At 45.6% G+C, this 70,095-nt stretch overlaps 5 protein-coding genes and 1 pseudogene across 5 annotated transcripts in view; 2 read left to right on the top strand and 4 right to left on the bottom strand.

Moving 5' to 3' along the window:
- Positions 1-1,909, top strand: part of nefma (neurofilament medium chain a) — a 7,789-nt gene extending 5,880 nt beyond the window's left edge. Inside the window, exon 3 of the mRNA XM_029253217.1 lies at positions 1-1,909. This exon is cut by the window's left edge and continues 212 nt beyond it. Within this exon, the coding sequence (XP_029109050.1) occupies positions 1-1,157 (1,157 nt within the window). The 3' untranslated portion in view covers positions 1,158-1,909.
- Positions 1,910-7,774: 5,865 nt separating this feature from the next.
- On the bottom strand, positions 7,775-10,976 carry nefla (neurofilament light chain a). Its single transcript, XM_018734502.2, has 4 exons — positions 9,895-10,976; positions 9,145-9,269; positions 8,718-8,953; positions 7,775-8,635 (listed from the first exon to the last, which is right to left on the bottom strand). The coding sequence occupies exons 1-4, from the start codon at positions 10,948-10,950 to the stop codon at positions 8,070-8,072; spliced, it is 1,983 nt and encodes a 660-aa protein (XP_018590018.2). The 5' UTR covers positions 10,951-10,976; the 3' UTR covers positions 7,775-8,069.
- A 3,633-nt stretch (positions 10,977-14,609) lies between these two features.
- Positions 14,610-17,519, top strand: pgam2 (phosphoglycerate mutase 2 (muscle)). The gene is made up of 3 exons (XM_018734483.2): positions 14,610-15,099; positions 15,967-16,147; positions 17,193-17,519. Exons 1-3 carry the CDS (start codon positions 14,683-14,685, stop codon positions 17,360-17,362), a joined length of 768 nt encoding a protein of 255 aa, XP_018589999.1. The 5' UTR covers positions 14,610-14,682; the 3' UTR covers positions 17,363-17,519.
- Positions 17,384-42,134, bottom strand: cenpe (centromere protein E). Its single transcript, XM_029252825.1, has 50 exons — positions 42,020-42,134; positions 40,741-40,940; positions 40,508-40,626; positions 40,302-40,421; positions 40,112-40,193; positions 39,925-39,992; positions 39,764-39,838; positions 39,595-39,646; positions 39,415-39,502; positions 39,178-39,307; positions 38,957-39,076; positions 37,217-37,372; positions 36,972-37,113; positions 36,740-36,839; positions 34,852-36,607; positions 34,706-34,762; positions 34,389-34,598; positions 34,034-34,108; positions 33,800-33,868; positions 33,550-33,681; positions 32,994-33,171; positions 32,620-32,774; positions 32,228-32,521; positions 31,938-32,093; positions 31,667-31,750; positions 30,986-31,069; positions 30,724-30,882; positions 30,464-30,526; positions 30,299-30,373; positions 30,039-30,155; positions 29,181-29,456; positions 28,900-29,037; positions 25,162-25,245; positions 24,903-25,019; positions 23,063-23,317; positions 22,769-22,924; positions 22,495-22,578; positions 22,263-22,358; positions 21,956-22,039; positions 21,686-21,775; positions 21,397-21,600; positions 21,064-21,279; positions 20,753-20,965; positions 20,484-20,669; positions 20,228-20,395; positions 20,028-20,140; positions 19,843-19,940; positions 19,600-19,741; positions 18,608-18,828; positions 17,384-18,252 (listed from the first exon to the last, which is right to left on the bottom strand). The coding sequence occupies exons 1-50, from the start codon at positions 42,073-42,075 to the stop codon at positions 18,170-18,172; spliced, it is 8,196 nt and encodes a 2,731-aa protein (XP_029108658.1). The 5' UTR covers positions 42,076-42,134; the 3' UTR covers positions 17,384-18,169.
- A 12,987-nt stretch (positions 42,135-55,121) lies between these two features.
- On the bottom strand, positions 55,122-62,037 carry crkl (v-crk avian sarcoma virus CT10 oncogene homolog-like). Its single transcript, XM_018734526.2, has 3 exons — positions 60,804-62,037; positions 59,209-59,659; positions 55,122-56,673 (listed from the first exon to the last, which is right to left on the bottom strand). Exons 1-3 carry the CDS (start codon positions 61,112-61,114, stop codon positions 56,539-56,541), a joined length of 897 nt encoding a protein of 298 aa, XP_018590042.1. The 5' UTR covers positions 61,115-62,037; the 3' UTR covers positions 55,122-56,538.
- Positions 62,038-66,547: 4,510 nt separating this feature from the next.
- Positions 66,548-66,655, bottom strand: LOC114910774 (uncharacterized; annotated as a pseudogene).
- Positions 66,656-70,095: the final 3,440 nt, after the last annotated feature.

Here is a 70,095-nt window from a genome sequence, read left to right as displayed (position 1 = left end):
AGGAAATGGCCAGTGCAGCTGAGGGTGAGGGAGAAGAGGAAGAGGCAGAGGTAGAAGCAGAGGCAGAGGAGGAAATAATAGCCTCCACTGATGCCAAAGTTATGGCCAGTGAACCTGAAGAGGCAGAAGAGGGAGAGAAAGTGGAGGATGAAAAAGAGGAAGGAGTAGAAGAAGGGGAGGAGGCTGAGAAAGAAGACAAAGTGGAGGGAAAAGGTGTTGAGGAAGAGGGAGCTGAAGAGGAAGGGCAAGAAGAGGAGGCTGCAGAGGAATCAACAGTTGAAGAGACTGTAGAAAGCAGCACAGTCACAAAGACAGAGGCTACCCCCGAGAAAGAACAGGAGGAGCAAGAGAAAGAGGCAAGTGCTGGAGAAGACGAAGGGGAGGAGGGAGAGAAGGGCAAGGACAAAGAAGCAGAAGAGGCAGGTAGTGGCAAAAATGAGAAGGAGGAAGAAGAGAAGGATGATGCAGCCAAAAAGAGTCCAACCAAGGAAAGCCCAACCAAGGAAAGTCCAACTAAGGAGAGTCCAACTAAGGAAAGCCCAACCAAGGATGAAGGAGGCAAGGAAAGTCCAACCAAGGAAGAAGCAGCCAAGGAAAGTCCTACAAAGGGAAGTCCAACCAAGGAAGAAGGGGGCAAGGAAAGTCCAACTAAGGAAGAAGGAGCCAAAGAAAGTCCAACCAAGGAAAGCCCAACCAAAACAGAAGAAGCTAAAAAAAGCCCAACTAAGGAAAGTCCTTCCAAGGAAAGTCCAACTAAGGAAGAAGCAGTTAAGGCTGTAGCTGAAAAGGGAGACAAAAAGAGTGATTCTAAAGGTGAGGCTGGGGAAGACAAGGCTGAAAAGAAAGATGCAGCAATGAATGGAGAAGTAGAAAAAGGAGGACCAGATGAGAAAGACACAAAAGAAGAAGAAAAGGAAGTGATTGCGAATGGCGTTGACGAGAGTCCTACCAAAGAAGAGATGGGCCAAAAAGTTGTCATCACTAAAACAGTTGAGACAATCACCACAGGTGAAGATGGTGAAAAGCACATCACAAAGTCTGTCACTGTCACCCAGACTGTGAAACAGCTGGAGGAAGTGACTGAGAAAGTGGTGTCCAGCAAAACAGTAGAAAAAGTCTCTACCCAGGCAGTCAAGCAAGGCACAGAAACCGATTAAGCACTTTAAAAATGAGTACTAGAAATAAAGGAAGATGTAGGCAATCAATAAATATGTAACATAAGATAGAAATGTCATAAAAGTCATAAAAAATATATGACATTTGCTCAGAAGAATGATTGACCTTGAGAAGGCAATATGATATGAAAAAGCTCATTCAAAACTGCATGTGGGTGATTGCTTTATTGCAGATGCAGCTGGTGGAGGCGCCCAGGTTTCAGATTTTATTTTAGTTCGTTTCTGCAATATGGGGCAGGGATTTGGGGTTGGAGGCATCTGCATGCAAGCTCCAAGATATGTGCTGTCCTTGGAATTGGGAAGACATTTTTTTTGTAAATAATGGGTTGTGCAGACTGGGAGGGTAGGGATGCGTGAAGCATTTACATGTTGAAGCCTTATTTACGCAAAGAGGTCAGCTGAGCCAAATAAAGAGAGTTCAAAATTCATATTCCATCTTAAACAGGAGAGAGAAAGGGAGGTAAGCAGGAAACATGGTGCAGTTCAGAGCTGACAGATCATTTTAAAATAGCCTTAAACATGCTTTTTATTGTTAATCAATCCTACGTTTACCTTATGAGTGCGATCAAAATAAATGACTAGGGATACGTATGGTTATGTATTGAAAAGCGGAACTTTTAATCCACGAATGAATACAAAATAAGGTGCTACAGTTTGCTAACCATGTCTTTACTCCTTGCAGTCCATTTCCTCAGCAGCAATCGCTCAATAAACTTCATCCAGAAATACTATCATCCTGCCTCCTGTCTCATCATTGTGATGTAATGTGCATGTTCTTGGCCTTCTGTGTGTATGGATGTTCTCCTTTGAGACAGCATCTGTACTCATTCTGTACCTTAAAGGCCTCAAAGGACTCTCAGTTTAAAAAAAAAAAATGTTACAGTCATGGATTTTACAAATTCTCATAGCACAGAAATAGCAGTCAAGAGTCAAGAGAGGCTTTATTGTCTTTATTTATTTTTTCAACCATATACAACAGTGCACAGTGAAATGAAACAACGTTCCTCCAGGACCATGGTGTTACATAAAACAACACAGAGTTACTGACACAGACTACACAGACTACATAAAGTGCACATGTGTAAGACTCTTGCAAGCAGTGCTAGACATTACAAAAAATACTAAGACAAGACAATAATTACTAAAAAGGACAATATTTCCAGTGTCAGTCCAATCCCTGAGTATTGACGAGTCTGATAGCTTGGGGGAAGAAACTGTTAGACAGTCTGGCCGGGAGACTCGAATGCCAGACAGCAGGAGGGTGAAGAGTTTGTGTGAGGGGTGCGTGGGATCATCCGCAATGCTGGTGGCTTTGCGGATGCAGCGAGTGCTGTAAACATCCATGATAGAGTGAAGAGAGATCCTGGTGATCTTCTCGGCTGTCCTCACTATCCACTACAAAGTCTTTTGATCCGAAACAGTGCAATTACCAAACCAGGCAGCGATGCAGCTGCTCAGGATGCTCTCAGTAGTCCCTCTGTAGAATGTGGTAAGGGTGGATGGTGGGAGATGGGCCTTTCTCAACCTACGCAGAAAGCAGAGACGCTGCTGGGCTTTCTTGACTATGCAGCTGGTGTTGAAGGACCAGGTGAACACCAAGGAATTTGGTGCTCTTGGCGATCTCTACGGAGGAGATCAGCAGTGTGCTGGCTAATGATAAAATTCTTACTAATATAGTTTGCTCATCAGATATGTGTATCTAAAAAGACAGGATCTACACAAGTGCATATCCCCAAAGACCATTAATTACAGACACAATAAAAAAGGTGTTGCTTGCAACAAGTTGAAGGACGAAAAGGGAGAAAGAAGATTTCAGAGGTTAAGCTGTGGATGGTAACTGGTCATACAAATGAGGGAATTGGGATTGTAATTCTGCAGTGTGAGAGGATATATCTGTGCCAGTTGAAGGAAAAGAAAATAGAAGGGACCAATTGCTGAGCCCTCTGGAACAGCAGTTGAAAGAGACTAAGGGGCAGACAGGCAGCAGCATTAAATAACCTCTTAAGAGCTACCTGATAAATTAAATTCAAATCACTTCAACGGTAATCCTTTGATACCAAACTGTTCTATTGAGCGTTGGAGGATGTAGTGGTTGTCTATGTCAAATGCTGCAGAGAGGTCAAGGAGAATAAGGACAGAGGAAACGAATGCAGACTGAAGAGCTTCAGATTCAGAGCTTCAGAAGATTTAGAAAGGTGTGTAATTCTGGATTGAGTTTCAGTCCACAGAAGGTTTGCTGTACAATAATGAGGTACTGGCAGTTTTGAAACAAGACAGAAAGCATCCTGAAGAGTGTGAGGAAAATGACGAAAAGAAAAGGAATTAGCTTAGGAGAAATGGTAGGTAAAAGGGAGAAGGGATGGGATCAAGAGAGAGATGATAGTTCACTGTAAGAGCAGGAGTAAAAAAGGGTGTAAGAAAGAAAGAAAAGCTTTAAGAGGGCAGTTTGAATGCAGAGAACAAGGCCTTGCTGGGAGTCCTGGCATGAATACTGACAAAAATATGTTTTACCCCTGAGATGTAGCAACTTCAGGAAGAGCTTAAGTAGGACGTCCCAGCAGGCTACTTTTATTCGCCTCAACACTTTCTGGAGGCTTCTCTAGATGACATGTGATTCTTTCTAAGTATTAAAAATGTTATAATTTTAAGGATCATTGCTCTCTATAAAGATGGTAATATCACTTCTCAAATCTGTATTCTACATGGAAAAACAGTTGTGGAGAAATCAGCCCATGTCATGCTGGAAATCTGGTTTTCATTATATTCATTTGGAGGTTTCTCCAGCCTACATCTACTCACCACAGAAATAAACACATACAGTGCTGTGGAGAGGGTCCATAGAAGGGCAGTATAAACAGTAAACAGAGGACTCTGTCCCTTACAGTGTGTACCTCTAGCACTTATATACTGTTATGGAACTACTGGAACCTAAGAAAAAATGTCATAAAATGAAACCATTTTAGTCTCCTTTTGTAATCAATGTTAATCACTTGTATCCTTATCAACACACAGGCCATTTATTTCATACTAATACAGTTTCACACACACACACATTTTCAGAACCGCTTGTCCCATATGGGGTCACGGGGAACCAGAACCTAACCCAGCAACACAGGGCGTAAGGCCAGAGGGGGAGGGGACACACCCAGGACGGGACGCCAGTCCATCACAAGGCACCCCAAGCGGGACTCGAACCCCAGACCCGCTGGAGAGCAGGACCTGGCCCAACCCACTGCGCCACCACGCCCCCCTAATACAGTTTAATTTCCCCCCAAATACCATCTTTACTCTTTTGACATTAACACTACAATTCAGGCTTTCATAACATGCTTTGTTGCTACAATGTCTGAAAATGTAAAATTATGAATTACTTACAGTACAGCTGTAGAAAAAAACAGAGCTAAAATTGCCCCTTGGAATATTTTGGACCATTAGGTGAAAAAGCAAGAACATGTGTCTATTGACTTAAATGTGACAAAGAGCTTACTATCATCAGAGATTAATTATGGTCATCTCACTGTAGTGTCTTTTACTTCAAATTATTAGTCTTTGGCTTTCCCTAATGAGTCACCTAGTGTTATGAAAGCTTCTATTTTGCTGGACAAACTATGTTCAGTAGAGCAAACTGTGGCCACAGCCCTTTTTTCTATTTCATTATCAAGGAGTGAATATGTTGTCAAGGCATAAGGTACCGCAAAGCGTAATAGTCATATGTGTTAAAAACATGAAATCTGTAATATGATTGGATAAACATACATAGATGAAAACTGACTACCTTAATGTTTAAAATTCTTTCACCTTTCAGGTAGAAAATTGGCTCAGAAAGAAATGTGTCCTACTGTAAGCACTCTATGACTGACCTCAATAGTTTGATGTATCGTATCAGTTTTGGTATGTTGGGGTTAGGTAAGGACAGATAAATAAATATGGTTAGTGTATACATGGAGTGGTAACGTGACTGTAACACTGCACCTGAACTGAAAGCTGATATTTGGTGTATGACACCTACTCGTACTTTGTTTTACAAGGCATGACAAACTGTCAAGCAAAGCGGTGGAGGAACATCGTTCCAATGTAAAGAAGTGAAGATCTGACAGGAAACAATAACACTATGTATCTGCATTCCCCCAGACTCCGGGGAAAGTGCCTCAGATAGAGCCGTGGTTGACATCCTGTAAGACAAACACCGCCCGGTTTAATGCCTTTTTCTGCAGCGCAGCATTCAGTAAGCAGTAATACTGCTGTGTCATGCTGACGTGCAGTAATGGCTGTAATAAAAGCAGCTCTGGCTGGCAGAGAGGCCACACTGCGATGAATGCGAATGAAGGTGGCAACAGGCCTCTGCAGTGCCGTCTCCTCCAGATGCAAATATGTCCACTGTCTCCAAAAAGAGTTTGTAGGTCGGCAGTACATCCGAGGTGCCATGAAGATGGGTTAGGGTTAGGCTCAGTTTAGTTATTTTGCCTTAACCCTTCTCCTTTCATCCCACACCCTAGCCACTAACCCTAATCCCTAACCCATAACTCTAAACCCTAATCCCAAACCTAGCCCCTAACCGTAACTCCCAACCATAATCCTAGCCCCCAACCGCAATGCTAACCCCAACTCCTAACTTTAACACTAACCCTAAACCCTAACCTCAATCCTTAATTCTAACTCTAGCCCAAAACCCTAACCCTAGCCCCTAAACATCCACTTCTCTGAGAAGCAGAACATATTTGGCCCCAAGCCTTGTGTGTAAAGAGAGTCTTTGTAGGTCAAAGCACACTAGCACCCCTCCATGGTCACCAGGGTAGTGTACTGCAAGGAGCTGAACATTGAATCCTGCACTCTGGATTTGCAACACCGCAATGCAGGGTCAATGATGCTGACCACTGATTGTCCTCTACTGTGGAGTCAGCATGTCTGGAAGAGCAAAAGCCAAAGTGAAACACAGTGACTCAAGGCAAATCAGAGTGAAACTGGGTGAAAAAGTGAAAATCAGAGTGAGGTAGTGTAAACAGAAGTAAAACAGAATGAATCTGTGTCAAGCAGAACAAGAGACTAAAACAAGATGAACCAGGAGGGCTTGGTGTCATTTGATGAACCACATCAAATTAGGGTGAACCAGAATGAAACAAGGTGAATCAGGATGAACCAGAGTGAATCATAGTGAAACAGGGTAAACTATGTTCAGTCAGAGTCAGAACCATGGTGAATTGGAGTGAAACTGAGTGAACTAGGGTAAATTAGGGATTACATGGGTGAATTAGGGTGAACAGCAGGGAACATGGTGAATTATGGTAAACCTGGGCAATTCAGGGCTGAACCTGAGAAAATAACCAACGAGCCAACCAGCTGAGAAAATAACCAATCAAGCAACCAACCAACCAATTTCAACATCCTCTTGTACCGAGTGTGGTCGCAGCGAGTCGTAGCCTATCCCGGAGACATTGAGTGCAAGGCTGAAGGGATGGGGGGGCACACCCTGGACAGGACGCCAGTCCATCCCAGGGCCACAACTAGGCACCCAGGCACACAGTTGGGCAAAGGTACTGGAGCAATTGCAGGGCAAGCAAGAAAATAACCCCGATATGAAAAACTTTATCATCTTTTACAGTTATGCGCAGTTTGCATTTACTTTATGGTGTGAAAGAGCATATAAGGTTTTTGAGTAACTTGCCTTCACAACAGCTTTTTCCTCTATATAAGCAACAGATTGTGAGTGTTTTTACCTTTTATCGTCTATCTGCTCACACAGCCTCATTGTGTACCTTTCAATTTATTTTCATAATTACGTGAATTTATTATTTGTGAGGGATTTTAGAGTTAAAATCCAGCAATTTCCAAATGACTCCCTGGGGACCCCATTATTTCTGTATATTTGCTGTCCCACTACTGGCTGTGTGTGTGTGAGTGTGCGTGTGTGTATGGGTGGGTGGAGGTTTTTCTAACACTCCTCCAGAATATTGATGCATTTGTGTATACAATCCCCTGCTTAGTCTGAGGTTCCTCTCAGAATTTATTGCACATTCTACACTGGCTGCATTGTTCATGACCTGCCGTGGCTCAGCAGCTAATATATTGCAGGAATATTTACTTTGCGAAAGCTGATTTTGTGCAAAAATGCCTTAGAAAAGCATTTCATGTGTGGCCAATATTTAGTACATCACCATCACCCGCAATCGGCATTTCATAACCCATTTTTTACATCTCTCACTGGGATGTCTCATGCTAAGAACTCACATACAAAATGTAAAGAGCATCAATGTGTAAAACTGTGTTAATAAAATGTTCATCTTTTAAGCATATGCATGGTATATAGGGGCAGCAGTGGTTTGAGCTGCTGGTTTGCAGTTGAAGGACATAGGCTTGATTTGTACTTCTTGCCGTAGTAACCTTTGAGCAGGGTATTTTTCCTGAATTGACACTGCAAAAATTACCCTGCTGTATAGATGGGTAATTCAGTGTAAGTAGCTTAATGCATAAACTAATGATTGTAAGCCACCTTGGCAAAATGTGAAATAATATGACAAATGCAATTTACTAAAATTATGTAATTATATGTGAAATTAAGTGGTACATGTAATAAGTGAGGCAATACACCAATGTGAGCACGAATGAGCTTTATTGAGGAGGAGCACAGCAGGGATCATCAGCACACACATTTCCATTCCTGTCCCAGCCCCAATGCGGGAATGTGACAAGGTGACCAAGGACGGTCTTCCTATGTACTGTATTCTGTAGCATGGGATCTTTGATCTTGCGTTTATATTCTTACTCAGTTGTGCTGACTTGCAGTTTCCTTATATATAGCACCTCAGTTGGCGCACATGTCGCTTGTTACTCTGGGGTTTAGCTCGTCTTGTTAGCACAGGTTTTCATTCTCTGGCTCATTCGTTTGCAGCTCTTGGCTCAGTCCTTCTTTTTCTCAGTGGGCTTCTCCTCTGTTGCTTCCTTCTTTTCCTGCTTTCCAGCATCTGCCTTCTTCTCTTCTTCTTTTACTGCATTGTCACCTCCCTTGGTTTCTGCCTCTTTGGTGTCCCCCTCATCTTTCCCTGCTTCTTCTGTTTCCTCTTTCTCATCTTTTCCTACCTCTTCCTCTCCAACTCCCTCCTCTTCTTCTGCAGCATCCTTCTCCGCATCCTCGTCTTTTCCACCCTCTTCAGTTGCACCTTCCTCTTCTTTTCCACCTTCTTCTTCTCCACCTTCCTCATCTTTTCCTGTCTCTTCATCTCCACCTTCCTCATCCTTTCCAGTCTCTTCATCTCCACCTTCTTCCTCTTTTTCAGCTTCTTCATCTCCACCTTCCTCACCTTTTTCGGCTTCTTCCTCCTCTACCTCTGCATCTTTTACTTCTTCTTCTTCCGCCTCTGCTTCCTCTCCCCCCTTGTCTCCTTCCTCCTCCTTCTCTCCCTCGTCTCCCTCTTTCTCAGTGTCTTCCTCAGCTGCTGCTTCTCCCTCTTCACCCTCAGCAGTGGCTGCAGTGAAAGACAATATTTCTATATCAACACCATGGCACTTGAACAGAACTCTCGAATAGTGACCCAGTAGTCAACTAACCTTCTTCCTCCTTGGTTTCCTCTTCTTCTTCCTGAGGAAGGGTTGCCTCAGCTCGCTGGGCCCGGCTCACAGCAATCACTTCATCGGCTGCTGAGAGGGAGGAGCCAAACAAGTAGGGAGTGGTGGAAATCAAGCCAGTCTGCAGGGAGAACATCGGCCGGGCAAAGGAGGGGGCAGAGGCTAGACTGTGGGCCACACCCACATTGAAGCGCATCTCCTCCCCTTCCAGTAGTTTCCTGGAGAAAGGTGCAAAAGGGTGAACAGGGAAGTGGACATGTGAGAAGAGCAATGGAGATTGTAGGGAAGGGCTGTGGATCTGGATTTCCTGTGTTTGCTGTAACGTGATGTCTGAAATGTCAAGGTCACATTTCCTAAATAACAAGAGAGACAATTTTACAAATTAATAAAGAGCTTATCAATCCTAGACCTGTAGGCAGCGATCTCAATGTCCAGGGCCATCTTGACATTGAGCAGGTCCTGGTACTCCCTCAGATGACGAGCCATTTCATCCTTGGTGGCCCGGAGCTCTTCCTCCAGCTGTCTGATTGAGTCCTGCGAGTGAAAGAGGGGCCTTTAACCTGAGGACAGGTTCTGAGATGGCAGTCAGAGAATGGGGCAAATAATACAGTTTTGGGATTTCATGTAATTATTGTGTGCATAAAGCTATAGAATCAGCATCAGAATGTTTTATTTATTTCTGATATACTCTTACAGCATGGGGTCACAGTGGCGCAGTGGCGCAGTGGGTTGGACCACAGTCCTGCTCTCCGGTGGGTCTGGGGTTCAAGTCCTGCTTGGGGTGCAAGTCCTGCTTGGGGTGCCTTGCGACGGACTGGCGTCCTGTCCTGGGTGTGTCCCCTCCCCCTCTGGCCTTATGCCCTGTGTTGCCGGGTAGGCTCCGGTTCCCCCGTGACCCCGTATGGGACAAGTGGTTCTGAAAGTGTGTGTGTGTACACTCTTACAGCATAAGCCTTTATGAGAAACCTTGTGCTATGTGTTGAATGCCATTGTATGGACTGTGGCCTAAAATGTGACTTTGTAAAATAACTAAACATTGTATCCATAGTCTTCAAATTTGCATGCCAATTTAATATTGCTTTATGGTACCTCGGACGTACTGCATTTTAGTTCTTCTATGGAAATTGAGGATTGATTAGGCTAGAGTACCACTACTCACCTGCATAGCGGCAATCTCAGTGCTCTGCTTCTCTTCCAGCTCCAGCAGCTGCCGCTCAAGTGCCTGGTTGATTCCCTTGCAGGCGTCGATCTCCAGGGTGCGCTCCTGCAGCAGCCGGCGACACTCGCCCACCTCGTCTCTGGCGTTGCGGGCAGCATCGTTCTGGCGCACAGCACTCTCTGCCAGGGCACCTGCCTTGCTGCGGAACCAGTCTTCTGCTGACTGCATGTTGCGCTGAGCCAGGCGCTCGTACTGGGCTCGGATGTCACGCAGTGCTGCCGACAGGTCAGGTGCAGCTGTTTCTGTCTGCACGGACACCTGGGCACTGTACTGTGCCTGCGCCTGGAGCTCGGCGATCTCACCCTCATGCAGCCGCTTCAGGAAGGCCAGCTCATCCAGCAGGGTGTCGGTTTGCTTCTCAAGCTCAGCGCGGGCCAGTGCTGCCTCATCTGCACCCTTCCGGGCCTCCAGTAGCCGAGCCTCAGCATCCTCGCGGGCCAGGACCTCTTCCTCATAGCGGGCCTGCAGACCCCGCAGCGCTTCCTCAAGACGGTCCCGTCGGCCCTGGGCGGCCTGCTTCTCAGCCCGCGCCTCCTCTACAGCGGCCCTCAGCTCGCGCACCTCCTGCTCATAGAGTGCGTGCAGGCGGGATGGCTCACCATGCCGGCGCCGCAGTACGAGGAGCTCTGCCTCCAGGGCATGGTTGCGTTGCTCCAGCTCATGCACGTGCTCGATGAAGCTGGCAAAGCGATCATTGAGATCCTGCAGCTGGGCCTTCTCCTGCGTACGCACTGCCCTGAACTCGGAGCTCACTTGTGCCGCACGGCTCAGATCCACCTCGGCGCCCACCGGGGAGACAGCCACTCGGCCGTGGTAGGTAGAACTTCGCAGGCGGGACATACCCCCAGCAGGAGTGGAGAGGGGGGCAGCATAGCTTGAGTAAGCAGAGCGGGATCCAATCACAGAGCTGCTGCGCACTGTGGTCCGGGGGCTGGCGTCTGCATAGCGCCGCCGGTACACTGAGGAGAAGTAGGGCTCGTAGCCACTGGAACTCATGACTGCCTGGTGCCGTCACAGGGAGCTGGGTCTGCGCCTCTGCCTCTGCAGCTGCAGTGCCTCTTATAGGGGGCAGAACTCTGACGCATGCATTTTGTCGAGCCCTGACAGGCAGGATCGATAGTCCGGCATGCAGCCCTGGGTTTGGGTTGCAGGAGATGGGGGGGGCTGGGAATGGGATGGGACCCACCAGCAGCACAGAGGGAAAATTAAGGGAGTAGAACAAGCATTGTGATAATACACAGCCTGGACATCTTGTGTGATTTTCATTTTGTACAGATGTTATTTGTATTTTGCTCCTTATAAAATAGCACTGCTTAAGATCAGATTAAAAGTACAGCATGTAAGGTAGTTTAAGTTTAAGAAAGCCAGCTGCTAACAGAAACTGTGCAGCTAATCACACGTCGGTGTGACAAGGGCATGTGTGAAGGTGAACCAAGATCATGCATTTGCGCAGTAGACCATCACTATCCCTTGGATCTGTACCCACATGGTCCCTGCTATCACAGAGAGAGCGACTTGGCTAAGATCTGCTTGCTGCACTGCAGACTCCCCCCCATGGGCTGAGCACGAAGGCGCAGCACTGCCCCTACTGACCTAAGGTGAAAATGACATGCTGATGACTAAAAGCAGCAGAGGGAAATTAAGCTTCACATTTGATCCCACCCACAGATTATTAACAAAGAGATGTTGGTCAGAGAGCGGAAAGAATAAAAAGTCCCTGACCAGACCAGTGAGGTGCAAAGATGTTTGAAACACTAATCACTATTTTGCTTGCACATAGTGCAAATTCACCTTCAGATAAGAATGCCAATAAACACTCCAGGAAATCTACAGATAACCAAGCACGCACTACATCAATTGCATAACTTGTTAAGAAACTTAAACAGAGAAAGAAAAGCTATAAGAAAATATTTGTAAGTGTGATGTCATGTCATACTGTTGCAGATCACAGTGACACAGAATTTGTTTTCTGGTCACAGCTATGAGTTTAGAACTGTACAACAGTGTGTATGTGTGTGTGTATGTATGTTGTAGATTTGTGCATCATGAAACTTAAATGGATCATTAAGAGTCAAAGGTGAGTCATTTGTGTGTGTGTTAGCCTGCACCTGTACAAATTTCTTTAAAAACTGCACTAGTCAGGTTTGAGCTCTTGAATGGCAGTACCAATCAAAGAGAGGCGTTTATAATTTCTCTACTAATTAGGAAAAATAGAAAAACTGGAATGTTAAATTCCCAGCTGCCTGTTGCATCTGCTTTCTACAGTATAGAATCCAGTATGAGTCACTTCACTCAGTAATTAAACCTCTTTAGAACATGTATTTATTTTAGAAAAAAAAAATCAGATCTATTGAGAAAATTTATTTAACATTTATTTTTCACATATTTCTCTACTTGCTTTCATATATACTCTTCTCAATTTGATATTTAATGCTGTGTTATTCTAGTGCCTTCTATCTATCTATCTATCTATCTATCTATCTATCTATCTATCTATCCATCCTACAGTTTTGGAATTTGTGTGTGAAACACTAAAAATTAATGTTCTAATGGATAACTGTTGTATTACACATGTATGTTAGCTCAGTTCTACACCTGGACAGTCAGCCAGGTAGTGACACACCAGGGGGTGGGTGGACTCCTCCACAGTCTGAGTCATCACCACAGTCTGCTTAGTCAGGACCCCCAGCCCAACAATGCTTCCCTCAAGCTCCATCTCTGCCGCTGAACTCCTCACTTTTCCCCACTCGGTGCATCCTGGGCGGCAGTTGCTGATTCCACTGTTCCTACACTGCAGCTCTTCTCCCACTGCTCCCTCTGACACAAACACACACACACACAAACGTCTTGCACCTTCATTACAGTGGCCATTGCCTCACTGCAGTGTGTTGCAAGTGTGTGTGGACAGGGTGGCAATGACAAGCAGTAGCGATTAGAGTTGTCTCCTTCCATTTGAAGGACATGGGTTTGAGTGCTACTCCTGCTGTGGTACCCCTAATCAAGATAACCTGAATTATGTCATCAAGTAGAAATTACTGTGCTGTACAAATGTATAAATATATGCAAGCAGGCGACATTGAAAGCTGCTATGGAGAAAATTGTCAGTCAAATGAATAAATGCAAAAAAAAAAAAAAACCCCTCAAAACCCCACCTCCCTCCTCCACTGCTGGATTCCCCAGCTGAATCCACACCCCTACACTAAAATTAGGGATGGTCAGTTTGGACCCTGTGTAAAGTCCCAAAGGGAGGCAGATAGCTGGAAGAAGTTTGGAGGGAACAATGAATAATAGTTTGCCAGCCCTAAGGACATCACCTGCTTGTTGGTTTAGGGAGGAGGGCAGCCAGCCTGGCTTTACTGTCACCAACCATTGCCTTTCGTCGAAGGGGTTCAGCTAGCGGAGAATTAGGACAGGTGGATTCACTCTCTCACCCTAAGGACTAACCTTTTCCACACCACTCTCCATTCCAGCCCTGTAGATTTGTCCCAGCTTGACCCTAAGTGGGGCTCAGTCAATCCTATCCTCTTCTGGAACAATTGCCAGAGAAACCACTTACTAGTTAATGTCCTCCAGCTCCATGTCTAGGCAGATGCCAGAATGGTGCTGAATCCTGGGAAGAGAAGAACTCAACCATCCTGGATGTCACGCCTCTGTTCCACCTCCTTGGTCAACACACCACCTCTCCTACATGTCACACTCACCTTGGACTTCAACTATATGAATGAATTAAGTTTTTTTGCATGGACCTATTCTGCTGTGGGGGGTGCAGTAGCACAGCCGGTTTGACCGGTGCCCGCTGTGCAGCAGCTCTGGGGTTTAAGTCCTTCTTGGGGTGCCTTGCAGAGGACTGGCATCCCATCTGGGGTGTGTGTCCCCCTCTCCAGCCTTGCGCCCTGTGTTGCCAGGTTTGCATGTTGCATGCTCCAGTTTGCCCTGATTCCGCCTGGAACAAGCAATTGTAGATGTGTGTGTGTTCTGTTGTCCAGATGGTGTTGCGCAGGTAGAGAATGAATCACTCTCATATCCAATGATTAACAATAAAGTAAATAAATTAATATGGTGTAATTCATGTAAACAAGTTTTCTGGCACAACGAGAGAAATTACTGTATGGAAAATCAAGGGCAGATTGGAACAGCAAAACACAGTAGGTGAGACTTGACATGCCTGAAATGGGGGCAGGAGACAGTCTAGTAACTGAAGCCATGGCTTTGCCATTAGAGGGTGCATTGGAGGGTCGGAACAGCATTCCTGCTGTTGTGCCTTTGATCAAGGTACTCATCCTGAGTTGGTACACTAAAAATTACACAGCTGTCTAGAAGTGTAAAGCAGCATAAGTTAGCTGATAAATAATGGTTAATAACAATGTTCCCCAGGTATCTCAGTCTCCCTCCTCTGAAGAGCTCATTAATGACATCACTCTATGAGGCTTCCACAGCTCCTTCTTCTATTTTCAAGTGTGTCTCAAAGCTCTGGCTTTAAAAGTCAGGTTGCTATTTTCACTCTGGCCATAACCTCTGCCCTTCCCATCGAGGTCATGGCCCTTCCAGACGTGCAACTGGTCTAGATTCCCGTCACTCTTGCCCCTCTGTTGCTGTGATTAGTTGAGAGTCGGCAGCTGTGTTGGGGGTTTATAAAAAGACTGGGTCTGCTACTGCTGGGGCTCACTGGCTGTCAGGGAGTGTGTGTGCAAGGGAGTGCCGTGCCATTAGTCTGCCATTAGAACCAATATGACTGCTGTGCACCGTCTGGTCATTGTGCGCCATGGTGAGAGCTCCTGGAACCAGGAGAACCGTTTCTGCGGCTGGTTTGACGCTGACCTCAGCGAGAAGGGAGTGGAGGAGGCACGGCGCGGGGCTGAGGCAATCCGTAACGCCGGCATGAAGTTTGACATCGCTTTTACTTCTGTGCTGAAGCGTGCCATCAAGACGCTATGGACCATCCTGGAGGGCACGGACCAGATGTGGCTACCTGTGGTGCGCAGCTGGAGGCTCAATGAGCGCCACTATGGTGGCCTCACAGGCCTCAACAAGGCCGAGACAGCTGCCAAGCATGGCGAAGAGCAGGTCAAAATATGGAGGCGCTCCTTTGACATCCCGCCACCCCCCATGGACAAGGACCACGCATACTACAAGGTCATCAGTGAGGTGAGTAACAAAGCAGGGTAGCAGTCACAGGTCAAACATAGTGTTAGAGAGCTGGAGGAGGAGCATGAGTGAAACTAGACAAAGGGAAGAAGTGGTGATTGATATCCTGCTCTTTAAATGGGCTTTTCTATTAATAAGACAAATATAAAAACGAATCATTTAAAACATCCATCACAGTGGTGAAATAACAGGTGGTGTGGTTAGAGCCAGCACCTTGCAATCAAAGGACCCTGTTTGAGCACTAGTTCTGCTTCAGAACTCTTGATCAAGGTACTTACTCTGAATATTGTGAAATTACTCTGCTGTATAAATCAGTAAATTATGGGAAGTAGCTTAATATAAAAACCTAACATTATATGTTTTCTTGAACAACAGTGACAGATAAAGAATTATTCATAATACATATTTACTGACTGACTTAATGGTAAAAATGCCCTTGATATGAACAAAACAAGTTGCCAGTAGACTTCCAGCCCCAACTGTCTTTGTGAGCTGGTGAGTAACTTGGGATGAAAGTGACAGACACGATAAATAAATAGTAACTAATAATACAGTTCATACTCTGACACATACACATGTAGCATGTATACATAGCTTATGTATTTGTCATTGTGAATTTGCCACGAGTCACACCAGGAATTTATGTAAAATGGTTTTTGACTATATTGTCTTCAAAGACTTGCAGTCAAGATTATATATGGTTACCAGCTTATATGGTTGTGTCACGTTACACCCTGAATCCTTGACTATGGCTGACATTCAGAAGGAACCTCAACTGTGTCAACAGGATCTGGCTGGCAGCCACACTTATGCAAGTCACCAAAGTCACAACGGAATTAATCAGGTGTAATTCTGTCCTCCCTCCAGTCGAGACGCTATAAGGGCCTGAAGTCTGGAGAGCTTCCCACCTGCGAAAGCCTAAAGGACACTATTGCCCGTGCCCTGCCCTTCTGGAATGACCATATCGTCCCTGAGATCAAGGCAGGCAAGAACGTCATCATTGCTGCCCATGGCAACAGTCTCCGCGGCATTGTCAAGCACTTGGAAAGTGAGTATAAATGAGGTGAAGCCATGAAAACAGAGGTGCTGCGATTGCCACTGGGACAAGAGAATGGCCACACGTTGACCAGGGAGCTCCTTTTGGTGGTCACAGCTAAAGAGAAATGTTCAGAGTGAGACCTTTGCAGACCATTTTTAGCTATTAATGACCCTAAGAGTCAAGAAGGCAAGAGATTTGGACCATGCTCTAGTTGTAAATTTAAGGTGCAAGAAAAGTTAACTTGTATAGCCAGTGGTCTTACTGTACACTCCTGTTCCATTCATGGTGTACACAGTAACTTTTAATAACCCCAAGTCATGAAAGCCAGACCAGGAAAGGGGCCTCAAGTTAAAGAGCTTTCACAGACCTTGAAGACCAAGTAGACCTTTGTTGGCCATTCTTTGGCAACAAGGAAATGAGAAAGCAGTTAGCCTAACCTGTGAGTGAAAACAGTGATCTCACTGTACGCTCCTGGCATCCATTGACCCCCAAGAATCATTTAGGGAAATTTGTAGATCTTGAAGACCATGGTGATCTTTGGTACAATAAAGGAATTGGCACTAGCCAGTCTCTGAGTGCATGTGGCCAGTGGTCTTACTGTATTCTCCAGTCCCATTCCTGGTGTACAGTGACTATTAATAACTCCCAGAGTTATGAAAGCCAGACCAGGGAAGGGGCCTCAAGTTACCAATGTGACCTTTGCACAAAGGTCAAGCACTCTGCATCCATTAGTGTGTGTGTGTGTGTGTGTGTGTGTGTGTGTGTGTGTGTGTGTGTGTGTGGTTTTGGCAAGGGAGGGGCAAGGCTTAGGGTGTCAGATGGGAGTGAAAGGTCAGAGAGTGTTGGAAAAGGTCAAAGTCTTCTCCCTGCACAAGGTCTCCATTGCACATGTGGCCTTCAAGAGTGTCTTCCTGATATGTTACATTCACAAGCTGTACATCTCCAAGGCTCAAGAGGAGACCCCCATCCTAGGATCAGAAATTGTATTCTACTTCTTAAGGCCGAGTGCTGTTGGCCTGCTGAAGTAAACGCATGTCTTCTCTGCCATTCGCAGACATGTCAGATGCTGCCATCATGGAACTGAACCTGCCCACAGGAATCCCTATTGTCTATGAGCTTGACAAGGACCTGAAGCCTGTGAAGCCCATGCAGTTCCTGGGGGATGAGGAGACTGTGCGTAAGGCCATGGAAGCCGTGGCAGCCCAGGGCAAGGTCAAGAAGTGAGGCGTGAACTAGAGACTGTGTTCCCTTCCTCATTTCCTGTCATTAGCTCACTGTACTGATACACTCCAAGAGAATCAGCCCAACAGAACACCCCCAAAGACAGCAACATTACACTAAGTGCCACAGTCCCTCTGAAAAAAATAAAGTGACACTTTTCTGTAAGTTTGAGAGTCTCTCTTTGGTGGTAAACTGGCACAGCAGGGGGCGGTAAAGGGGTCAAGCAGGTTCACTCTGGCTTCAGTCCCACAGCGCAGAAGCATTTTGCGCATCCCCCCCCCTCCACACAGGAGGAAAGAGATCTGCAGACGTGGCTCACGGCCACATGGTGATGAACACCACAGCACAGACCAGCAAATTAAAATCCGGAGTTTATTAATGGCTAGACAGCCAATCAGAAGCAGCCATTAGAGGAGCTAAAAAGTTGGTTGGGTAGAGACTGCAGAGGGATGTTATGCTGTGCACCCCTCCATTACCTGCAAAATATTAGTTTTACAGCTTTTATGTAAACAATGCTTGTTGTACAATATTGTCACCTTTAGGCATGTTATGTCAGCATGCGTGCATACAGACACACAGTAGAACTGCAACAGTAAGCTCAGCCATTTATTCATAGTAAGGTTTAGTGAAGGGTGACAGCACCACCCACGGGTTGCAGTGCCACAATACAGTACAAAAGTATAAAATGACATTAAGGGGAAAAACACAGATTAAATAGTCAAAGCACCTGAACACAACAGATGCTACAGCAGAATATTCCAACCAAAACAAGAAAACTGACATTAACAGAGCACGCACACATGCTGTGCATCACTGGGGTTTGCAGTTGTCAGCCTGATTGGGAGACATGGGCCACCACACAGTCGCCTTCTCGTTCTCTGATGTGCTGACTCCTATGGAGACAGACAGGGTAAGTTGCAGGGGTAGTTGAGGTATGGCCACACCCAGACAGAGCCCTGTGCTCTAACCACTCCACACATGCACCTCCTATACCAAGTGAAGACACCCAGGTGCTAAGAACACAGCCACCAACAGAAGAAAGTCAGTTACCACTATCACCCTCCAGAGTGCTACTGGGGGATGAGCCCATCCCCAGGTCTGACTCGGGGCCCGAGGCTTCTGTTCAACACAACACATGGCTCTCACATTCTTATTACTCAGGTCTCCTTGAATTGATTGCTCCAATTGTTCCTCCAAGGCATCCTTGCGATAAAGGTACACACACAAAACCACAGTGGACTACTGCACCTGTCCCAGGCTCCACATTGGCCAAGTCCTGCTGCTTGGGGCAGACCGGTGTCTCGGCCTTCCTCTTGGGAGTGTCACAGGGCTCCACTGGCTGCTGCCTCTTGGAGGGCGTGTGCTGGGGAGACAGTCTCTGATTGTTTGGCGCATCTCGCTGGTTCTCCTTCAGCCTGAGGGCACGACCCTTCCACTTTGCGATCTCCTCCTTCTGGCTGGACACAAGTCTGGAGTGGTGGAGGGGATGCAGGTGGCGGAAGGTCAACACAGCCATAAGTACACCCTCCACTGAGATATAAGAGTAGAGGAGTATACTGAAAGCGGTTTAAACTTCGCAGTAGTTGTTCATGGAGGACATGGAGGGGTACAGCTGTTATGGACCAAAATGTGGCCACAGGATGGGGGTGGAGTCTGCAGGCACATGTCAAAAATTTGTACCGAGTATGAAAGTGCAGATTTTCTCCCATTTCACTTTTCTAAAATTTGACTGTCAAAACCACATTTACACTCCCAGCCAACAGATGGCAGTAAAGAGAAACCAAAGAATAAAAGTGCAGAAGTTACTTAAGTCAACTCACTTCCACAGTGTTTCAGCTAGTGTTCCTCAGTTTCAGCGATCAATAAAATGAGAACTGCATGTGTTTTTGGAATAAATCGGTCAATCAGCACAAAAAAGGAGTTTGGAGAAGCAACGTAATTTTAAATTACATTTATGTGACGTGAAGTTAGTTCGTTATTGTAACTATCTGACTTTTACAGAACATAAGCAGGCAATGAGCTCATATATTAAGCTTTTATTGATTCTGACTGTACAGTAAAAGTGAATTTTGATTTACTTCAGGTCAAGAGTTTTGCATGCTGAGGAGCCAGTGTATATTTGACAGGTGAAAGTGTACAAGTGAATTTTTATATACAATGAAATATAAGAGGACCAAGCACAAGAGGGTGAAAGAAAAACACTAGCGATTGGACTTGGGCAAACTTTGAAAATGGCTTACCTCTGCAGCTCATCTACCTCATTCTCCAGGCGCTTCACATCGTTCTCCAGCTTGGCCCGCTCTATCTGGGCAGTACTGAGGACAACGCGGCCTCTTCCCACGTTGGCTGATGCCTTTGGACAGGTGGTCCCCCCCACTGATGCTGCAAGAGAAGCCAGTCATGTAATAGGAACAAGATTCTAGAAGGTGCATCTGCACTGTTGGATGTTGGATTTCCATGGGCACAGGGCAAAAGATACTCACAGGACATGTCATCTTGGTTCTGCATTTTCCTCAGTGTCTCCTTCAGCTTCCTTAGAGCCTCCCCTTTGTGATCCAGGAGCACAGTCATCTTGGCCATCCTGGGGCAGTGGGGGAGTCACTGGTCAGCACCACACTCCTCACTAGTTCTTCCACAACTACCTGTGTGTCCCATGCCCACTTCTTACTCTTCCTGGTGGCTGCTGGTCATAGCACTCCTCTCCACCTCCATCCTAACCAGCTTGTTCTTCAATTCCTCCAACTCCAAAGCACTGGGCACCATTCCTTTCTTCACCTGGGCCTGGTAGGGAATTGCATATGAGCATCATGACACCAAAAACCCAGGCATGCAGCCTAAAGACACAGTGAGACCATGCAACAAACCCACCGAGAGTTGCTGCTGGAGGTCTTGGATCTCCTCCTCCTTCAGCGTGAGGTCTCTCTTGACTTCACAGAGCTGGTTCTGTAGAAGGGCGCTGTTCTTGGTTTGGCTGGATTCCCGTGTCTGCATGGCCCTGTGGCTCTCCTCCAGCTCCCTAATCTGAACTTGCAGGCCCTGTGTACAAACAAGCAAACACTGATGAAGAGTCACCCCAGGACACCCAGGAGAGAACAGAGAGAGTGTTTCTGCTCAGTTTTGGCACCTTGATCTGCTGCTCGCCCTGCATCAGCTGTACAAGAAGCTGTGCGTTTTCCATCTGTGTAGATGAGCTGTCCACCGCATGCAACAATGCTAGGCTCCGCCCTCTCTCCTCTTTCAGAAAATGCTGGGCCTCTGTCTTGAAGCCATGCAGACACTTCTTGGTATGGAAGAACTGGTCCCTCAAGAGCTTGGGGAAAAGCAGCAGATGAGCTAAAAAGATAAATGAGAGGGAGCAGCACTGTCACAGACCTGGGGGACACGCTGACTCACCTGCAAGGACGGCTTCTCCTGCTGCACCAGGATGATGCGCCGCCTCTGCTCTTGGTCCAGCAGACTGTGCAAAGTGTCCAAGTCGGGGGGATCGGTGCTGCATAGCATCTGCAGCTCCTTATTGCTCTTCTGCTCCAGGGAGAGCTCCTTGGCTGCGATGGCTTCACTGCGAGCCACTCCTTCCTCTAGCTCAGCCAGGATGCCCTGCAGCTTCTGCAGGAGTGAAAAACACGCGCACGCACACAATGAGGGATACAGATGGGAGCCCGGCTCTACTGCATGCCCCATACGCTTTAGCCCGGTGAACCCACCTGGAGTTTGCCTTCCCTTTTCTCCAGCAGCTCAGACACCCTCTGGTCCCAGACATCCTGAAAGTCTGGCAGGGTGGCACACCTGGAGGTCCCCTGTGCCTGAGCCCGACTCAGTAGCAGGTCCTGTAGCCGCTGCTCCTCCACACAGACAAGATCATGCTGAGCTTCAGCTTCAAACTGCTTCCTGTGCGTCTCTGCCAAGTAGGCGTACAACTGCTAATGTAGGAAATCATGAAGAACTTATTTTTACTTCTGCATTTTCCTGACCTGTATTTTACTGCATGATAATGGATCACAGTGTCCACCATTCTGGGTGGAAAGACACCGTCTTACCGCGGCCGTGGTCAGAAGCAATTTGATGTCATCTGTGCTCGTGCTGAGGTTTATGAAGAGCTTGCGAGAGGGCAAGGACATCTTGCGCACCACACTGAACACCAGCTTGTTCTGTACCAGTGACAGCTCCCCCAGCTGCATGTTCAGGCTCTGGTGGGCCTGCAGCACCCGGGTGTGGAACATCTCAATCCGCTCAAACAGACCCTGTAGGAGTGGGACAGAAGGGTCAGGGTATAGCCCAGTCCCTGAAACAAACCTGAAAGCAACGTTCCAGAACACTAGAACCAACCAACAGCTGCCGCTCTGTTTCATCCAATCTCTGGCGCAGGACATGCCTCGAGTCCTTGGTCACACTCTTCTGGCTCAGCTCTGAGTATAGCTGTAGAAGAACAGACAGTCACAATCAGCTCATATGGGCTGTGAATGCAATATCGTGAGAGCAGAAGGTCCCGGAGGGAGACTACCATAGGGATGGGAGATAACAGAACACTGAAGGACGTGCCACTAGGGCACTGGGGACACCTTTGTAGCTGGAAAGGATGACAGTAAAATGAAGAACCTGTGCTGAAGTGTCCCCCAGCTGAGGTATGAACTGGCTACCCTTTTTCTGCTCCTCTTCCATCTCCTCACTGAGCTGCTTCACCTGAAGAAGAGGAGGAGCCATGACAGCTGCCACTGCAGTTTGGTATTGAGTTCCCATAGTTCACTATAGCAGCTGTATAAATTGGCCCCTTAACTTACAAAAGCAAGCCTGACCAGAAGTCTAAATACACCAAGCTATGAAAAGATTTCTGCTAAGAAACTGGTATAAACAGTTCATAGACGTTTGACTGAATATGACCTGTTGTTACAGTGCAGAGACAAACCTGCTTCTCAAGGTGTGACACTCTCTCTGCATTCACCTTCTGCTCTCTCTCCAGCTCCTCCTGAACTGAGCAAAGCTGAGCTTGAGTCTGTGCACACTGAGGAAGAGTCTTTTGTTAACCTCTCAACTAACATACTTTACATGACCCATCGCATCCTGTTACCATGAAGTAACCATTACACCAATTGTTGGAGAGGAACAATGAACCTACATCCCAGAAGGGACACCCTAACCTTTTCCACATTCTCCTGCAAATTGTTCTGAAGCTCTGCTCTCTCAGTTCGCAGGGTCTCTAGCTCCTCTTCCAGCTTCTTGATCTATGGTACATCATGATGCACAACACAACTTAATAATGGATAAACTAATAAAATTAGCTTAATCGGTAATTTCTCATGTGTCCTTCGTGTCTGTCCTGTCAAAAAATGAAACTGGTTCATGACAATTGCTAAAAGGTTTACTGTGATATATTTATAGAAGCAATAAATTATGTCAACAGCCACCACACACCTCAACCATCAAATGGCCAGCTCTTTCTCCCAAGTTCTCCTTCTCCCCCTTTGCAGCCTGTTCTTCAGCAAGCTGCCTCTTGAGGTCCTTGACAAGCTGCTGCTGTTCAGTCAGTTTATTTTCCAAAATTCGCTCCCGCTTACCACTTTGCTCCACCTGGGATGCCAAGATGGGTGGGGAAAAATAAACATACTTCACCACATGTAAAGAAATGTGTGTAGGTCTGTCAGGATCTCTTAAACTACAAAACCGTGTTACAGAAACCATTTCAAGACATCAGTGCTAAGCCCTAACCTCATGATTGAGATCTTTGATGGAGTTCAGGAGCTGCGCCTCCATCTGGCCACACATATCCAGGTGCTGCTGATTGAGCTCTGCAGCTCTGCTCTCTGCCTCACTCAGTCTGGCCTGGGCATCAGCAAGCTGCTCCCAGGCCTCTCGCACTTCCTTCTCCAGCCTCTGAAGCTCTCGTTCACTGGCTTTTTTTGCAGCCTCCAGATTGTCCTTGTCTGCATGTGCAGAGCAGAGCTCCTCAGTGAGCTCACAGACCTTTGAAAAGACAAGACCATAAACAGAGTCAATACAAGCTTCACTTGCATTATGAATGTAGTTCGTTAATTTCAAGCAAAAAATGGAAAACAAACATTGATTTCAAAACCAAATCCAGAATATCAGAACTGCTCTGGAAACTTAGAATCCAGGCCTAAGACCAACACGTTAGAAATATGTTATAACATATCCTCAGTTATTCTATTTTCCTTTATTTTGTGTTGCTTGGCTGGTGGTTATTGATAACACAGACACTATTCTTTTAATAGAATATTTTAAATGTTGATGTTTGATAACTGCTATAGAATTGTGACTTCTGTAATGTGCTTGGGAACCTGCATTTAAAAGCACCATATAAAGATTACTATTATTACCATACTGTTATGATGCATAATAAGGCATTTCACATAATTATCGGAACCACTTTTAATGCTCAGTTATCAGTAAAGAATGAAGGGGGCAGGGGGGGAAATTAACCATTCATTATGACACTGCCTTTCAACAGCACCATTTCTTTCATCACTGAATATTAAGGCTTTTTTTTTCTTTTTTCCCTTTTTCAAATTTAAACACTTCAAAAACTTTCATTTCACAAGGTGTGTATTTCAAACTGAAATTCCTGTTCCCTTAAGAGCAAGGTGACAGTTTGTTACACAAATTCTACAGTACAAATTACACCTGCTCCTAAGTTTGCACTCCCTTAATAAGATCTGCTGCATGAAAGAACCCTGATCTAGATGACCTCAGAAGCACCTGCAGGATGAACCTGTTCCCAGAGGAGCACATGTTCAATCATGGCATAAAAACCTCATTGTTCATACTAAGAAAATACCCCATAGGTGATGGCTGTGCTGTAGTGTTGAATAAACTCAAAAGGAACAAAGGGAAGCAAAGAATGTAGTGATTACGGCCATTGCTTTGATCAAGGGATTTACAGTAGAAATTACCCTGCTGTAGTATGACTCACTATCAGTAACAGCTTGTCCAATTCAGGGTCACAATGGTCCAGATATCAGGGGTACAGGGTATAAGGCTACATAGGTAGGATACATCGTGGATGGGACAACACGCCATAGCAAGGCAGACAGACACAGCATTTTGGGATCACCAATTATCCTGATCCGTATATCTTTGGACTGTGGGAGATACTAGAGTACCTGGAGAAAACCCATGTGGACACAGAGGAAAAAACAAGCACATTTCATGCTAATTGAGCTATATTCAAAGCTCTTCCAAACAGTACAGGCTATAAGGCACCAACGCTACCTGCTGCAGCAGCATTGTACTGCCCTTACTGACCTGTGTGTGTATATATAGCACATAGTTTTGTACACAAAACTAACATTTCAATTAAATTTGGATAAAGGTGTCAGTTAAATCAATCAAGGTGAGGAACAAGCAGCAATTTAGACTGAAGAAGTAGAGGCTGTTTCACCCAAGAAAACCCAGGTGCTCCCAGAGGCACTGCAACACTGCAAAAGTCAACAAAGTCCTTTCAAGAAACTGAACCATGGCAAACGCACCAAGGCATGGTCCACTGAGGCTGGTTGGACTGATTAATCAGTGTTACAGTACATGGACAAACCTGCTTCTCAAGGTGGGACACTCTCTCTGCGTTCTGCACAGTCAGGTCAGAGTTCACCTTCTGCTGTCTCTCCAGCTCCTCCTGAACTGAGTGAAGCTGAGCTTGAGTCTGTGCACACTGAGGAAGAGTCTTCTGTTAAGCTCTTAAACACACTTACAACACACTTTGAACCATCACATGCTGCTGCTATCAAGTAATTGTTGCACTAATCTTTGGAGATGACCAAAGAACCTGCAGCCCAAAAGGAACACGCCTTTACCTTTTCCACATTCTCCTGCAAAGAGTTTTGAAGCTCCGCTCTCTCAGCTTGCAGGGTCTCCAGCTCTTCTCCCAGCTTCTTGACCTGAGGCAGCACTGATGTTTTTTATGAAATTCATACATTCAACATACACAGGAGAAGATGTCACACCCCATGTACATACAGGTATGTGCCACTTAACGACGGGGTTACGTTCTGCGAAACCAGTAGCAGTTCAACTTCGTCGTTGAGCGAACGCCATGGAGTGTCCAGTACTGTCTTACATTATGGAACTTTCTGAAGTAGAAAGAGTACACTCTAAAATAACTACTGTACAGTAAATACATAAACCAGCAACATTCATGCATTATGTACTATACATAAATTGTATATATTATCATAGATCTGGCAGTGGCAGCGCAGTTGGTTTGTTTGCAAAACATGCTTAAAACATGTGAGCCATGCATCACATTACAACCCATACGACGGCTATGACGTCGCACTTTGATAGAAATTTTTCAGCCCATTATATTTTTATGGGACCACCGTCATATATGCGGTCTGTCGCTGCCCAAAACATCGTAAAGCTGCGCATACCTGTATTACAACGGCTGTACACAAGGACCTAGTCCAACTGACTTCATCATGAAGCCACAGAGATAAGCATCTAGCACTGCCATCATACATCTTCATGACTCCAGACCAAGCAGCTTAATCTCCTTACCCAACCACTACATCAATAACAGGGTTGCCAACATGGGTATTTCATTGAGGTTGTCAAATGAGCACCTCCCTTTGTCGGCATTTTGCTGAATTATGCCCACGACACCTCAGGAAGGCTCAACGGTGTAGTCTGGCATCAGAGCCAACCCCCTCTACACATTAGATGGCCTTCAGTCTCAACAAATGCAGCAACCCCACAAACTCAACCATTCCAATTAAACAATACAACACCTCCCTACATGCCATCCAATGCTGCAAATGCAGCAACTCCACAAATTTAAACCAACCCAATTAACAAGGCCATGTCTCCCTACATAACAGCTGCCCCCATTGCCATAGACACCTGTCAGTAATTTTAACTACCACTACACACCTCCCTCCTACCTGTAACTACTCCACTCTCTTCCCAACCACAAGCACTGACTTGCCTTCTCAGCAGCCTCAGATGGGTCCTTCACTACCATCCTTAACAAATGGCCTCAAACACCAAATTCCCCCAACAACAACGTAGCTGATTTAGCCACAAACCCCCAAAAGCCTACTTATACTGGTCTCACATGAGCCTGCTACCCATGGTCTCTTGCCTCTGCCACCAGATAGCATACTTTTTTGCTCCTGGCAGAGTGGTGCCAGGACAACAACCTGTCTCTCAATGTCAGTAAAACTAAGGAGTTGGTGATTGACTTCAGGAAACAGGATATGGTTCAGGCACCCATCTACATAGGAGGGGACATGGTAGAGAGGGTCAACAGCTTCAAATTCCACGGGGTCACCCTCACTGCCAAACTCACATGGACTGATCACACAGCATCAACCATCAAAAAGGCCCATCAATGCCTCCACTTCCTCAAGCATCTGAAGAACGCCAGGATGTCCATTACAGTCCTCACCACACACACCACACACCCGCACACAGCTACCAGCAGTCCAGGACACCTACACCACACGCTGCCTCAGAAACATGATGCGCATCATGAGATACCATAGTCACCCCACACAGGCACTCTTCTCTTCCCTACCACCTGCAAAACGGTTTAGGTCTATTTGAACCCGCACAGCTAGGTACAGGAACAGCTTTTACCCCACTGCTGTGAGAGTATACAACACTCACCAATATGCTACCTTTAGTAACTAGAGTTGGACTGCTCCACCCAAGCACATTGGTAAATTACACTGCCACTTTAAGCATTCTCTTGTTCTGAGTTCTCCGTCAGTTACCATTATTTATTGCTATTGCTGTTGCACTACTCACTGTCATTGTCATGTTTGTGCAATGTTTCTATTGTCTTTATCTATAGTCTGTGGAGAAGCATTCAGGAAGATTTTCACGATACCATGTTCATGTACTTGTATCTATGACAAACCTGAAACTTGTATTCTCTCCTGCCTGCACAAATCCAATTGTATTATTTCTATAGTGCCAACAAGCAAAGAATTCACCAACAAATGTTTGCTCTCAAGAACTCTTGCTAAACATTTAAGTATTTTATTATGGCACCAAGTATAGCACCCCTGAAACACCAGAACTTCAATTTCCCAGACAGGAGGGACACATCAATGCTCTTAATACCCTTCACAACCACCTGCCTTAGTGTCACAACCTGCTTCTTATCACTCAACATGGAATCATACCAACTACCCAGGCTCTTAACTGGCTTTTCCAGAACAGATGAAATTACCTCCTTAATACAAAGCCTCTCCTACACCACCTTTCTACCAACAATCGAGAGACTCATCAACTTTCTCTGCTTAACCATCAACTTAGCTGACTTCAAATTATCATTCAAGTTAAACGACAACCACAGGGAGTCGTAGCTGTAACTGTCATCATATCATTCATGAATATTCTAACAGGGGGCAGGTGCTTCCCATCCTCCAACAACCCATTTGGAAGCCCTTATAGTAACTTCCACTGGTATTGTGAACACCAATGGTGAAATTGTACATCCAGCCATGATTGCAACCTGCAACTGATATACAGTGTCGTGAAAAAGTATTTGCCCCCTTCCTGATTTTTTTTTTTTTTTTTGCATATTTATCACAGTTAAATGATTGAGATCAAACAAATTTTAGGCCAGGTAGGTTTGGACAGCTTTTTCTCCCTTAATAAATGAAATCATCATTTCAAAACTGCATTTTGTATTTACTCGGGTTATCTTTGTGTAATATTAAAATTTGTTTGATGATCTCAATCATGTAACAGACAAATATGCAAAAAAATAAAATCAGGAAGGGGGCAAATACTTAACGGCACTGTAAAGACACTGTGTAGGTTTGTGTACTAAAACAGAACTGAATATCCCCAAAGTAGGCTTTTAGCAGCTTCGTAACATCCTCAGGTACATTAAAAATCCGAATGCCTCCCACAGTAAACTGTGCGGAACCAACTCAAAAGCATTTGCCAAGGCCAAAAACACCACTCTTCTTCTTGGCAGTCTGTATCAGATGCAAAATCTTGCTGGTGTGCTCCAAGCACCCTGAGCATCCTGGAAGCTCTGCCTTCTGCACAGAGGTATCAACCAACCTGTTTGCCTTCAAGTATGCCACCAACCTTCTTTGCCAGAACCTCGGGTCTCCTTAATGTAGTCAGCTACTCTTTATATTGGCCTGCAAAATAAATATCTTGCCTCCTACCATCCTCAGCTCGCCTCCACCATCTTAAAGCTGCCTTCACTCCTGAACAAGCCTCTATCTCTATCTGCCACCCTGATTTCACTATACCCAGCTGCTCCTTAGTCCTCACCAGCATTACTCCAAATCTGTGTCCCATAGCTAGAAATAACCTCCCCCAATGTATCCAGTTTACTCTGCTGTCCCCTTCATCTTAAAATAATCATACCATAACGCACAAAACTGAACTAAACCCAATCCATTTAAATAAAATTGAGTCATGTCTCCTATGCCAAAGTGTTGGTCCTGTCAAGAGCATTTTACACTGCACTGAAGTACAAAACAGAACTGGTTCATGACAATTACTAAAGGTTTACTGTAGTATTTATAGAAGCAATAACTTATGTCAACAGCCACCACACACACCTCAACCATCAACTGGCCAGATCTTTCTTCCAGGTTTTCCTTCTCTCCCCTTGCACCCTGTTCTTCAGCAAGTTCCCTCCTCAGGTCCTTGACAAGCTGCTGCTGTTCAGCCAGTTTTTTCTCCAAAATTTGCTCCACCTGGGATGCCAAGATGGGTGGAGAAAAATAAAGGTATTCTAACACATGTAAATGTGTGTAGGTCTGTCAGGATCTCATAAACTAGAAAAACATGTTACAGAAACCATGGAAATCAAGTCAAGACATCAGAGCTAAGCCCTAACCTTGTGACTGAGGTCTTTGATGGAGCTCAGGAGCTGCTCTCTCTCCATGGCCCAGCTTTCTGTGTTGCTCTGCAGAGCCTCCAGGTGTTGCCAACTGAAGTCTGCAGTTCTGCTCTCTGCCTCGCTCAGTCTGGCCTGGGTGTAGACCAGCTGCTCCTGGGCCTCTTGCATCTCCTCCTTTAGCCTCTGAAGCTCCTGTTCACTGGTACTTTTTGCAGCCTCCAGACTTTCATTGTGTGCCTGTGCAGAGCAAAGCTCCTCAGTGAGCTTACAGATCTGTGAGGAGAGAGGACCATCAATACAACTTTCACTTGCATTGCAAACACTGCTCATTTACTTCTGAAGATTATTCTTGTAAAAACTCATTACTGTTAAATGCTTTGATTTCTTTCCTTGGCCATGAATCATCATGGTGTATTTTTTGCTGTACACATTGTCAGTATTATTATTATTTCATTTTTATAGAGCGCTCTTCTCACGCAGTGACACAGAGCGCTTTAACACAGACATAAGGCAAGAAAAACAGATACAAACAAAGAAGACAGTCAACTAATGGCTACCATAATGAAGAACTTATTACAGAGCTATAAGTATACCTACTGGCCAACAGTATGAATTATGTTACAGTATTGTCCTACATATTAGGACTAAGTAGGATTTGTGCATAGGATATTATAGAAGCTGGAGGTGATGTGGGCAAATTTATGAGCATAGCTGTATAACTGCAATGCAACAAATATCTCTTGAATGCAAGTCTCCACAGCCATTGCCTCCTCAAAAATCCAGGATGTGGCACCACCCAATATTAGTAAGTCAGGCTGGACTAAGTTTGATCATTGTTGTAGTGCGGGGACAAACCTGCTCCTCAAGATGGGACACTTTTTCTGTGTTCTGTACAGTCAGGTCAGAGATCACCTTCTGCTGTCTCTCCAGCTCCTCCTGAACTGAACGAAGCTGAGCTTGAGTCTGTCCACACTGAGGAAGAGTCTTTTGTTAAGCTCTTAAACACACACACACACTTTACATGAAACATCACATCCTGCTACCATCAAGTAATCACTGCACTAATCTTTCGAGATGACCAAAGAACCCGCAGCCCAGAAGGAACACATCTTCACCTTTTCCACATTCTCCTGCAAATTCTTCTGAAGCTCTGCTCTCTCAGTTTGCAGGGTCTCCAGCTCTTTGGCTTGCTGCAGGATGTTAAAACCCAAGTGCTGAATATAAGAAAACCCTGTAGACAAACTCGTACTTTTCTCTTGAGAAACAGCACAAGCTCTGACCTGTAGCTGAAGGCAATCCATTTCTTCACTGAGGTTTTGTTGTTGTCTCGATTCCTCGTGGACCTGTACAACCCAAAGACAAGGCAAACCTCTCAATAAAAACAAGCTGGTTCTGTCTGGAAGAAATCCTGAGGGTGTTCGGTTTACAGTAACCTCTCAGGAAAAGGCAGTCATTCATGCTGTCCTCTCAAAGACAAACCTTTGATTGCTTTCTACCCTCCCTTTATAGAAAAGCCACAAATTCAGACAAAACATCTCACCTTTTCCTCTAGGTCTTTATAGTTGGGTAAGCATCTTTCTTTTGTTTCTTCAAGCTGAGACTTCATCAGTTCAATCTGATTCTCCAGCTTCTTCATGGTCTTCTGCTGTTCTTTGATCTTCACTTGTGCCGCTCTTAGCTCTTCTTGGTTTTCAATCATCTAAAGGAATGCAGAGCTTTCAAGGCCATGGTCTTTTTTACCAAATAAAGTCATACATTTCCAAAAGGCTGTCAACCATTTTACAGAAGCAGCTGCTGAGTACCATCTCCACATTTTCTTGGAGATCCATCTTCAGCTGATCTCGTTCTGCTCTCAGCTCCTCCAGCTCTTCAGCTTGCTGAATCGTCTACAAATGGTCCACCAGAATGCTATTAGATGCCTCTAACATCCAATCACAAATTCAGACTTATTCACAAATAGACTGCACCTCACAGATGGTACAGCGCTGCACACTTTCCCACATATGCTCAATCTAAGCTCTGACACTCTGACCTGTACTTGGAGTTTGTAGGTCACTGTTGCAGATGTTCTATCGGTCTGTTGTACCTGCTGCGGTCACCTATGTAGCTCTCTATGTTGGGGCAGTGACACTTCTACAGTTGATACCAGCAGACTAAAACTAATCAGAAAAGCTGCACCACATCTTGAGTTTAAGCTTTGCCTCAACTCTGAAGAAAACTACATAAAGAAGGATCCAAAGTCCTACCCATCATGGACAGTGAATCTCACTCTCACTAGACAGAGGAGCACCGTCAACAACAGACTTCTCCAGCTGTGCTACTCAGAAGGGCTATCTGAAGTCATTCCTGCCAACTGTAGGCTCTGTGGTAGGTTCCCCTCACAGGGTGATGCATACATACTTTACTTAAGCCATGTCATTTGGGATAAATTTTTTTCATACTCACATAATACATGCTCATCTTCAGAAAGCTCTGCACCTTACCTTCTCCATGTTCTCTTGAAGGCTGCTCTTCAGCTCACATCTCTCAGTTTGCAAGGTCTCCAGCTCTTCTCCCAGTTTCTTGATCTGTGGTAAACATTAATGCATGCTTAAGGATTTCACAAAAACGTGACATGATGCACAACACAGCTAACTAAACTCAACATATTTCAATAAAATTGTTTTATTCAGTAATTTCTCATGTCTTTAATATTTCTTATCAAAAGCACTCCGATATGTATAGACGTAAAGTCTGTAAACAGCAACTACACACCTCAACCATCAACTGGCCAGATCTTTCTTCCAGGTTCTCCTTCTCTCCCCTTGCAGCTTGTTCTTCATTGAGTTCCCTCTTCAGGTCCTTGACAAGCTGTTGCTGTTCAGCTAGTTTCTCCTCCAAAATTTGCTCCTGCTTGTTACTTTGCTTCACCTGAGATGCCAAGGTGGATGGGGAAAATAAAGGTACTTCACCACATGTAAAATGTGTGTAGGTCTGTCAGGATCTCTTAAACTACAAAACGGTGTTACAGAAACTATGTCAAGACATCAGAAGTGAGCCCTAACCTCATGACCGAGGTCTTCAATGGAGCTCAGAAGCTGCTCTCTCTCCATAGCCCAGCTTGCCGTGTCGCTCTGCAGTGCCTCCATCTGGCCACGTGTATCCAAGTGCTGCTGATTGAGCTCTGCAACTCTGCTCTCTGCCTCACTCAGTCTGGCCTGGGTGTGGGCCAGCTGCTCCTGGGTCTCTTGCACCTTCTCTTCCAGCTGCTGAAGCTTCTGTTCACTGGCAGTTTTTGTGGCCTCCAAACTGTCCTTATCTGCCTGTGTAGAGCAGAGCTCCTTGGTGAGCTCACAGATCTGAGGAGACGAGATAGGACGAGGTCAGTCAGGGGAACACCTGAACAATGCAAGCCACTTGGAGAAAGGTGTCTGATAAATAAGGGTAAGGAGCTTACCTGCCGCATCAGCTGGTCCACCTTGGCAGGGAAGTCCCTGAGAGCAGTGAGATCCTGTACTTCCTCCTGCAGGGAACTCACCCTTTCATGGCTCAACACCAACTCCTTCTTTAGCTCGGCAACTTGCTTCTCCAGCACGATGCTGTCTATCAGATCTGGAATTATTCACAGGTGACATGTCAACCAGTGAAATCCAAAGAATACACAAAGCATTCACAAAGCCATAAGCAAAACTTTGAAAATGTATCACTGAACCCTTTGTAACGCAAGGAGCCTATGTAGCATACACCCATTTATAAGTGTAGATGTGCACAGCCATCTACGTGGAAATCAGATTCAGAATTTCCGATCCAAAACCAGGGAGAGACTCGTACTTTTAGGGACCTTGCCGTCTAAGAGGGCCGTCAGCTTGGTGTTCTCCTCAAAGGATCCCTGTAGCTCTCGCTGGAGGTCTGCTTGCATCGTCTTGAAGCGGATCTTATCTGCCCCCTGCTGGTCCCGCAGAAAATGCACCTCCCCCTGTAGCTTCTCAAAGGTGGCTGACAGCTCTGCCTGAAAGACAAAGATCATTACTTTATGTGGCATGCAGCAGGGATGTAATACACACAGAAAGACAATACACATACACACAACTAATAGTGCTATATATGCATACATAATCATGATGACATAACACAATAACCTAACAGCACATGTAACATATAGCTTCATCTTGAAGAGTCCTAAGATACGAGCTGTTATAAAAGCAGTCCTTTCATAAATCCTTTAAAAGTTGTATATTCCATAATCACCGATTAGTAAAATGAATAGCTTAGTCTTCAGTGAGTCACGAGTCCAGACAGGGTGATGTTCGGGATAACAGATGCAGATCCAGAGTCACAGAAAATTGTCAGTAGAGACAAATACGCGGCACAGACGGCGTACACTTACATCCCTCTCTCGAAGAGCCAAGTTCTCACTACGCAGGACGGCCCAATCTTTCTTGGCATCACGGCTCACTGCCTCAGCATCATCCAGGGAGCGCTTCAACTGTTCTATCTCTTGGATCAGGTCTTTCCCATTCTGTGAGACACAGACAGGAGAACCCAAGTGTTGGCTCTCAGCCTAGAATGGCATCATCAAACTGGCTCACCATGAACACAATAGCCAATACCCAGGCACCCAAGCTCTCTCCACTTACAAGATCCTGTAGCTGTGCAATGCACTCATCTTTCTTCATCAGCTCTGCAGACATGGCAACCAGGTCAGCCTGCAAACAGTGTGACATGAATTCTTGTTGCAGCTTCCACTCCAACTAATTATCAGTGGAATGAAGAGAAGCTCAATCACATCTCAGCTGAAAGCACAGTTGGAGACCATTTGGACATGGAGAAGTGCTCCCACCCCCTCGCAAAAATCTACAGGATTGCCTCACCTCAAGCTGTTGGATGTGGGTGACAGAGTGATCTGCTGCGCTCTGGAGGCTGGCAATCTCACCTTTTAGCTCACTCTGCTGGGGTTAGGTTAGGGTTGTGGGGATTAGAGAGCAGAAAGTGCTGATCCAAACACATGCACAGTGCCACCCAGGGCCCCAAGATTCATGCAGGACTAGAGAAGCTGTGCCAGGCAGGAGGCAAGCAACAAACACCAAGCTACCATCATGAAGCAGGCTTCCAAAATCTCCACCCCATTTGATCTCAGCAACCCCACCATGATGACACACCTGGAATCAGTTCCAACACCATGGCTCAATCATGCAGGTTTGTGTAAATGGAATCAATGACAGTCACCTCATACTGCTTTGTACACTCTTGCTCAAGGGCACTGAATTCCTCAAGCTCCTTCTTCTCCTTCACCTCCTCTAGGAGATGGTTGTTCTCCCACTTCAAAGTGTAGTTCTCCTGCTTCAGGGCATCAGCAGCTTCCTGCAGGACACACTTCTCTTCCTGCAAGAGGGTTAACTTCTCCCTGATGAGGTCATGCTCTGCTTCAGCAGCTTCCTGTTGAAAGGAGAACATGCTATCAGTATGGGAACCACTACTGTAAATCATGTCTGCTGACACACACACATGGGCCAGGAAATCCACAAAGTAAGAATCAAACCCACCTTCTCAATCACCAGTTTCTCACACAACTGAATGGTTTCTTCAAGATCCTTTTTACACTGGCGTGAAGAAGGAAAAAAAAAAAAAGTTTTAATTCTATCAATCGCACAAATTCAGTGCAGGTGAAAAGCTCACATTCCAAGCTTACCTGCTCCTGGGTGTCCTCAGTTGTGTTCATGGGATTGGCCTCCAACTGTTGCTGTAGCTCAGTCACCCTCTTCTCCAACTCCTCCTTCTGCTGCAGGATTTCAGCCTCCAGGTCAGCCACCCTCTTCTCCTGGACTTCAGCCTCCAGCTCAGCCACCCTCTTCTCCAGGGCTTCAGCCTCCAGCTCAGCCACCCTCTTCTCCAGGGCTTCAGCCTCCAGCTCAGCCACCTTCTTCTCCAGGGACCCCTTCTGTTCCAAGGCTTCAGCCTCCAGCTCAGCCACCTTCTCCTCCAGGGCCCCCTTCTGTTCCAAGGCTTCAGCCTCCAGCTCAGCCACCCTCTTCTCCAGGGACCCCTTCTGCTCCAGGGCTTCAGCCTCCAGCTCAGCCACCTTCTCCTCCAGGGCCCCCTTCTGTTCCAAGGCTTCAGCCTCCAGCTCAGCCACCCTCTTCTCCAGGGCCCCCTTCTGTTCCAAGGCTTCAGCCTCTAGCTCAGCCACCCTCTTCTCCAGGGACCCCTTCTGCTCCAGGGCTTCAGCTTCTAGCTCAGCCACCCTCTTCTCCAGGGACCCCTTCTGATCCAGGGCTTCAGCCTCCAGCTCAGCCACCCTCTTCTCCAGGGCTTCAGCCTCCAGCTCAGCCACCTTCTTCTCCAGGGACCCCTTCTGTTCCAAGGCTTCAGCCTCCAGCTCAGCCACCTTCTCCTCCAGGGCCCCCTTCTGTTCCAAGGCTTCAGCCTCCAGCTCAGCCACCCTCTTCTCCAGGGCCCCCTTCTGTTCCAAGGCTTCAGCCTCCAGCTCAGCCACCCTCTTCTCCAGGGCCCCCTTCTGTTCCAAGGCTTCAGCCTCTAGCTCAGCCACCCTCTTCTCCAGGGACCCCTTCTGCTCCAGGGCTTCAGCCTCCAGCTCAGCCACCTTCTCCTCCAGGGACCCCTTCTGCTCCAGGGCTTCAGCCTCCAGCTCAGCCACCTTCTCCTCCAGGGCCCCCTTCTGTTCCAGGGCTTCAGCCTCCAGCTCAGCCACCCTCTTCTCCAGGGCCCCCTTCTGCTCCAGGGCTTCAGCTTCTAGCTCAGCCACCCTCTTCTCCAGGGACCCCTTCTGATCCAGGGCTTCAGCCTCCAGCTCAGCCACCCTCTTCTCCAGGGACCCCTTCTGATCCAGGGCTTCAGCCTCCAGCTCAGCCACCCTCTTCTCCAGGGCTTCAGCCTCCCTTTTCTCCAGGGCCCCCTTCTGCTCCAGGGCTTCAGCCTCTAGCTCAGCCACCCTCTTCTCCAGAATATTCTTCTGTTCCAGAGCTTTGGCATCCAGTTCAGCCATCTTCCTTTCCAGGGCTTCAGCCTCCAGACCAGCCACATTCTTCTTCAGGGCTTCAGCCTCCAGCTCAGCCACCCTCCTCTCCAATGCCTCCTTCTGCCCCCCATGCTGCAGGATTTCAGCCTCCAGGTCAGCAACCCTCTTCTCTAGGGCAGACTTGTTGTCAAGGGCTTTAGCCTCTAGGACAGCCACCCTCTTCTCCTGGGCTTCAGCCTCCAGCTTAGCTGCCCTGTTCTCCAGGGCTTCAGCCTCCAGCTCAGCAACCCTCTTCTCCAGGACTTCCCTCTGCCACTGGGATTCAGCCTGAAGCTCAGCCATGCTTTTCTCTAGAACTGCTTTGGTTTCTAAAGCATCTTGCTTCTCTTGAACCTCTGTCTTGAGCTGAAGCTCCAGACTGAACACCTTTTCAGAAAGCTCACTCATTCTGAGGGGGGACAGAAAGTCTCTGCAATAGATAATGGAAGCAAAAGAAAGGAATGGGGAAGGCGTTAAATTATGACATCTGCTATTAAAAGCCAGATCATGTCCCAAGTGAGGGGGGAGGGGGGAAGACGACCACCACATTACTGTGCCTTACCCGTCATCAAAGCTACGGGTAGTGATGTTGCTTTGGTTCATGTCCGTGTCAAACGTGGGCTCCTCTAGAATTTCCCATCTCGGGCAGAACTCATCTCCTTCTACTCAGCAAGGATTAACAGAATGAGACTCAAATCACCAAACATCTGGATATTTAACATGGTAGTCGGTATAAATGGAATGGAGCTCTGTGAAGTAGTTTGAAACAAACTAAAAATCCAGGAGATACCTACCATCATCTCGGTCTGCCAAAACTGACAGGTCCACTTTTCTCTTCTTAGCAGCAAAGCTGATCTCACCCTCTCCAAAGATGTGGCTCTCAAAATGCATGTCCTTCAGATGTTTACCACCCCAGGTGACCCTCCTCTTCAGTATCTGAAAAGTCACAAGGAAAAGGCTCAGACAGTCAAATGCATACAGGATGAATGTTAGCAGGCATACTTTAGCAGTGATGGTCAAAAATAACCATGCTCAATACCTTCTTCTCCAGTGCAACAAAGTTTGAGGAAGTAACAATAATGTTGGTGAGGTTCCTTATGCGGTCCTGCTGCTCACGCTGGAGTTGATCCTTCTCTTGTAACAGCTGAGCCAACACCTCCTTCTCAGTCTCTGCTGTGCGAGTGACTGAAGAAACCTGAACCAGTAGGTGGGTGTCAAAAAAGATCACATTGTGCCATTTCAGCAGTGAAAGAAATCTGATCAAAATATATAATATCTGGACTAGCTTAATCCCTGTCTAAAGCAATGATGTGCTGCACACAGAGGTTTCAGAAAGATTATTTGAATATAGGCATGAAAATCAGCATTCAGTTTCAGCTGCTGCTATTTGGAATGTGACAAAGCCATACTATGTGGACATGTTGCCCAAGCTGCCTAGCAGAGACAAAGAGAAATTGAAAAAGCATTAAAAAAAAAAAATATTAGAAGTAAAAGAGCAACAACATAAACAGTCACTAATTCAAGCAGACTAACTGGTTAACCAGTGCAACAGCAAAACAGATTATACATTTTACATAAGAAAAATTCCAAAATCAAGGTTTTTAAAAAAAAAAAAAAAAAAAAAGTCCTTGCAAAAATAGGAATAAGTCTACAACCCATCTTCTTGCTTATCACCTGAGACTGCAAACATGACATGTCTATCAAGGCTGTGCGCACACCTTCAAGGCAAGTTACACAAGATGCTCTAGCAATTAATTTATACTCCTTGTTATACTCTGCAAGGATTAAACAATTAGAATTAGATCATATTTAAACAACGAGATCACATTTAGAAAGGCCAGCACTGCCATTGTTTTTGAAAGACAGGAGATGTGGGAAACTATCAAATGGAAGCCTTCAGGAAAAGCCCCAGGGTTTAATGTTTTCTTGTAGGTTTTCTGTAAGAATTCCAGACTCCCGGAACAAGGACTTTCAACTAATTTTAAAGACAGACAAAAGCCACCCAGAATGCTTGTCTGCCAACCTATCAGTTTGCTTAATGTGGATTTTAAAATACTGTCCAGAAGTACAAAACACAGGGTGGAGACCCCCCTCATAAAAATCATTATATGCAACTATAATGAATCTGCAGCTACATGCAGCTACTGTAACATTTGTCATTCACATTCATTAAGCCATTTCTTTTCTCCAAAGGGACTTAGTTTTAAATTAGATACAATGACTGGCTTCTTTGTATGGGAGTTTGTGGACACTAAGCAATTTTGATTCTCTTTTAAGTGCAATTCAAAGTTAAAGATATTACAGGCAGTGCAATTGCACAGCAAGTAGCACTGTTGTCTCACAGCACCTGGGTAGTGCGAGAGGACACAGGTTCGATCCCCACTCAGGAGGTTGCATGTTCTCCCCATGTCTGCGTGGGTTTCCTCCCACAGTCCAAAGAGATGCTGTTCATGTACATTGGTACATCTGGAGTCATAGTGTGTGAGTAACACTGATGTATGGATGAGTGACCCATTAGAAATGTATATAGCAGTGTAAGTTACCATGGGGGAATAAGGTGTGGGCTGATAACACTACATAGCATTCATTGGAAGTCACTTTGGAGAAAAGTATCTGCTAAATTAAGTAATGTGAAACAAAGTATTCACTTATAAACAATTTATTAAAGTTACATGAATCAGTGAACTCAAAACTAACAAAAGCATAATGAATCATTGCGCTGGTTACGAAGGAAAAAACAAACAGAAGAAATCAACATTGTAAAACAGACAGCACTTGCCTCCTCAAGACGTCGTTTGAGGTCCACAATCTCATTCCTATACCTTCTTAGGAGCGCCCCGTCATCAGACACCTCAGTCACGTGGGGGTCGTTCTTCATGCGCTTTGCAGCACTGGCAAACTGGTGCAAAAAGGAACAGGTTTGCTGCAAGTTCTCCAACTGTACACTCTGATATCCACATCAAAAATGTATTTGCACGGGTGTCTGTGTGTGGTCGGTACCTGGAGAGTACTGATTGTTTCATCCACAACTGCAGGGGTTACAGTGCAGACGATGACTGTTTTAGCATTGCCACCCAAGGAATTTTGAAGGATTCGAGTCAATTTGCTGTCTCTGTAGTTTGTGAAACCGCTGCATGGAAATGAAATACGTTATGCGCCACTCTCACATGAAGATTACAGTTCATGAATATGAAGAAAAAAAAAAAAAGTGGCATCTCCGCAACAAACAAATATTACCCCTGGCTTTCCTCTGACAGCTTCTTGATAACTTGACCCAGGGTGAACAAGCTACGGTTTATATTGCAGCCTTCTTTGAGTCTTGCTCCTATAATGGAAGAACGACCAACAAAATTAGGCTCATTGTGTACAAGAAGAACAAAACTGAACGTATCTGCTCCTCCAATGCTCAGAACTTACCCTCAGCTCCAGTCTGGCTGGCCCTCTCAGCTCCTGCCAGGTCCACTAGATTCTGTTGGGTATGAGCAGAGCCAGAGTGGGCAGTCATGCAGAAGTATACACCATAGTATATAACAACAATAAGGACTGTAGGAGGGGGCCAGAGCTCCAAGTTAAACCATCCACCTACCAAATGAGAAACGATGATGGCACCGTCCACATTCTCACCAGAAGCCAGATCACTTCTTTCACGGCTTTCCAAAATCTAGAAATAGTTTTATGTTTTCTTGAATTCAACACACAGAAAAACAACTACACACAGCATTTGTGTATTGGTTCTACAATTCTCACCATGCGGAAAATTGTGTGCGATCGACTGCTACGTTGGTTCATCTTCGTCTTCCCATAATGACGGTTCTCTACAAAATTTTACACTGAATTAAAGAATTATTTAAAAGAGCCAATAATAAGCAGGGAGGTAAAACAATGTAGATTCAATTACATACAAATAAACTAGCCCCTCCCAAAAAATTCATACTTTCTCCTTTCCTTATCCAGGCCAGGGCTTGATCTGCAGATGTCACCAGCTCTTCTGTCAGGTCAGCCACATAGACATTTTTCTGGAGAGGAGCACATGTAAAGGGTCAGAGCTACCACTAGCCAGCAGTCTTCGAATGAACATGACAGCGCATTGAGGAGACGCACAACAGCAAGTCGACGGCTCTCACATAGTTCCCCTCCCTGATCTCCAAAGGTTTTCTCTTCCAGCTATCACAGAGCAAGTCTGTCACTGTCTCATTGTAGATTTCCATGTACGACACTCGCAGAAGAAACTCCTTCTCTGGGCACTGTTAGATGCAGCAAGAGGGAAGGATGAAAAGGGCCATTGGAGAAGATCAATACAGTCTTTTCTGCACCAGTTGACAGGGCTCACATTTTTGATAGTCTGAAAGACATCTTCCATGGCCATCGGGATGACACCAGGAGCACAGGAGTTCCCCATCATCGTGAAAGTCTTCCCAGAGGAAGTTTGACCATAGGCAAATATTGTTCCTGCAACATAAACATACAGTTTAGCAGTCAAAACAGAAAACCAAACTGCTCTATACAGGTCACGGCTGCTGTAGCATCAGTTAAACTATGTTAAATATGATCAACAGATTTTACCATTGTAGCCTTTGACTGTAGAGACCACCAGAGGCTTAGCAATCTCCTCATAGAGCTGGCTTGTGGACTCCTCGGCACCAAAAACCCGATCGTAGGCAAAAGATTTGGTGATGGTGCCATCGTCCACTTGATGGATCGCCTGTCTGTCGGCCTTCCAGTAAACAGGGACGGATTCTGTGTTTTCGGAACCGGACTGTTCCCTGTACCCATAGAATACACTTTATGTCTCATCGGTTGTTCAAAGGTGGCATGGTAAATAATATACAGTAAACCAGCTTTCCTGTGGGTTCAATTCCATAAGACATTTGAAACCTCAAAGCAATTAAACCACATTACATTATCAAGTATTCAATTTTATCTCAACTAACTTGCCCTGCTTACAGTTACATTTACCTACAGTAAATACATGTGCGTACACACACATACATATACATGTGGACTTAATGGAATCAGGTCAGGAGAATGACTAGAAAACACTGCTTAAAAACAGTTCCTCAGTGGTGACTTGAACCTGTAGGCTACTGGGCTATAAAGTGGAATACAATGTAACATCGGACAACAAAGTTGAGTCATTTCCCTGGAATTTGTTTTGCATCACAGAGACTCGATCCACCAAAGAAAACAAACTGCATATTAAAGGCAGGAGCACAAGAAGAACATCAAATTCTAAACAGAGAAGCAAAGTCATTACATTTATTCATTTAGAAGACACTTTTCTCCAATGGGACAAACTTCATAGAAAAAAAACAATGTGTGCATTACATTAGCAGAAAAAGAGACTTAGATGCAGATGCACGATTCTTAAGAAGTTTGTTATTTTCCATCATTTGAACCAATGAATGTTCATCACACAAGTAGCTGCATAAAACTTTATCAGAATATTAACAATTCCCAATCATATTCCTAATTTTATTTATATATATATATATATATATATATATATATATATATATATATATATATATATTTTTTTTTTTAAACATTTACATAACAGCAGTAGCTGCATGGTTTATCTGCTGTACAACATGCATGATCCAAGTCACACATCAACACACAGGATCACAACGTTGCACATCGAAGTAGACACCCGCCCGGCGGAGAAACTAATGATCGGGGCGGAAACTCTTGCAAAGTCAATAATTTCACTGCTTTGAACACAAATACTAATAATATTACCGACACTTTTATTAATGTCATTATGATTATTAAATTCATTCAGACGCAAGACACACAGATTCATTCAGCGACGAAGTTAAACAACAAAAACGTCGAGTCTCACCTTTGTATCAACGGTCTAATCCGTACACACACTTTCACTGCAGACTCGTCTGCCATTCCGAACACTTTAATTATTATTTTATACTTTATTAAAACCAAAAACTAAATCACATAGACCATCACATACACACTACGATAGAGACTAATTCAACTTTCAATTTAAATTCCGTAGCTTCATTTTTATTGGACGACGCCTTGAACAGACGTAGCACGTTTCATACGTCAGGGCGGGAAATACGTGTGATTGGTCTGTTTAAGCATACCAAAAGAGACACGCGGGGAGAAACTCGCAGGTGATTGGTAAACTTGAAGCGCTCAGGATGCTTTTCTTCCGGTAGCTTGTTTCGTAGATATGCTTTGAGAGCCCTTACAACATAACGTTTGCGTCGCAACTGCAAAGTCTTCCGCCATATTGGAAAAGCTATTAATGCTCGTAATCTGATGGACAAGGCTTTGAATCCATTGAACCTCTCTCCTAAAAAGTCTTCTATCTTGGGCAATTCTCAATCGATTTACATGAAATATAGTTTATTTTAAAGCTGAGTATATTTTCAATCAGTTTCTCAAGCCAGATATGTAATATTAATTAGACCAAAAGGGGTTGTGCATTCACATGATAGGCTAGAATACTCTCAGATTGAAATAAAAAAAGAAAGAAATTTCATTTCTTTTTCTCTTTATCTTCAAACATGATAAAGTTTAAGCTATATTTTGCCTTAACTGATGTGCTGGAGTCTGAAAAAATTCCACATGGTGCCATATTATTTAACCTACCTGGTTTCCCATGATAACAAGAGCTTCCTGTATAATTAACAGAGTAATCTCATCATTCCACATTCATAGTGTCTGTTAATATACAACAGAGATTTTCCTGTGGTTTGGAGTTGTTTAATTTACACAAAATACTATTTTCTCGCCATTTTGTTTTTATAGCCATATATAAAACTATACTTTATTATGATACTGGTAATATCAGTTATTACTTAAGTGCCTATTAATGAAGAATACGATACAAAATTCTGTGCTCCTGTTGAGAATTTAAGAATAAACTACAGAGCCTACAATGAAACTGTAGAAAGATCTTAACGTTCTGGGAATTTAAACAGATGAGCAGTGATGGGCAAAACATATTGATATTAAGCCAGCTCAGATTTCAAAAGCTATTGCTTTGAATTAAAAAAAGAAAAATATATATCTTTTCCAAGACATGCTTTGTTATAGAGTCGCTCAAAGTGAATCCAGGGTGCATCTCTCCTTTAGCAGGGCAACCTAAGCCAGCCAACAGTGATAACTTGGATCATATGAACACACACACACACACACACACACACACACACACACACACACACACACACACACACACACACACACATTCTCAGAGCTGCTTGTCCTAGTCAGGGTTGCGGGGAGCCAGAGCCTAACCTGGCAACACAGGGCGTAAGGCTGGAGGGGGAAGGGCCACACACCCAGGACAGGGCACCAGTCTGTCACAAGGCACCCCAAGCGGGACTCGAACCCCAGACCCACTGGATAGGAGGACCTGGGCCAACCCACTGTGCCACTGCACCACCGCACCCCCCCCCCTCATATGAACACTTTTTTTAAAAATTTTAGAAGACAAACTTTCTAGTTATGAATCCTCATTGTCAAGATCACTGCAACTCTAATAGTCATTTGTGTTTTGTATGTCTGTCAGACTATTCTTTTTCAGTGTTATACAGACTATTAGCATTCCATAATACTGCTGTTGGTGGGGTGTGGTGGTGCAGTAAGTTTGGCTGAGCCCTGCTCTCTAGTGGGTCTGGGGTTCAAGTCCCGCTCAGGGCACCTTGCGACAGATTGACATCCCGTCCTGGGTGTGCCCCCTCCCCCTCCAGCCCTGTGCCCTGTGTTGCTGGGTAAGGCTCCGGTTGGCTGCAACCCCTCTCAGGACAAGCAGCTTCAGTCAATGTGTGTGTGTGTAATACAGCTGTAGCAAATACCTGTAAATGCTCAGGAATTGTTAATAAAGTGTAGGGGGTGCGGTGGTGCAGTGGGTTGGACCACAGTCCTGCTTTCCAGTGGATTTGGGGTTCCAGTCCTGCTTGGGGTGTCTTGTGATGGACTGGCGTCCTGTCCTGGGTGTGTCCCCTCCCCCTCCAGCCTTATGCCCTGTGTTGCTGGGTAGGCTCCAGTTCCCCATGACCCTGTATGGGACAAGCGGTTCTGAAAATGTGTGTGTGGTTAATAAAGTGGGCAGGGCTCCCTCCCTTAAGTGAACAAGCCATCTGATCTGATCAAACTAACCATCTCATCAAGTGTTTGCTACAGAGCACACTGCCATTTTCTGAGCTGCAGTTTCTTATCCATATTTAATATCTTTCGTCATCCCTTTCTCTGTTCAGGAATGTGTAAACTATTCGAAATAAATCCACAAAAAAATGAATCTCTAGATTTTACACCCAAGACAAGGAACACGTGTACCCATCATCACTCACAGTCACAGTATTAGTATTTACTATGTTTTACTAGGAATCAAGGCCAGTGGTGAGATAAAAGTTTTGTTGGAATTTGGGTATGTTTACAAGGCTGTCAGACTAATCTACAAAGCTGTACCACAAAATTTTCCTTTCTGAAGATAGCTTACTTTAATATTTTACACTTTATTTGCTGATCCAGATTTAATTCACTGCAGACACTGCACGAATTTGTGACATTAACAATGACTGGACTTGACTTGTTTTTGTGTTTACTCACTTGCCAAGAGCATAAATTCCTCCACAAGACTTATACTACACCAGAAGAAAATGAAGTACTCACTTAGGAAATGACACGTGTGGAAGAATAGCAAGAGCTCTTGCACCCACTAAAGTAAAATATTTTATTAGCACAAGAGTGATTCAGCCAAAGCACTACACAAACTACTGTCAGCAAGAGGAAGTCACAAAGTGCTTTGAGGTACCGCCCACGAAGAGGACAGATATTTATGTCCAGAGAGGCCCATGTCCACCTCATGGCTGGGGCTCATGCACAAATTAGGTTTAAGACAAAAGAAAAAACTTAATAAAATATAAGAACTAGAAAATACAGTGTCAGCCCAGAAAAAGAAAAATAGAGGAATGATTTAGGGCTGGATAGGAAGTCAATCCCTGGTTTGCCTTGACACTGCTGCCCACAAAGATAAACTAGGTGCAAGACTAATTATGTACAAGTAAGCAAGGATCCTTCAAAGAAAATGTTTTGCTAAGCTGACCAGGCTTTCACCCATGATGAACTTTCCAGAGCTTTCAGCACAAGCCTTTCTACTTGCTGTATTTGTTTCTGTAATCAGTACAGTTAAACACATAGCATTGCGTGCCTCTCGACTGCAGCATTTTTCCAGTATGATGGCCTGGTGGAGCCTTCCAACATAAAGCCATGGCCTGTCTATGTATATCTGTTAAGGAGTTGGTTTGATCAAAATGTCCTTTTGGAGGGCCAGTCGATGACCTTACAAGGAGATCTTATGAATTATAGTGAATTTGTGTCATATTTCAGGTTTCCTGTTACAAAGAAAGGCCTGGTAATGACAGTTATCCCAAATGGCAGTGTGACTCTACTTAAAGAGCTCACTTACTTTGCTGTTGTCTCAATAGCAAATCCAGTTGATACTCCATGTGGAAGGATCTGTTATTCACTGTCTTTCAGAAATAATAACAGAGCTGTATGAGGTTGTCACCTTACCTTATGTCACTGCTTACTGGAGTACCTTTGTTAACAATGTCCCATGGGAGAAAGTTTGGCTGTTGACTGACAAATATTTCTTAACAAACAAGGTTAAGGAAATCTCTTCTAAGACTGACACTAATTCTATGCTGTAAAGCATTTTCTCAGGAGATTCAAGGATAGGATGGATGCAAATTGTTCTTTTAGTACAAAGCACCCAGACACTGTTGGCCATCTGTTTTTTCCACTGTTACACCAAAAACTAGTGGAGAGATGTTTCTAAGTTCATTATTGTTAAACTGTGTAGGGATTTTGTTTTGCTTTCTGAATATGTACTGTTTGTATTCTTGCATTTTGATAGAAGGGCAGAGAAATGTGCAAATATCATCAATTTATTAATCATCATAACCAAATATCATATATAAAGGTCCACATTTACTTACAAAAACCTATCTTTTCTTTTTTTCTTAAAGAATTTAAACAGTACATGAAGACTATTGAGGAGTGTAACAATAGCAAGGCCATTAAGTAAATTACTGTAAATGTTTTGTGTTTTGGGGGGCACGGTGGTGCAGTGGTACAGTGGGTTGGACTGGGTCCTCCTCTCTGGTGGGTCTGGGGTTTGAGTCTTGCTTGGGGTGCCTTGTGGTGGACTGGTGTCCTGTCCTGGGTGTGTCCCTTACGCCCTGAGTTGTTGGGTAGGCTCTGGTTCCCTGTGACCCTGTTTGGGACAAGTGGTTCAGATTGTGTGTGTGTGTGTTTTGATGTAATACTCTTGTTTTTAATTATTTACATATATATTTTTGCTTACATTTCCCTGGCTAGGTTTGCTTGTTCTGCAGACTTTTCTTTAGTATGTAGTGTGGGGATGGTCATATATATTCTAAAACCAATTAAATCCAAGCTAAGAAAAAAAAAAAAAAAAGTTTAATGCCTTACTGGCCTTTTATTAGTACAGGTTGTAGTGGTTTTTATGTACTGTTCAGATTCCTTCAGGAAATCAGAAAACAGAGTTTTTGTTAGGAAATTTTGATCTATATGTATGATATTGGCTAAGACAATTATTACGTTGAAAATATATGCCTGTCACTCAATGTTTCTGTCATAATGTAAGAATTGAGGGGGTGCGGTGGCGCAGTGGGTTGGACCGGGTCTGGTGGGTCTGGGGTTCGAGTCCCGCTTGGGGTGCCTTGTGGTGGACTGGTGTCCCGTCCTGGGTGCATCCCCTCTCCCTCCGGCCCTATGCCCTGAGTTGCCGGGTAGGCTCCGGTTCCCTGTGACCCCGTATGGGACAAGTGGTTCAGAAAATGTGTGTGTGTGTGTGTGTGTGTGAGAGAGAATCGAAACAGCACATGCTCACAAAACAGAAGCAAAAGCCTTACATAATTTTTAAGCATGATCTTTGATACATAGTGGGGTGGCACAGCAAGTAGCGCTGCTTCTCACAGCACCTGGGTCATGTGAGAGGGTGTGGGTTTGATCCCTGCTCAGTCCATGTGGAGTTTGCATGTTGTCCCCATGTCTGTGTGGGTTTCCTCCTGCAGTTCGAAGACATGCTGTTCAGGTTCACCCCTAGTGTGAATGACTGAGAGAGTGAATTCAACTGATGTATGGATGAGTTACCCATTGTAAGTAGTGTATCTAGCAGTGTAAGTCACCTTGCTGAATAAGGCGTGTGGACTGATAACACTACATAGAGTTTGCTGTAAGTCGCTTTGGAGAAAAGCATCTGGTAAATAAATGAATGTAAAATATTGCCATACATGTTTATTGACACGACAGTGGCAGAAAAGTTGGGGTACTGTGTCTGGCTCGAACAGACACAAAGTACAATTTACAGTGATGCTTCCGTTGAATGTAGTGAGAAAACTCTTTGTGAGGTAAATTTTCTAAGTAAATTTCATCAGTAATCTTAGATGAGACTTCCTGAACTTTATTTGTTAGAAGGTGTTTGCACAACAGCATTTCCTGTAAGAGGCAGAACTACAGGAAACCAGACTAACTAAACGAAGGTACTGATAACTTGTGTGATGTCCAGCTGATACAGAACACTGATGCATGAGTTGCGTTTGACCTGCCAAAACGTTCCAATGTATCTCGCCTCCTCATCCCTCTGCATTGGCTTCCTGTAGCTGCCTGAATCAAATTCAAGAGTCTGGTTATTGCCTACAAAAGCATAAATGGAACTGCTCTTAGCTATCTACAGGACTTGATCATCTGCTACACCCCAACCAGACCACTACGCTCCTCCACATCTGCCCGCTTGGTGGTCCCACACATGAGAGGTCCAAAAGCAAAAGCACAATGGTTCTCAGTTCTGGCTCTGATGTGGTGGAACAACCTCCCCCTCTCACTCAGAACTGCTTAATCCCTCTCTACATTCAAGAATGGTCTCAAAACGCATCTTTTGGACTCACTTCTCCCCTGATCTCTCGAATTCATGATGAACATGTAAATATTTATTTGATAGTTTTGTGATTAAAAACTGGTGAATTATGGATAAACCTTTATGCAGCTACTTGTGTGACGTACATTGGCTCATATGGTGGAAAGTAACAAACTAACTGTACTTTAGAATCATGTGTCTGCACCTAAGTTTCTTCTTCTGTTGATGTAATGCACTTATTGTATTTTTTACTTTACAGAAAAGTATCTACTAAATGAAGAAATGTAAATGTAAGTAGGGCTCACTTTTATGCCTTAGAATTTTAAATAAATTTTCACCCTAAAATGCATATTCATACATAAGCAGTAGTTGGGTGACCATGAGCATGGAGCAGGCCGCAGCCCAGGGTGACACCACCGCTCCCATCAGCTTTTTTCCATGGCCTTGGTGGCTCCGCTGTCTCCTGCCCTTTTATAAAACGACCCTCATTTTTATTCAGATCCAACCAAACCAGAAACTTCGTCACTCATTTTCGCCAAAATTGGGCAGTCCACGGTAGTTTAAAGCCCTGGACTTGTGATTAAAAAGCTACAGTCTAAAATGCCAAATTGGGAAGATTATTTTTCAAGAAATAAAGCAAGAATACAATGAAAACTTACATTTTTAACTTGAATAAATGTTTAATGTGCAATATTAAGGCAGCTTTGGCAGCTGCTCAAGAAATGAACATTGTGTTGTAATAATGTTCATTGATAGATGGGTGTGGTGGCGCAGTGGGTTGGCCCACAATCCTGTTCTCTGGTGGGTCGGGGGTTCGAGTCCCACTTGGGGTGCCTTGTGACAGACTGGTGTCCCGTCCTGGGTGTGTCCCCTCCCCCTCTGGCCTTATGCCCTCTGTTGCTGGGTAGGCTCCAGTTCCCCGCAACCGCGTATGGGACAAGCAGTTTTGAAAATATGTGTGTGTGTAATGTTCATTGTGTGTTTTATACTGGTCGGACCCTGGATCATTTAGGTTGCATGACTTGTTTTGTAATTATTTACTTTTGCTTTTATTTTGGGGTGCAGTGGCGCAGCGAGTTTGGTCGGGTCCTGCTCTCTGGCGGGTCTGGGATTTGAGACCTGCTTGGGGTGCGTTGTGACGGACTGGTGTCCCGTCCTTGTTGTGTCCCCTCCCCCTCCAGCCTTACGTCCTGTGTCGCCGGGTTAGGCTCCGGCTCGCTGCAACACTTCTTGGGACAAATGGTTTCAGACTGTGTGTGTGTGTGTGTGTGTGTGTTTTTTCTTTTTTTAGCTTCTGTGTCCAGTATCATTTCGAATGAAAATGTATTCATCAGAATTAAAGTCAAAGTTTATCTGAAAAGATCCTCTCTTTTCGCTGCAGTTGTACAGGTCTGGAAGGTATTATTACCTACTCGCTGTCGGGAAGCGGTGACTTTCCCAGATTCCACTGCCACCCGAGTGCCAGCTAACCAGTTCTCATCTGCTGCTGGGCGGATGTACGGGTTGCCAAGGCGCCGTGTGTAATCCAAATGTCAAAGACCAATGAAACGCTTCCGTATTTAATCAGGGATCTGAAGTAATCATTTCTTGTGCCTCTGAAATCCTCGAAAGGGAGTCGCTGGCCTAGATTGCCCTGGTAAGCTCCTTTAATACCCCATTGCAGTGATTGCAGGAGGGCTCTGTGCAATGCATGCTGGGAGCAGCTGTGGGCACACATCTGCATCAGGAGCTGCTGCGAAGCAACAGGATGAGCTGTGGCACAGAGGGACAGCAATGCCTGCGGACTAGCGAGACCGACTCCCCTGCTGCCGCATACCCAGGTATGTCCATCAGCGCTGATGGTCGACAGTGCCGCTGTAGAAACAAGGGTCCAGCATGCAGGGCATCCGCAGTTCCAGGGGCCTCATGCAGTGCTACAGGTATGGCAGTCATCAGCCTTTACCTGTGCGACTGCACTGCGGCTGGTGTTTGGTTTCATTAGCATTCAGATAGGTGCTCTGGTTTCCTCCCACAGCCTTGTGTTTCAGGTGATTTCATGACTTTAACTTGCCTTTAGCGTGTGTAAGTGTGTATGTGAGTGAGATTGCTGTGTGATGGACTGGTGTCCTGTCCAGGGTGTAATGTGCCTCACAGATATCTGTTTCCAGGTTAGGTTCCGGACCACTGTGACCCTGTAGTAGAGAAATGGCTATGGATGATAGGATGAATGGATGTATGGGTGGAAACATTTTGCGGACACACAGGGAATGTGAACCTCCTGGTATCTGTGTGTGTTAATGACACACGGGGCAAGAGACTCCTGCAGCTCTGACTGTCATCCCTGCTGTAAATGTGGGGTGTTCTCCCCTCGTAAGAGATGATCTCCCCGACTCCTCTTCTTCATGAATGTACAATAGGGAGACACCAAAAACACTACTGACGGCCACTGCAGTGTAGGATATAAACTCACTTCATAGCAGCTGGAGATATTGCTTAAGGACTGATTGGGTCCAATGAGTTGTGCCATTGCAGGAGGCACAGATGCACTGATCTCAGTGTAGATTTACGACATTAGAGGGGGCGGAGCCAGTGAGCTGGGGCCAGTGTGATTGACAGGTGGCTTTTGTATATCAGCCTTTCTCTCTCACCCACCAGAGGAGTGTAAGGACCTGCAGGACCACCCTTATGGGCTCACCAAAGCAGTGATTCAACAGCACCACCTGCAGGAGCCAGTGGTCAGTGACAGAGAACCCAGTCCATACTCAGGTAAGGGGCCAAGATGTATTTATCGTTTTTCAAGATTGATTTTTAATATGTAATATTGTCATGGTTTTAGAGTAGAGTACCTGCTATAAGCGGGGAGTGCGGTGTCGCAGTGGGTTTGACCGGGGCCTGCTCTCTGGTGGGTCTAGGGTTTGAGTCCTGCTTCGGGTGCCTTGTAATGGACTGGCATCCCAGCCTGGGTGTGTCCCCTCCCCCTTCATCCTTGCGCCCTGTGTTGCTGGGTTAGGCTCCAGTTCGCCGCGACCCTGCTCAGGACAAGCGGCTTCAGATAATGTGTGTGTGTGTGTGTGTGTGTGTGTGTGTGTGTGTGTATCTGCTATAATTTTCAATATTAACTGTATTAATTCATGGGAAGTCCCTTGGTCTAGGGTACTACAGCAGGAGGTGAAAACCAGGGTCCTTCAACCACAATGTGGTGGTTGTAACCAGTGCAAAACCTGCTGCCTTGAATTTTGTGTGTCTCCTGGTGAGAGAGAACACCTGACGTGTGTGTTGAATCCCACTCCCCTCCCCTAGGGTCTCCACCCTCCTCCTGGGCCCACCGCACGCCACCCTGCATGCCGAGGCTCGTCATGTCTTCGGCTCTCGCCAAGCTGCCTCCCGAGATCACCGTCACACCCCCAACACCCACCCTCATGTGCCCCCAGGGCACTGTCGCCAAGGAGACCAGGCTGAAGCTCAAGGTGGGCTGTTGCGGCGCTACCATTTTTACATTTATTCATTTAGCAGATGCTGCTCTTCCAAGGTGACTCACAGTATTAGATGTACAAGAGTTCAGAACCTACAGTCAATCACTCACCTATACACCAGAGCAACACACACACACACAGGGGCAATTCAGAGCCACCAGATCACCTGAAATGCATGTTTTTGGAGTGTGGGAGGAAACCAGTGCACCTGGAGGAGACCAACATCAACACGGGGAAAACAGACTGAGTGGGGTTCAAACCCATATACTCTCACAATGTCCAGGCACTGCGAGACAAGAAAACCAGTCGTCATTTCAGCGTGTCTGGAAACAATGCAGCTGGTCATGTGACCAATACTGTTTATTTTTATTGCCCTCACGAAGGTCTCTTCATTCAGAGCAGAACTCTTCTTGCACCCTGACCCCAGCAGTGTGGACAGCTGGGCATCGCTGGGCTGTTTCACCGCTTCCTGCTAAGCAGACCTCATCCCAGCTGACTCGGGTGTCTCGTTTGCTCTTTGTTACGATGAACCCTGGTTCTTTGGAGTTGAGATGAAGTTAGCACATAACTCACACACACACACACACACAGAAACTAGACCCACCTTCACACACTCATTGTACGCATCCGCTAACTGAATAAAAGGACACGTCATTGGAAGCTACACACACACCTTACGTTGCTCAAAGTATTGTATAAAAGGCTGGGGTGGTGACCCCAATGACTGAGGGCTACAGAGCTTCCTGTGCGCTGCCATGTTCCCCCCTGCCCCGCCTGATCTGTGGCTAGAAGTGTGTATTTATTTGCTTCCTGTGTGATCGGTCCACTTACTCTCCGTCTCCGCTACTTCCTTTTCCCTCAGCGGGTTGTTTAATGGCGGATGAAAGGGTTCATTCACTTGTTATTCATAGGGAAGCATGATTTCGAACGTTGCTCAACTTCAAACATTTTCGGCAGGTCCGAAATCCGTAGAATTTTACTGACGCTTTGTCGGCGCATAGGAATTTGATGTGGAAAAGTGGTCAAAGCAACGCAGCTCATCATAAGCTTTATTTTATATGTATAGGCCTATGTGTTGATGTCTGCAAGTCTAGACGCACTTGAGACTGTGATAATTAATGATTGTACACGACTATACGTGCACCACCTTTATACTGTACGTGAATCGCTACTCAATGATTTGCTTGGACATGCACATGTAGATTATGCAGTGAAAGGCGTTACGCCTACTTTGTAACACTCTGCATACCATGTTGTGGTATTTTGCGTAGCTTAAGACGATTTGTGTAAGTTCACATATAAGCAGCTTGTTTAGAGTTTTTAAGGTGAAATACTGATCTAAATTAATGCTTATATTCTTACTAATGTTTAATTTGAGCATAAATCAAAGTTTCTTGAATTGCTGAGAAGGGAAATTACTACAATCAACCTCAACAGTCACTTGTCCTGAGTGGGGGTGCGGCAAGCTGGAGCCTTACCTGGCAGCACAGGGCACAAGGCCGAAGGGAGAGGGGACACACCCTGGATGGGACGCCAGTCTGCCACAAGGCAGCCCAAGCAGGGCTCAAACCCCAGACCCACCGCACAGTGGGCACCGGTCAAACCCACTGCACCATCACACCCTAGAAAATTACTTCTGAGTATAAAATTCAAATCAAATACAATTATTTTTCTATTGATATTTGCATTTAATAATGCATGCAGATTAGTAAAAATGACACTGCATAGATTTTTATCAGCTCAATCACATCCTTCATTATTCATTCATTCAGTGAATACACGAGTGAAAACACACACTAGGGTACAAGAGAAGGTGCTCCCCAGACTGCTCTTCCACAGCAAAGCTGCGGTGCCTCTGTAAATGCTCTCCTCTACTAAGCGTGATAGAAAGGTTGACTTTGCTCTTTCACTGTCACCGCAGGGTATGGCCCCTCCCTTGCGGCTCACTGGAGGAGAGAGCCTGGATGGGGGCGGTCAACCTGGCCAGGAGCCACTCCAACAGAGTGATGCGGCACACGGGTGTGAGGAGGACCAGGAGACCCAGATGGATATCTGATTGGGCAAAACCGAGTTGACCTCATTGCCATGGAAATGGTCAACATCAACACAGAGCATCACACCAGGCAGATTTTGGTGCTGAAATGAAGCATCAGCAGGACTGGACCACTCCAGATCAAACTTTTTTTTTGAAGAGGGCAGACTAATAAATTGGGTCTCCGCCAGTTTATACCATAAATTATTTTTTATTATGTATACACAGTTCACCTCAATATATTTCTAACTAACAAAAATGTATTACTGCAATGTTACCACAATGCAATGTTGTAAATGTACAGAAATACTGGTACTGAAAGCACACCTTTGAGTGCAAAATATTTACTCGAGTGTCTTGGTGTCCCACACACAGGGGCCCAAAATAAAAAGGTGGTGCCTCAGAGCTGCTGAATCCCTTTTGCATTTAAGAAGGGTGCCAAACACATCTATTTTAGAGGCAATTCTCTCCTGATCTTGTGACAGCTATGTAAACAACTCTATGATGATCAATTTATTTTCTCTTTGAATATCACTTCTATAGGCAGCTACTTGAGGGATGTGAACCAGCAACATGGTGGTATCAGATGGACAAGCTGTGTTTAAAGCTCTTCATCTGTTATTGACGCATGTTTGTTTGCGCTGAGTAGTATGTTAGAGAAAAGTGTGTTCAATCAATAAACGTAAATGTACATCAGAACTTAAAAACACATTTAAATAAGTGTTTAACTGTACTGCAGTTCTGTGCTTCTTCTGGTCAAACGAGAAAATGTTTTCAGTACATACCTTCTTTATTACCTACTTAAGAGATATTAAGAATTAAACATCTCTGCTTAAGACATTCTTAGCAGAAGCACACTTCCTTAAATGCTGTTTTACTGAAATATTAACGCAAGAAAAAACAGCTGATAGGGAACACACAATAAGCAGGATGACTGTACAGTAGTGTCCATGAGCCACATTAGTGTGAACAGAACCGCAGTATTAGTGACCCCCTCCCTAGGGACCGCTGTGTTCCTGGACTGAGATGTACACTTCAAGCCAGTCTGCTTCGGAGCAGACTAACACATTTAGTGCACTCATGTGAAGGACGGACACTAATAGTCCCTGTCGAGAACACCGCACTGCCCGTCCACGTGTGTGAGTGAAATGGGATAAACATCTATAGTCTGATCAATACCACAGGTGACTCTGTGGGATAGCTCATAGCGTAGTGGTTAGAGCTGCTGCCTTTGGACCTGAAGGTCATAGGTTTGAATGTCACCTTTGGTTGTAGTACCCTTCAGTAAGGTACTTACCCTAAAATCGTTCCAGTAAAAAAAACAGATTACCTTGCTGTATGAATGGGTAAATAATTGTAGGTACAGTCACATTGTAAGTTGCTTTAGAGAAAAGCGTCAGCTAAATGGGCTGGTGTGGAGGAATGGCCTTGTCCCCACAGTCACATTTATACAACTTCATAATGAACAGCTATGCTCTCATTTGGCACAGCTGTTTTTTTTCAAACCTTTCACAGTACCTTGCGTCAAGTGAAAGAACCAGCGAGACGAGACAGCACAGTCCTCCTTGTTGTACATTTTATTGGCTTGCACTGTACAAGGTGAGTTCACTAAAAGAGCCTGTGTTAAAACCAGTTGACAATGAACATGTGTAAATTATTGAGTGAAAGAAAAAGGCACAATTCCTCTCGTCTTGAGTAGTAACAAACAGTAACAAACCGACAAGTTGCACACTGCCTACAGACGAAAACAAAGCACTAATACGGTTAATGCCGCTCAGAGAGGAGTACAGGGCAGGGGCAGTTTGGATGCCTTAAATTAATAGAACGGGTAGAAACGGGCAAAGGGTGCGGGATGGGCGGGGAATGGCCTGAGACAGGCGGCTGCAGGAGGAACTCTGTCAAATCTGCCCAAAAGCACAAAAAAACAAAGGAAACCAAAGATGTCAGGAAGCAGCACCTGGAACACAACCGAGGTCAGGGGGTCATGAGTCAGCCACAGGTAGCTGCTCCCTTTTTCCCTTTCGTGACTCGTTTTAGGTCAATGTGTCCAAGCTCCAAAAGCTGAGGACTAAACGGACAGAAGTTCATCGCAGAACACAGTTGAATTGTTGTATTATTATCACCACCATTATGACTATTATTCAGGCAAATGCGTAAGCGGGCTTGGAGAAACTCCGCTGGGGCATTTCAACAGCTTTGCCAGGATGGAAAACTGATTTACTATGGTAATTAAACCGATTGTGACAGCATCTGAACAGTTCAGTAACAGTGAAAATGCTGAGCCTTTGCATAAATTCAGTGAGGTGTTTGCCCCCTGGTGACCCCATTATTTCTCCTCAAACCCAGTCCCTTTCAGAGGCCACCGAGCGCCTGGGGCTCACTCTCAGCTGCTTCCACTTTTATGGCAAAAAAGGAGATCACGCACCATCTTTCCTACAAAAAAAAAAAAAAAAAAAAAAGAAAAAACCTAAAGAGGCTGATTCGCTTTTGAGGAAAGGTAAGGAGTATGAGACACACCCCCAAGCTCCTGTGCTCTAGGGCTACAACCGATACCCAGCACTCTCTGTCCCACAGGCTGCAACTCCAGGCCTGATGTAGGGCACGTAGATCATGACCTGACCTGATTTTTGTCTATTTAGCAAGCAAAAAAAAAAAAAAGGAAAAGGAAAAAAAAAAAGGTATGGTCTAGGTGTGCCAGTGCACACCTTGCCTCGGCACAGTAGCAGACAGACAGCACCGCCATCCAATCGGAGGAGGGGAAACCAAAGCAGCCGGAACTCCTGCTGCCAGACAAGCAGTTAAGGGCCATCAGAGCGTGGAGCTGCCAGCAACCAGAAGCAGGCTTCAGCGACTGGTGCGGGTCTAGTTTATGGAAGCTCGCTGGAGCGATGTGGCCAGTAGGGCGCATTGCCGATGGCGAGAGGTCAGGCAGGAGGGTGGTGCGGAGGCAGACAGTCGAAGCATTTTCACTCGCTCTCATCCGGGTTCTGGGGGTCCAGAATTTTGACGTGGGTGAAGGGGAAAAGGCCCCTGCGCCCATTGACCTCGCCCTCCCACTGGCCGCTGATGTTCATTCGCGTCACTTTGACGATGTCCCCCACCTGGAGACAAAAACAGCAGGTGGGACCTTCAGCCACAAGAAAGGCACTGGAACACACGCAGATAAACACACTTAGGGAGAAGTGACTCAGAAAAAACAAAATCAGAAGACAGTAGAAGAGTGTCAGATCAGTCTAAATTCAACCTAAACACAGCATCCATCTATTCACTGTATTATATATTTCATTCATTCATCTTGCTATACTTTTGCTGTAACAAAACCCACTACTGTATATACTTGCCATCACATGAAGAACCTCAACCAATCACAACCATTGACTAACATAACTAATCTCACTGCTAAAATAGAATATTCAAAACTATCACAAAGTCATTTTTAATTATTCAGCTGAAACTCCAAAGCAACTGTACCTTGATCAAATGTTCTAGAACAGAGAGTGGAATTCAAACCCAGGTCGTGAAACTGCAAAGTGATAACTAACCACCATGCCACCTACTGGTTCAGATCTTCACGGACTTCAGTGGTTACTCTCTGACTAACGCAATAATATTCTGGCCATGACTAAACACTCCTCTGAATGTACTGTGGTAGAATGTGGTATTTTGCACATTCATTCATGTTTGCATTAAGGTACAAAGAGTGCTGTGTGTCACCCCCTGGGTCTTGCACAACAGATCACAGAAACAGAATTTAAAACATGATGCTGTACAGTGAAAGCTGCACAGCTATACCATGACTTGAATCCTCTGAGTGGCTCACAGCGTAACTGCTCAGAGGTAAAAGCTGTGACCACGATAGTGTGGCTAGTTCCTTTTAGAGAATGAACTCTGGGCCACTCCCACCACAGAGCCCTATCTCCACTGCATGCATGTGTGTCTGTGCATGCGTGATCACAGCACACCACATCATTTGCATGGCTCCAAGGCAATCACAGAGATCGCAGATGATGTGCTCTTCACTCACAATTGTGGCCAGCGCTGGGGAAATAACCACAGCTGGGCTGTGCACTGCAGTACAGCGCACAGACATGCTGTCTTATGCTGAAAGGACCTGGGTTTGAATCCCACCTCCTGCTGCAGTATTTTGACCAAGATATTTACCCTGTACTGACGCAGTAAAACTTTCCCTGCTGTATAAATGGGTAAATCAGAGCAAGCAGCTCAGTGTACAGATCTCACAGTTTGATCCTTTCTACAACAATTTCTTATAAATTAATAACCTACATCTTGCAGCTCCACAGGTCACCTACAGGGGGCTGCACCTTGTAGTGCTGAAGAATGGGATACGGCCATAAAGCACCCCCCTATTTCCTGCCCACTGTCCCCTGAGCACAAAGCAACAATTCACCAGCAGCTTCCTCCATGCAGCATGTGTCCACATTCCCACCCAGGCCTGGAAGTGAGTGGCAAATCCACTGGTAAACAGCAGCGGAGCGCCTTGGGTCAGAACAAGACAAAACACGCATGTGCCGCCGGAAACAGATTTGGAAAGTCACCACTAGCTTAGTAGGTCTGATTAAGGGTTATGACTCAAGGAGGGCTGGCGGGGAAAGGCGGGGCTCTATCCAGCTCACTCCGACTGCAGCTCACAAGCCCCTCTGGAACCCTCCGGTTCAGCAGCTTCCAAAACGGTCACACACACCTTTAACATCACAGGGGGATGCGCCTGTTCCACACCAACAGGGACAGAGCTAAGTTCAGACAACCCTGAAACTCCCCAAGAAAACCCAGGCAGACGCACAGTTCTTTTACAGCTGTAACCCGTGCCACTTAGTTGAATATTTGAAAACTCTAGTCTCCTGGCTGGAGAACAGAACCTCTTCTGCTCTCTCCACCCTGCTCACACTCTGCTGTGATCTGACACCTTGCAATTATATTTCTTCATGAGTACCCATTAGTGTGAATTGCCTATTCATGTTATGAATATCCCCCAATTATGAAATTTTCAAGATACAAACACTTCCCTCTTACTGGCAATTGCAAATTTCTGTCTGCTTCTGAGTGACAGTGTTTCTGCATGTAGACATTACTTGGCAGTAAAGTGCATTTGGAGCAGAAACAGGATTGTGAGACCACCTTCATTTAACTTCCTTACAGAGTATTAACAACTGATCGCTGGTATTCCAGAGTTCAAGTGATCAATAAGAAGATGAATGCTGCTTTGTTTATGAATGCTCCAGTGTTTATGGGATCAGTGTGTCTAAATCACCAAAGAGGAGTTTGTGGAGACAAGGTATTTTTAATCATTCCAAAATTAATAACGTTAATAAAATGTATTTTACATGTATAACAAGAGAATTCCATAGAACTTAAGCAGCGAGTGAATCACGGAATGTCAGTATTACTCTTATCGACTGTAATACAGTGGTACTAGTGACATGAGTTATATAGACCTATAACTGTGTTGCTATGCTGAAGAGCCAGTGTAAAGTGTATACAATACAGTATGCAGTCAGTATCTGAAGAATGACACCACGCAATGCTGATACAGTGTCATCCAGTTGTATACATTGCTGTTAATACAACCAAATTTCCAACGACCAACAGCAAACACCGTGGTGCAAAGAGGCCCCTACCTCAAGCGCCAGGGCTGTTTTGTCGTACGCACACGGCACCCTCTTCTGGATGGCCTTGGCCATGATGGGGCCGTTCTGTGTGGAAGGCAGGGGGCCGGGGCCGGTTGGCAGGGGCGACGGCGTCTGGGGCTGGGCATAGGCATGTGCTGGCTCAGGGACACCATAGCTGTGAGAGTTGCGGCTGCCGTGGAGCGCCTGTGGGTGGCCAGGGATGCCGGAGCGCAGAAGCTTCTCCACGTAGGGTACAGGGATCATGCCCACACGGCCTTCCTTGTTGCGGGCGCTCCACCACTGCTCCTCTGGCTTGTCCAGGATCACAAGCACTTCGCCCTTCTTGAAGGGCAGGTCCTCGGCATCGCTGCCTGTGAAGTCGTATAGCGTGCGCACATACTCCACATTGTCCTCGGAGCCGGCAGGCACAGGGACGGGGCCCGTCCCTGTGGTGGGGTACCTGGGCAACAGGGAAACAACATAACGGGGGCAGAGGCAAAAGAGTCAGCACCGTTCCCAATAGTGTGAGGCCCTGGTAGAAAATTCCAGAAAGCCTTACATAAAATGGGCGAAACACCACACCCATCAGCGCGCACTTTTCAGGTGTTACACAACACTCCACCTAGTAGAGGCGCTCTGTGTTACGACAAAGCAGTGGGCTGCCTGTACATGCCATACTGTTTTACCATAGGACGATGTGCGAAAGCACTCAAAGAATGTTAAGGGAGCTAACCGGCTAAGCGTTGTGTCTTTGTCCAAACCATGCAAAAATATTATTCCTTCATATGAGGACGCTTTCCTCCAAGGTGACTTAGTGTCAAGTTTGCACACAGCTACTTACAGTAATTTACTCATTTATACAGCTGGGTCATTTTTACTGTATCAGTTAAGGGTAAGTATCTTCACCAATGGTACTATAACAGTGGGACTCAAACCTATTCTAACTGCAAGGTGATGGCACTAACAATTATGCCATCTGCTGTTTACACTTATTCATTTAGCTGATGCTTTTCTCCAAAGTGACTTACAGTGTAAAGGTTACAATTATTTACCCATTTATACAGCTGGGTCACCTTTTTTTTCCCCCCACTGGAGCGATTTCAGGGTAAGTACCTGCTGATGGATACTACAGCCAGAGGTGACATTCGAACCTACGACCTTGGGTCCAAAGGCAACAGCTCTACCACTACACTACCAACTGTCCCATACCTGTTCCTTTCAATATGTAATTTCAACCTTACTAAAAGGAGCTCTGAGTTTGAGATTGCATGACAAATATTCATACTGCACTTCATATCTGTGAAGTTGACCCACTCACAGACAAATTAGCATACTTCCATATTCAGATGAAAACACAGGTTATTAGAACACCACCTGGGAACTCTCAGGATTCCATAAAACGCAGTATTTTGGACAATGATGGCAGATTTACTGATTCAGTAACGTACTAAAGTGGACACAGAGAGCAGTTAAGGAAACCCCAATCTGTCTCACACATAAACAAACAATGACAACGGCCCAGTGCAGCATCTTTTGACCAATTTCCCTAACAAACCCCAATAATGGCCATATTCATACTGGTGTGTCCAGTCGCAGGTGCTCACCTGGAAGCTGGCTCTATGAGCGTGGTCGTGTCCAGGTAGTGAATCTTGTAGAACTCGAGCAGCGCAGGCAGGTTGTCGAACTCCTGGTCACCGATCTTGAAGCGCTTGCTCGGCAGTGAGTTGATGATGTAGTGGGACACCTTGGAGTTCTCTGACACCGACAGCACGTAGTCCCCAGGGCACGTGGACGAGTCGCGCACCAGGAACGTGCCATGTCTCTGTCCCTGGAGCCGGGTCTGCGCCTCTTGCCGCGACACAGGTCCGAAGTACCAGCTGGACCGGTCGGAGGAGTCGAACCGTGCGGTCGACATGGCTGAAGTCTGGAGTCTGAAGGAGGTGGGTCTTGACTTGTAAAACTGACTGACCTCTAATCTTTAATCTGAGGTCTTCAGCCAAACGATCTCTGATCTTCAACCAGCGCTGGTCTATAATAATGATCGAGACCTTCGGCTTCCTCCAGGCACGACGAGTCTTTGAACAAGCGATTATCTTCGCCCTACGGCTAAACACACGGCTGATCGTGTAGCGCGAGAACCGCTAGCTAGCGCTCGGACCGAGCGAACCGAGCGGGGGGAACCAAGAGCGGAACGCCGGTTTGACCGCGCATACTAGCGTGTCGCGTGAGGCCGAGCGCGTGTCACAAGCGGGACGCGACTAGCGCGAGCCCACTGCCGCGCGGCATAGTTTTTTTTGTTACTGTTTTATTTTTTTAAACAAGCACGACACTCGAGAGCCAGTCTACCAGTCAGTCCTCGACGATGCCTGGCCCTGGACCACCGAGTGCCGTCACAATGAGTGTGTCGACACAGGCAAATCGATGCGCTTCCTCTTTGCCGCCTCTCCCAGAAGCGCGTCTCCGGCGGTTCCAAGCCAGAGGAGAGCTCTAGATCCGGGTGTCCTTCTCCATGTCTCCAGCCCCTTAACTCTGTCCGTCAGCCCGTCTGTCGCTCCGTGTGCGGGTAGGGTATGCGTGTCGGAGTATGTGTGCGGCCTCCGAGATTCGGGCCGAAAATGGCGGCCTGCCTTCCTTCTTCCCTTCCCCCGTCTGCTTCTCACACGGACTCACACGCCAACGCGCTCAGTGCGCCTTTCACAGCGCCACGGCGTCGCCCACCCGGACACGTTGCACTGGAGAGTGGCAGGCACCCTGCAACAGCGCGCTCCTGTCGAGCTCCTTCGCCCTGTTGATGTGGGGCTCTCCACTCCCGGACGCGGAAAGATGGCGGATGGAGGGCGGGTCCGCGCGCGCGCGCGCTCCCCACGTCTGTTCCCCCTCCCTCTTTCCTCTTTCCTCTTTCCTCTTTCCTTCCTTCCTCCCGCACGAGGCCGCACGAGGCCGCCCGAAACTGCACGAGACCCTGTGGAGGCGGGACCGACAGCCGCGAGCTCTCGGCTCCCCTGTCTCGCGCACAAGCACGCGCGCAGAAAACAGCCGTATGAATGTGAATTGTGATGAAATATAAACGCCATTGCATTTTTGTGTTCAAAACAATGGCGGTTTTATTCACACTTCGGTTAAGGTCACTTTCGTATAAAAATAAAGAGGAGCACTGTAAAAGGAAATAATTAGTCATCGTGGTGTTGTGTATTTTGCTCAATTTATTTAGTAACTTATCAACCTGGTGTCTAAACATTGGTTTTTAATGCGTCTTACTAGTGATTGGTTAATATTTTTACTGTGGTTACTAACTAAATTTTTTTACTGAACAGCAGAACAGAATGGGGTCATGGCAACATGGACACAGAATCAATACACTGGAAAAATACAACGAAACATACAAGATACAAGAACATAATATAACTCAGAGGCACAGGGTCACAATAGGTAATGATAAATTTGGTCATAATATATACTATAGCCCTGAGAAATTCCAAAACCTGACCTAATCTTGCAGAATTCATTCAAATTATCACATGGATAAAGTTTTAACTAGTATTTCTTTTGGCTTTTGTGTCTACTACAGGTTTGTTTAGGTACTTTATGGTGTGGACTGAGAGGGACAAGTGGGCGTTTATATTAAAGGTCTTTTGAGTAACTGAATTTTGCTCCAGCAAATCTTGCATCCTGTGATATTCCAAGAATAAATGTATTCAAGTCCCTGAAGTGGCCTTCCACTTAAAACACAGCTGAGGTGTCCCTGAAAATACCCTATAAAACTGTCCTGGAGTAAAGTAATTCTGTGGATGAATCTGGAGTACACAGGAGAGTCCTGTATTAAAAGAAAGTCAACTTAACCAGCCCAGTCCTTTTTCAGTTTTCAATGTCACTGTATGACTGAACAAACTACTTTCCCTACATATAAGAAAATTTAATTCTTCCTACTATTTCTTGCATTAGCAATGCAAATGTTAAATTTACCAGAAAAGTAGTAATGTTACTGTACAACCCCAGTAATTCAGCTTTTCATACTTAAAGGTAAAAAAAAAAACTGGAAAAGTTGATTAATGGTGAAAAGAGAGAAAAGCAGCAAGACCTTTAAATCCTTGAAATCTGTATATGAGTGTTATATAAACCTACCAGTGAAGCAATAAGTGACACCAGGCAGTCAAACTGGAAAATATTCCATTCATGTGAATGTCTGAGTGGAGTAGAATATACAAAACCACAGTAAATGTTGGAAGGTATTCCATGGGGGGTGTGCTTGAGTCAGCTGTGTTAACACTGTATGGATAAGGAAAAAGCCATCTCTACTGAAGAAGAATGACAATCCATTCTGCAGAAACTGTTTCAGAGGAATGAAGTGTCTCAGGTAAAACATGATTTTCCAACTGCTGGAAAATTTCCCTTTTCCAGTTGGTCTACTTCTGCTTGGTACACCACACCTTTTTTCTTCTTAAAATAAATATAGGGGGAGAAAATGATTTTGGGTTTCTTGAACAGGTCCAGGATTTAAGTGGCCACATGACTGCCATGTGTCTTTAACACAAATATCTGGCTTTGCCATACACTTCACCCTATTTTGGTTTCATTCTCCCTCTCTTTCCAGAGTTACCCCATGTCTTTCCTTGAAGACCCCCTGTAACGGCCCCCCAAGGCCCCCCGGCACAGAATGGTCATTGGCCTGTAGACATGTTATGAAAAGCTAATTACACGATTCTCAAAGTGGGACACATCCACTGTAGACCCAGAAGATACACTGCAGCAAGAGGCCTCCGGAAGCAAAGGCAAAGAGCCAACAAAGACACAGCGCCAGGGCTTCTTGTGTCCAGGCTTTGTGTCCATGTTGGCCAACTCTGTCTGCGACAAGAATAAAAATGAGGGAGAAAAAGAAGAGGAGGTGAAGATGAAGCCCCTCCTGTGACTATCACTGTAAAGAAAGAGCAATCTGTGAGACCACAGTTTGAAGAAGGGCTCCGGTCAGCTGCCTGGCAGTGCTTACCTTGGTGGAGCTGCCTATTTCAGTCCTGGGAGATTTCCACTGCTGAGGAACGACATTAAGTTAAATCACATTAAAACATACTACCATACACACACGTACTGTATCACCACCCAACAAGGAACAGCCTGGTAACTTCAGCATAATACGAAAATGACCTAATCTTAGAAAGAAATTTTGGTAAGAATGACTACATAAAATCACTTTAAGTCCAAAAATTACATATCTAAAAAGCAAAGCGAGACCCATCAATTCATTTTGTCCACTCTAGAAGCCATATGTTTTTATGTCACTCTGAAACTGTACATGCCAAAACACTGATTCTGAATACACCCTTTAGAGGATATTTTCTGCTTTTAAATGCCAAATGTTAGATGTTGGGGCTTCAACACCTTCCTAAAAATCTTAGAAATATATTAAAAAACATTTTTTGTTGGGTCTAAGAAGATTATTGCAAGATAAATTGTAAATCAGTGCAATATTAATAATTCAAAGGGCTTAATGCTAATATATTGAAACAAGCTCTGTCCCTGAGTTTGGGCAGTTGGTGGTATAGTGATTAGAATCCTGGGTTTGAATACCTTTCCTGCTGTAGTATCTTTGTACAATGTACTTATCCTGATTATTTAATTCAACTGTAAGTGCAGTATAGACATGAAATAGTATGTTGGTAAACTTCACTGCAAAACTACTGCACACCAAAGACATAACTAGTAAGATAAGGATGTTCAATAAGACTGTGTTTGAATTTTTATTTATCTAGTTTGTGAATGCCTATACAAATTTGTGCAACTTTTGGATTTCAAGAGAAGACAGAGTTTCCAAGGCAGCATGCTGCGTCACTGTGCTTTGTGACTGGAATGAAAATCTGGCAGTTTTATGTGTCCTGCATTCATGGACTCAGTGCTGCACTCCAATGTCTCCATCAAGCGGCGCCACAGACACCAGAACCCTGTGTCTGATTAAATACAGGTCTCCTCCATCACAGCTGGCATAGGAACCATGAACCTGGCACTGCTTCTTTCTGGTGAAATCATTCAAAGATTTTTTCAAGCCTTTAATGCAACAGGAGGATACACACAGTGTTTGAAGTATCTGATAAAAGCTAAGGCAAATTTTTTTTTTTTTCCTGGGGCAATTTAGGGTAAGTTCCTTGCTCAATTGTATTACAGCTGTGATTCAAATCTGCAACCTTTGGGTCCAAAGACAGCGTCTCTAATCCTATAAAGTACCAGCCACCCCTGTTTATTCTGCTAAAACTTGAATATCTTCACACAGAATTGTTGTAGATAGTAGTGGCATAAAAGTTTCCACTCATTTATACAGTGATGAAACACACTTTCCTTCTGTCATTCACACACTGTGGGTGACCTTTTTTTAGGAGTCACAAATACACCTGAACAGCATGTCTTGCAAACATGCAAATTGCACACAGACTGAGCATGGATCAAAATCAAATTTTCTCACACCACTCAGGCACTGTGAGACAGAAAAGCTACTCACTGTACTACCGTATCGCCCACAATCTTTGTATTTGTGTAGATGTGTGTTTCTGGTTCTCCTTTACTATGGTTAAACTGTTGTGTTATAATATTATACTTGTGTTTGCATTCTTTAATTTATAAAGAATAATGTTATAAACCCTCCCACATTCACTCCCTGGATCTGGTGCACCCTGCTATGCCACATTTGGTACTGAAACCCCAGAGTAACAATATACAAGGTGGAGAGGCTGAACTGCTTCCTGTAGGGGTTAGCTGGTTGTGAGGAACTGTGGAGCATGTTTGCTGTATGGATGGAAGGCTAGGACCATCTCTAGGCGATGCCAAGTCCAGGATGCAGGACATTTGAAAAATTAAATCGTGGGCCAGGGAATTTGACTGGCCTGACCTGAGAAAGTGCTTCTTACTGTTGATCCAGAGAGTTATAGAAGTGATTGAACTATTTAAGGGCGCTACAAAGTAGAAGGAGAAAGTAAAGAGATAGAAGGCCACACAGCAGCTGAAGCAAAGCAAACCCTACCCCTTCCCACCCTCTGCTGACTGCTGTGAGAAGCCCCTCCCCACCCAGAGGAGGGTGCTCTGAGTACTTAGAATCTAAGGGTTCGGACTCCCTTCTCTCACCCAGGTAGAGACCTTCTTGTAACCAGAGGGGGAGCTACAAGTTGTGCTGGTCCCAGAACTGTAAAATACTCTCCTAGTATGCAGGCACATCTGCAAAATGTAAATGCATATCACTTCTAAAAAAGTTATTTACAATTTTTTGTTCCTTCACTATTAACAGTATTGTATTGTACCCCCATACTGCTACTGGAGACAGGGTTCTGCTAAAGTGCTCTTTAATAAACACATAGGTGTCTTTCAATGGAAGTCAAGATTCCCGCATTTTAGGAATTCGCAAGGGTCAGTGCCACCGGAGCGCAATGGCTGAGCCTCGCCCTGGGTGAATCGCATTTCTGATCATGGTATTCCCCTTGGCAAAGGTGCAAAAAAACAGTACGGGGGGCAGTCTGTTGAACACTCAAGAGTTACCCCAGATCACTCTAAGCCTCCCTTACTCCACACAAAGGATAGGGGGTAACCCCTTGAATCCTCCAGAATTACCCAGTGGCAGAGCATCAGTCACTATACAACCAATCAAAACGGAACACAGGACTATGTACAGGAATGGACACAAACACAAACTATTTACACAAATTTACATCAGCCCCCCTCAGTGCCGTTATAGTATCAATCCACTGCCATCATGGACTGCACATTGAAATCATTCAAAATAACTTAAGTGTTCAGCAAAGAAAATGCAGTTAGGGCTGAAGATGAATACGAATGTGGCAGAAAATGGAAGTTGATAGTATCAGTGGGAAATCTGTACAGTAAGGCAATGGGAGAAATATGAGTACCTGGTGTCCCTGTGTAATGAACATTTATTCATTTGCAATAGTGGTTTATTCACCGTTCTATTCTCTACATGTTTTTGTTGAGGAGGAAAAGTGACCCGCATTTCTATGCTAAGCTGATAGATGGCAGTGAAAGATACCTGAAGAGAAGTGTGGGACAGCAAATTTGGCTGTCTTTCACAGTTTACAAGAGAGCCCTGACTCAAAAGTGGGTGGAGAAATTAAACACATAATTCAAATAAAAATACAGTGAATTAAAAAAAAATTACTGAAGTAAGAGTACTTATTCAAAATTGACTTGAATAAAAGAGGAAAGGAGGCAGGTCAAAACACTTCTCAGGTATAGCGTAATCGGGATGTATTTTAGGTGGAAAAACACCCACACCATACCAGGTTGCTAGATCCAATGAGTTTTAGTGGTGTGTCATGGCAAGGGCAAACACGACTAACATGGAAAATATTTTTACAGGATGCAGGACGGATGGTAAATCTATTTTGGTGAACATGATTACCAAAATGCCAGCTTTGATTTGCATTTCCAGGTTTATGAATAATTTTTTAGTCATGGTATTTCTTAGCCAATCACATTCATTGGTGTTAAGTTACAGCAGGTACATTCAGCAGGTGAGCAATTCCTTATCGCCATTTTGACAGTCTGCTGTCTTTCTTCCAGACATAACAATACTCTTTTGGTCATTTACACCAGTTCCAAACGTAAGTACTAAGCATCCATCCATCCATCCATCCATCTTCCTCCGCTATCCGGGGCCGGGTCGCGGGGGCAGCAGTCTGAGCAGAGTCCTCCAGACTTCCCTCTCCCCACACACCTCCTCCAGTTCCTCTGGGGAAACCCCAAGGCGTTCCCAGGCCAGCCGGGAGACATAGTCTCTCCAACGTGTCCTGGGTCTGCCCCAAGGCCTCCTCCCAGTGGGACAAGCCCGGAACACCTCCCCAGGGAGGCGTTCAGGAGGCATCTGGAACAGATGCCCGAGCCACCTCAACTGGCTCCTCTCGATGCGGAGGAGCAGCGGCTCTACTCCGAGCTTCTCCTGAGTGACTGAGCTCCTCACCCTATCCCTAAGGGTGCACCCAGCCACTCTGCGGAGGAAACTCATTTCTGCCGCTTGTATCCGCAATCTCATTCTTTCGGTCATGATCCAGAGTTCATGACCATAGGTGAGGGTAGGAACGTAGATCGACCGGTAAATTGAGAGCTTCGCCTTACGACTCAGCTCCCTCTTCACCACAACAGACCGGTACAATGACCGCATTACTGCGGACGCCGCACCGATCCGTCCGTCAACCTGCCGCTCCATTTTTCCCTCACTCGTGAACAAGACCCCGAGATACTTAAACTCCTCCACTTGAGGGAGCGGCGCCCCCCTAACCCGGAGGGGGCAATCCACCTTTGTCCGACTGAGAACCATGGTCTCGGATTTGGAGGTGCTGATTCTCATCCCCGCCGCTTCGCACTCGGCTGCAAACCTCCCCAGTGCACGCTGCAAGTCTTGACTTGATGAAGCCAACAGGACCACATCGTCCACAAAAAGCAGAGACGAGATCTCGCGGCCACCAAAACAGACACTCTCCGTTTCCTGGCTGCGCCTAGAAATTCTGTCCATGAAGATAATGAACAGAATCGGTGACAAAGGGCAGCCCTGGCGGACTCCAACATGCACCGGGAACAGGTCTGACTTACTGCCGGCAATGCGAACCAAGCTCCTGCTCCAGTCATACAGGGAACGAACAGCCCGTAGCAGCGAGCCCCGAACCCCATAATCCCGAAGTACCTCCCATAGGATGCCACGAGGGACACGGTCGAATGCCTTCTCCAGGTCCACAAAACACATATGGACTGGTTGGGCAAACTCCCACGAACCCTCCAGCACCCTAGTGAGGGTATAGAGCTGGTCCAGTGTTCCATGGCCAGGGCGAAAACCGCATTGCTCCTCCTGAATCCGAGGTTCGACTATCGGTCGGATTCTCCTTTCCAGTACCCCGGCATAGACTTTCCCAGGGAGGCTAAGGAGTGTGATCCCCCTGTAGTTGGAACACAATCTCCGGTCCCCCTTCTTAAAAAGAGGGACCACCACCCCGGTCTGCCAGTCCAGAGGCACCGTTCCCGAACTCCACGCGATGCTGCAGAGGCGTGTCAGCCAAGACAGCCCCACAACATCCAGAGACTTGAGAAACTCGGGGCGGATCTCATCCACCCCCGGAGCCTTGCCACCGAGGAGTTTTTTGACTACCTCAGCAACTTCAGCCAGGGTAATGGACGAGTCCCCCTCCAAGTCCCCAGCCTCAGCTTCCTCTACGGAAGGCGTGTCGGAGGGATTGAGGAGATCCTCAAAGTACTCCTTCCACCGCCCGAGGACATCGTCAGCTGAGGTCAGCAGCGCACCACTTCCACTGTAAACAGTGTTTGTGGAACACCGTTTCCTCCCTCTGAGTCGCCGGACGGTTTGCCAGAATCTCTCTGAGGCCGACCGAAAGTCTTCCTCCATGGCCTCACCGAACTCCTCCCAAGCCCGAGTTTTTGCCGCAGCGACTGCCAGAGCCGCGCTCCGTTTGGCCCGTCGGTACCCGTCAGCTGCTTCAGGAGTCCCATGAGCCAGCCAGGCCCGATAGAACTCCTTTTTCAGCTTGACGGCATCCCTTACTTCCGGTGTCCACCACCGTGTTTGGGAATTGCCGCCACGACAGGCGCCGGAGACCTTATGGCCTCAGCTCCGAACCGCCGCCCCGACAATGGAGGCGCGGAACATAGTCCATTCAGACTCAATGTCCCCCACCTCCCTTGGGACCTGGTTGAAGCTCTGTCAGAGGTAGGAGTTGAAGACCTCTCTGACAGGGGCCTCCGCCAAACGTTCCCAACAGACCCTCACTATGCGTTTGGGCCTGCCAGGTCTGTCCAGCTTTTTCCCCCGCCATCGAATCCAACTCACCACCAGGTGGTGATCAGTTGACAGCTCAGCCCCTCTCTTCACCCGAGTGTCCAAGACATATGGCCGAAGGTCAT

Source organism: Scleropages formosus, chromosome 6, assembly GCF_900964775.1.
Source record: "Scleropages formosus chromosome 6, fSclFor1.1, whole genome shotgun sequence".
Taxonomy (NCBI): domain Eukaryota; kingdom Metazoa; phylum Chordata; class Actinopteri; order Osteoglossiformes; family Osteoglossidae; genus Scleropages; species Scleropages formosus.
Note: the sequence above shows the minus strand (reverse complement) of the source record. Positions and strands in the feature narration are given on the sequence as shown.

Bases quoted from the DNA above. Each gene is read 5' to 3' on its own strand.
- cenpe (XM_029252825.1), bottom strand. From the start codon at position 42,075: ATGGCAGACGAGTCTGCAGTGAAAGTGTGTGTACGGATTAGACCGTTG. The intron at 32,094-32,227 runs GTTAGGGCTCAC...TTGGCATCTCAG, and splicing joins TTGAAGACCTCGGTCATGAG to GTGAAGCAAAGTAACAAGCA. The intron at 22,359-22,494 runs GTTAGGGTGTCC...ACTCTTCCTCAG, and splicing joins TGCAGGAGAATGTGGAAAAG to TGTGCACAGACTCAAGCTCA.
- nefla (XM_018734502.2), bottom strand. From the start codon at position 10,950: ATGAGTTCCAGTGGCTACGAGCCCTACTTCTCCTCAGTGTACCGGCGG. The intron at 9,270-9,894 runs GTGAGTAGTGGT...TTTCACTCGCAG, and splicing joins CTGAGATTGCCGCTATGCAG to GACTCAATCAGACAGCTGGA. The intron at 8,954-9,144 runs GTCTAGGATTGA...ACCTTTCTCCAG, and splicing joins ATTGAGATCGCTGCCTACAG to GAAACTACTGGAAGGGGAGG.
- pgam2 (XM_018734483.2), top strand. From the start codon at position 14,683: ATGACTGCTGTGCACCGTCTGGTCATTGTGCGCCATGGTGAGAGCTCC. The intron at 15,100-15,966 runs GTGAGTAACAAA...TCCTCCCTCCAG, and splicing joins ACTACAAGGTCATCAGTGAG to TCGAGACGCTATAAGGGCCT. The intron at 16,148-17,192 runs GTGAGTATAAAT...TGCCATTCGCAG, and splicing joins CATTGTCAAGCACTTGGAAA to ACATGTCAGATGCTGCCATC.
- crkl (XM_018734526.2), bottom strand. From the start codon at position 61,114: ATGTCGACCGCACGGTTCGACTCCTCCGACCGGTCCAGCTGGTACTTC. The intron at 59,660-60,803 runs GTGAGCACCTGC...CCTGTTGCCCAG, and splicing joins CTCATAGAGCCAGCTTCCAG to GTACCCCACCACAGGGACGG. The intron at 56,674-59,208 runs GTAGGGGCCTCT...TTTTGTCTCCAG, and splicing joins AAACAGCCCTGGCGCTTGAG to GTGGGGGACATCGTCAAAGT.